Here is a 70,921-nt window from a genome sequence, read left to right on the forward strand (position 1 = left end):
TAACACTTCCAGTACTGATGGATAGTAATACAAATGGAGAAACACTGTGAAGGTAGGATCAGAGTTAGTTATTCGATTCAGCCCAGTCCCAAATGGCACAGTTGCAATCCTATAGTCCTCATGTGCGCATAACTGCAAGGACAACAAGGCTATAGGGTGCCCCATTCCTCATTCTGTTGATCTACAGGGTTTTCATGAGTGCCCTCCATGCCCTTGTTAAGCCCTTTGGTAAGGACCACTATAAAGTGGACTCAGCAGCGTCCTATTACCCATGATTCCCTTTTAACTGAAGACCAATCTGAGTGCTTTGAATTTTCTCTCGAGGACTCAAACTATAGGTGTGAACGTTGCCGTCACCTGAGCACAAAGTTAAGAGGAGGACCACAGGGCTTGGGGCACCATTTGGGACTAGGCTCTCATTAATCCAGCTCTGGAGTACAGGTGTGATCCTGTGGACCAATTTCACAAAGGTAAACAAAGCACAGGTTTGTGGCCTGGCAGCCCTTACATTACGGTCAACAAAAACACTTCGATAAGCTGTTCTACTGTTCATCAACAATAATAAAAAGGTCTTAATGAAATTATGATGGGTTCAAATCTCTGCATTTGTCAAACATGTTTTGCCCAGGCTAAGTGTTCAGGGCATTTTGGACTTTTTAAATTATGATGAAGGGTTGTTATACCAGAGTGTGCTCCACATCTGAGTCTGGGTCTATATGATTAGTGCATGTTCACAAATGTGTAATTGGTCAAATTCTTTCACGTGGCAAAAGAAGTTCATCAGCAGACCCTCTGAACGTCACCTAGTTACAGCAGTTTGTCTCAGCATGAAGGGATATAGTACATAAAGGATTTGGAGGATAAATGTGTTTTGCTCAAAAATCAGGTTACATGAAGGTGAAGTTTAACCTTTCTGAGACAAATGAAAGACAAGCTGCCCAACCCCCCCCCCCCCCCCCCCCCCCCCCACACACACACACAATACTTAAGCCTGCAAACAAATTTCTCCATAAATACAAAAATAACTTATTTTTGGGGTGATTAAAAGGGTCAAAATATTTCTGCTATAATTCCCTATAAAATGATTATCTTTTACCTTGATTCCCCCCCCCCAGCCACTTGTAACACGAGTCTAATCAGGATTTACTGTCTTAAAACCTTAGGATTTCCAATAATTCAGTGTGCTATTGTACAATTTGAGCCCTTATCCTGAAACATAAAACATGGGTTGAGTTAATTAACTGAAAAACAAGTTTAAATCTTTGCATTGCTGATTAAATAGTAGATGATTCAATTTGCCTCTAAATCAAAAGTTCCTGAATGAAACGCTGCTAATAAATCTATTTAAAATGTTCAGCAAGTTTTCCTTATTAAAAGTAAAACTCTGGAGTAGCTTCTCTAATCCAGATTTACCTAACCCTGAATTAACAGGCCAGTTTCCCTAAGCAGGTAAAGTGTAGTCCTAGACCAAATGATCCTGTCCAGAAGGATTCTCAGAGACAACACTTAGTCCAAGACGACACTTAGTCTGGGGAAAACTAACCATGTAAACGAAAAAACTAATTCAAACTGTCTTTTAGCCTAAAATTTTACAGTGTTCAATGAGAAAGTATCCCTGTGTGTTCAGATGCCCAGCAAAGGTATTTCTGTGTTCTTACAAATTTGTTCAATTTGGAAAGAAGTGTGTAACAAAATACTCAGAAGATCATATGTAATGTTATGCGGTTGCCATTTGTTAAGATCACTGATCCTAAACTAAGACCATATAGTCTTGAATTAAAAGCTACATTCTCTAACAAAGACAGAGTGGTATGAAGGAGACCACTGACCTTTTTGCACAAATCTTTAAAAAGTCAATTTGACTGGCTGTCCAAAGCTAGTCAGACGCAGAGTCAACATCAGTCAAACTAGATCTAAAACCACAACATGATCTTTTCTTTTAGATGATTTTGTGTGGAACTGGGTGGAATGTAGATAAAACAACCCTATGCATTACAGCTTATCTCAAGGCTTGCTAAGAATTTGCAAGAAACTTGCTAAGAAACACACACACACACACACACACACACACACACACACAGGGATAACATTAGCATGACACACTGCATTACTTTCATTATTAAATCAATTGGTTTCTTCTATAGTTCATCTGAAAACAGAAAACAGCAAGTTTCACAGTGTATGAAGACCTCTGGAACTGTCTCAGATTAAAAAAAAAAAAAAGGGCGAAAAAAAAAAAAAAAAAAAGTCTTTGGTAGATTAACATAATCGTCGTGTGGCTAAAGGATAAACAGTTTGCATAAACACAACAGCTGTGTCTTTGAATTCAAAGACTCCACAATTCAAGTTTGACAACTCTTTGGTTGCATTAGTTTTAAAATCCTGGCAAAAATGTAGCATAAATTAGATATACCACAAAAAAAAAAAGAAAAAAATATATAACAATATAACCAGGGATGAAAGGGCATTTAAAAAAAAAAAAAAAAAAAAAAAAAAAAAAAAAAAAAGATGCCACATTATAAATATGATTATATATCGACGCCGTCACACACAAATTATGTATCTTCAAAATGAAAACTTTACAAGGGATTTCTATTACTTCATTCGCTCCAAAATTGGCAATGTAAAGAACAACTAACAGGTTTAAATTATGTAGTAAAAAGCACAGCAAAAATGGAGATACAAGGCTTGTGTGTGATGACGACGATATATATATATATATATATATATATATATATATAGCTCATAACTTCTCTTTGGCTGTATCCTAACTTAAGATATGCACATAAACTTGAGTTATGCAATATGCATGACGCTCACGCAAAACTCTTTTTACTCGGTGAAGAAATGCATGTATAATGCAAATCTTGAGAGTGCTGACTCCAAGAACCCTTTACCTTAAAAGTTATGATACTTAATTCTGAGAAAGTTAACATGTCAGCTCTCACCGTTCAAACCCGCACTCAACTTTAAACACTGTGACCTTAATTTTCATTTCAACTCAGTAAACCTTCACTCTAAACTATCAACCAAGATAGTCCTTAAGAAGAAAAAATAACTTTTTTAAAGCAATCAATATTGTTATATATTTAACAATAAAGATGCAGCATTAGTGTTATTTGCTATTTACAGTAAAAGTGCTGTGATTCATTAGCAGTATTCATATAGTAAAATTCCACAGTGACATCTCTGAATAATACTGATTAAAGAGAGCATATGCTGGTTTCGCCACATCCTTCATACTTGCCCCAGCTCCTTCTGAGCTCTGCCGCTTCATTAATACTCAGAGAAAGTGCTAAGGAGTGGAACTGAGGGGACTGCTCCCTTCATCTGGGGTTCCAGTCCATCTCAGACTCTCCTGGGACACTGTCCTTTGGCACCCTCTGAGAGATGTCCCATGTCTGCTTCAGTTATCACAGAAGAACATCTTCTGTGCCGATGGCAGCTTAACCAACACTGAGCTTATATAAGTCTGGAGTTTTTAAGAAACTGTATGAGGACTCTGTAAATGAAGGTGTATTGGGAAATGGTTTGCACCATTATCATGCGCTGATGTCGCAGCAACTTCAAAACAGTAGGGACGTCCAGCATCTAGAAGAGAAAAGGTTAATCAGCTAAACTTTTGGAAAAATCTGAGTGGATTATCAATCAGCAATTTAACAATGGACAATATAATGCAATAAAAATTAAAAGCAAAATAAATAAAATTCAAATACAAACTTTAAGGCCCCCCCCCCAAAAAAAAAGCCCACACATTCCAACCAAATACAGTGACTTTGTCATGACAAGGTGACAAAAGGAGCATTCCAAGGCCAAAGTAAACAGCGTGTGTATATACCTCATTATGTTCCAGACAGGCTACCATGATCTCACTCAGAATGACCACACCAGTGCGCCCCACCCCTGCGCTGCAGTGCACTAACACGGGCGGGTTTGTGTTCTTTGGATCACTGGTGCTGTTGGTGTGCCGCCTCACAGACTGAATCTCCTCCAAGTATGCTAGAACACAGCAGTTACAGCAGTTTACTAAGCCAATTCTGCACCAGCCTAAAATCAATGGGGTCTATGAGGCAGAACTGTCCTATTTAATCTGTTTTAATTACTGATGGAAACATTTCTTTCCTTTATTTGAGTAAGGCTCTGGAAAAAAAAAACTTTCAGAGAATATGCAGATACGTAGGAAAATACTTACTGTACAGTACTGTGAACTTTTTTTCTTAACATTTTTCTTAGCATTTAATCCAACTGAGAAGTATTAAAAACTTACACAGAAAGCCTTTGAAGTCTTCAGGACAGCCATGATCAGGCCAGTCTGTGTACTGCAAGTGCCAGACGGTTCGCTCCTGGCCTGTCAAGAGATGTTTTATCTTCAGGCCTGTTGTGGCATAGCAGCCCGAGTCTGTGCGGAAGCGTGTGGTGATTTTAAAACGCCCATATGTGACTGTGTTGTGACGGGAGCCTAGACGAGGCCAGTAACGGAAGCTCTTCTCGCGACCTCCCTCCTGCAAGTGTAGAAAACACAGTGTGACCACAATAGGGCAACAGGAGGAAAGAAAGACAGAAAAGTATAACTGGAAAAAAACACACTGGAGAAATACATCATCAGCTCTTACAGGAAGCCCAGTGTTCAAAGAGACATCACAAATAGGATTATAAATACACACCTCTTCAGCTGTAACCATAGCTATAATGGCAACTCCTTGTTCCCAAACCATCTGCCAGAAGTCCTGGCATGTGTGCGAGAGGGGACCCTGGGATGCAATGTAGCTCCACTCTTCTCCTCCTACTGTAACCTGGCAAAGACGGCAAAACAAAAACACTATGAATGCCCAGAACTGCTTAGGAGAAGCAACCTTCTGTCCATGGGTGAGCGCTAGTCTTCATCTTTCAGTAGAACTGATAATACGACAAAACGGAGCTCAGCTTAGAACAGAGGACTGCAAGATAATTAACTAGGCCAATTAAGCGATAGCAAAAATCACATCTGGATTGCAAAATATGCAAGACAGCAAGAATGAAAGGTTAAAGGTATATAAACACACTACAGAAACTGTACAATGACATGAATGATGGTTCTGCGTTCATGTGCCTACCTTTATGTGTGAGGCGTTGATATAGCCGGTGTTATTCTCTTTTGTGGGCACAAGCTCCACACGGGTGTCATCATAGGGCAGAACATCCTGGAAGCGATTCCGTTCTGCATTTTCGGGCATCTGCGCAATGCTGCACTCACAGTTGGGCCGCTTCTTTGGCACTTGTTCATATTCTGTAAACACCATGCCTTGCTCCAGCTTCTGCTCAAGGAGCTTACACTGAAACACACAGCCAAGCACCCGCATACAGACAGAACTACTATGAATTGAAAAATCAATCATTGATGAATTTCCAATATTGATAATTGTATAATTATATATCTTATTAGATTTCCTGAAGCATTTTAAAAGTGAACTGCATTCTGAATCCTAAAGCCAGAAGGGCCTTTCTGGTGCAATTTATAAAAACAATATACTGTATGTTTTATATGTGTTTTACATATAAATTTATATCAAGAACAAATATTGATATATACATAACAAAACTACAGTCTTTACATTGAACTCCTTTACTTTCACTTTTGAACTCCATTTTAACACTGGAAACAGCTGCCTTGCCCGGCTAGCTTGTGCTGCAAATGATAGGTTGCACTAAAAGCAGAATGTTATTTTAATTAGCCTACTTCAAACATGTACTGTAGATATATATAAAAAAAAGATTAACCAGACCAACTGTCAAAAAATCTAATACATAGAATTTGGAATTTTTCAACAACCACTTAATTGCTCTCTCGCCACACTGCACACTGCTTTCACAGACATGGAGGAGATAAAAATAAAAAATACCAATTTCAGTGGTGTTCTGGACCCCTACCCTTTCATCATTGGAGGCCTTCCCTGGCTCATCCTTGCCCTCATCCGGCAAAGGCATTTGCGTGAGTGTTAGTCCATTAAGAGCCGCTAGTTTCAGCGGGCCCACCTTCTTCATCTCTGAACGAACGCCTTTCTTCATGCCCTGTGCAAGAGTGGTGGGAGTGAGAGAAAGTATAGCTCAGAAAGGATCCTACTCGTTCTAGGATACAGCAGAGGATACTGCAGCATACTGAATCTCTCAGTGCTTCACAGAATGTAGTCTATCATGTCTGCTAACCAGTTTTACTGCATACCGAAGGTACAGAGCTTACTGGTCAGCCCCTCCCAGAGTCAGAAACAACCAGGTATTCTGCATTCATACCAGACAAACATCTGAACTGCATGTGATTTCCCTGCTACAATAGGCTGTCCCATCATGAATTAATCAATAGCCGTGTAAGCACCACAATATTGTTTTTTCAGTACAGAATAATGATTGATATACATCCTATCAGTATCATATTAGTAAAATATTTGTGCAGTTCATCAACTCAGAATATATAAACCTACTAAAGACAGTATTTTTACAAACTTACATAATGCTTCTTGTATGACACATTCATCGGTTTGGTATTTTTCTTTGAAACCATATTAGTTATACTGGCACCACAGAAATACATTATGAGAAATATTTTTCTCCCCTGAAAACACTCAAATAAAGGTGCTTCAAATGGTTCTTTAAGAGATGCCTTAAGGAATTATGTTTGTAATAGAAATGTATGATGTAAAGGTTCTTTAGAAATGTAAAAGATTCACATTGGACAATAGAATATAATAAAAATTAAAAGCAAAATAAATAAATTAATATACAAAAAAAAAAGGGGGGGGGCAAACCAAAAAAAACCCCACACATCCCAATCAAACTCCTAAATTCAGTCGCATCTCTATTGCAAACATGTGTCTTGTACAGCATCACAATCACCATCATGAGCTTTTAGTATTTGTTTTTCCATTTTGAATTCAAGCAGAAACACTCACAGGTGGTGGGAGGCCATCAACGTTCCTTCTCGCAGCAGGCACATCTGAGACCGGTCTCTTTTTGATTAACTGACCCTTATGCTTCGATCGGATTTGGCTGCTCAGGTCCCCCTCTGAAACCGAGGGCAGGATTGCATCAGCTTCACTAAGCGGGTACAGTGGCCCTACCTCGTCCTGCTCACGGATCTGAGGCTGGGGTTGGAAGCCTAGGGAGCCAGCAAGAACTGGATCCAGGCTGGAAGTAAAGGGATAAGCAGGTGGTGGTTGCTCCATTAGAGGATGTCCAAGAACAGTCATGTGCTGCTCTGGACCAGCAGCTGCGTCCTGAGACTGTGGAGTATGGCGACCGCCATCATCCTCAAACTCTTCTTCTTCTCCACTGCTGTGAACCAGCATGGTGGCGTCAGATAGTGACTTTTTGTGCCCGTAGCACACATCCTCCTTTAAGATTCCATCTTCAGCCTTGGTCCTTTCTAGAAAAACATTAAGGTCAGAACCAGAGGTTGAAGGAGCGACAGGAGAGGTGATTGGGGGTGAAGTGTCCGCAGCAGAAACAGACACTGCCCTTTCCTTCAGCCTCATGTTCTCCAGGCCATACGCCAGGCCAGCAATCTCAATGGAGTTGCGCTTCTGCATATGAGTGTGACGAGTGGTAATGAGGGGCTCACTCACTTCTTGGAGTGAATGTGCCACTGGCAAACTGTCCTCCTGGAAAGTCTGCACCGAGTGGTGCACTCGCCGAGTTATTAAATCGGGGTTGCTGCTGCTCACGTAGAGGTGGCGAGAGAGGTCTGGAGTACTGTTTGCCGGCCGGGGGTGAGAGTAAGGATATGGAGGAGGTGGTCGGTAAACCTGAGTCCTCATGATGTTGGGGGCAGGATAGTCCTGGGCCTGCTGCAGCTGCACATTGGTAAGCTCAGGCACGCTAACAGCACCAACCACAGGCCGTCTTTCAGTGGGATAAGGGTAGGGCGAGGGGCTGTGGAAGCTGTAGTTAAGATTGTACTGGGCTGTGCCATGCTCTCGAATCTCAGGCTGGCTGTAAACCAGCGGATCGGGACGGCTATAGGCGTATGAGTTGCCAATGTTGAGGTTCCTCATGGAGTGGCTCTGGCGCTCTGCTGCTGGAATCACACCGCGGTTCTTTTGTCGCATCACTGTCTCGTAGTCCGGTGTAGCTCGGTAAGAGGGAGGAATAAGGACACTGTGGCGATGAGAGGGCACGTAATCGGGGCGCATGACATCACTACCAGTGATGCTAGGGTTAGAGGACATGGGTGATGGCTGCAGGTAGTGCTGGGGGTTGTTGAGAGAGCTGGTGCTGTGTGCGCTGTACACACTGCCATTCCGGATCCTTCCATTGTATTCGTGGGGGGAACGGTCCAGGCTGGTCTGAGAATGGTAGTAGTATCCATTCTGACTGTTCATGTAAAGGTTGTCTGTAAAAGCAAGAATTTGAAATCAGGTTCACACCTTGAACAAACAAAATCCCCCAATTAAGGTTACAATGCACTTATCATTTATATCTTACCTTGAGAGGACGTGTAAGGCTCTGTGTAGTGGCCATTGTAGTGTAACTGAGGTGGCGGCATCATGTAGGCCTGAGGCTTGGGCTACAGCAAAAACAAGAGCACCACTGTTCACTTTCTGAGCTCAATATATGTTCCAAAGACAAAATCGCATGAACATAACCAGACCAGCAGCTGTTTCCATGGTGAAAATAGCATGCCAAGCATTAAAAAGCAGTCTAGGCAATGAATTATTTCGATCGTGCCTACCAGAGACATTCTTGTGGAGGAGCGCTGTCTGACTGGGTTCACGGGGGCAGGTTGAGTTTGGCTGTCAAGAAGAAGGAAAAAAGTGAGGGTGAAACAAACCAGAGAGCAGGCCATCAAATGTAACCCTCTATGACAGCTGAGGGAACACCAGGTTTTCCAGGAACAACTTAGGAAAAAAAGTGTGTCTGCTGTACACTTTGACAGAGTGGTGGAGGTGGTACAGGTTAATTAAATCCACATTATAAAACAGATTTCTTTCAAAAAGGGGGTTGGAGAAAGGATGAAATATGAAGACAGAAAAGGCCTAATTGGAAGAATGAAATAGGATAGGGATTTTTCTGGTTGGCCATTTATTCCTGAAATATTACTTCCCTTTAAAACAGTTCCCTTTGCCACAGCTGATGTTTTTCTGTATCAGATCATTTTTCAATAGACTGGCCATGATTTTCACATATTTCCAGACTTGCACATGACAGATAGAGGGGATGAAATGTCTACAAATGTTCTGGGCAGCTGTGCTACTCGAAGGCCCCTGAGCAAAAAGCATTGGGGACTGCTAAAGCAGTCTTGCTCACCCCTTGTTAGAAGGCAGAGAGGGACGAGAGAGCATTGGAAAGCGAGGAAATGAAAGAGTGAGAATGGACTTCTGGGAGCCCTCAGAAGGTGGGGCATCAGATTCCTCTCTGGAGACAGGAAAGGGACAGGGATGAAGCCACTAAAAGTGACGTACACACACACACTAACTAACTAACGGGATTGACTGGATTCCACACTTACAGACTGCTCTTGTTAATCTTATAAAACTTGTGCCGTGCCAGGCACATTCTGCACACATATTTGGAAGTCTCCATGTCCTCCTGAAATAGACAAGGAACACATTAACCACACAAACATAATCAAGAATCACTAGCACCTTTAACAAGGCTCTATTCTACTGAGTCCTGAACAGCGAACTATGTTTTAAAGTTTTGTACACTGCATTCTTTTTATGTGCATGTAGACACACAGACATTACATATGCATGCAAACACACAGGCATGCAAGCATTGAGCTATTCTGAGTGGGGGAGAGAAAAAAAAAAGAAAGAAAGATTTGGAAATGTTTGGGATAATTAATGGAAGCACCAGAACCATTACAAGACTTACAGTCTGAAACTGGATGGTATCCTCTTTGTTGGCCAGCTCCAGGGCAAAGAAAGACTTATTATGAGTCATGTTATTAATGTCGTTCCACCTACATGGGGGGGGGGGGGAAGGTCAGACAAAGCAGTCATGGTTACATTAATGTACCCAAATTAATTCATGGGAAATACACAGGCATGCATAAACATGACTAGATTATATCCAGTAAGCATACCGGAATAAGAGAGGTGGCCGGCCGTTTTTGTGCTTGACAAATATTCCATCCAGACAGGACCCAATGAGTATGTCTGCACCCTGGCTATCCTGTGTGGTAGTATGTGCAAAGCAAAATATTCATTTAAATAACAAAATGTGCTTACTTGCCAATATTGCACAACCTTTACTCACTATAAGTTTCATATTATTAGTAATAACAGTTTGGTTTTATAGTGAATCAAAATACCAGTTTACCTTCGCCTGAAAACTTTCTTGACCATAACCCTCCATTTTTTCCACCTCTTGCATGTACAACATTTCTGCTTCTGGGATGGGAAGGCCTCTGTGGGTGCGAGTGGTAGTTGAAACAGACATAGACCATTATAATAGACAGCGTTGACCTTGTTTAATGTACATTATCATTACTACTATCTACCCAGTTATCCATAATGTATAATACACATCACAATAAAGCTGTAATACAACCATAAATAAACAAACAAGACCAAAGGCAAAAACAGATATAAAAAAAACCCTGAATAATGTACTTGATTAAACATATGTGAGGTTGCTTTTCATCTGCCTGGCTGTAAATCAAAGTCAGTGAGTCAGCAGATGGTTCTGAAGTGGAACTGCTAACAGGTGCCAGATGACGGCATTATAAAGCTTCCTGACAGAACTGAAGGAAAAGGACGTCCAGTGTCCATTCTTATTCTTTGAAAGCAAAAAAGTAAACAAAATAATAAACTCTAACTTCAAACAGCGCAGGTGGGTGTCGGAGGAAGTTCTCACCGATAGCTTTGATAAAGCAGGGCAACTTTTTGAGTGGCTTCTTCAACAACCCTCTCATCTTGAATCCATTCCTAGAGGAAGGGAAGAAAACAAATACAAAGGGAGTTACTGAATAAGCTACTGACCACTGGTTAACACTGCATAATACAATATTGAACAATATCAGTATAAATAAAAAATAAAAAATAAAAAAAACTTACGATTGGGAAAAGCACAAATTTCTGGAGAAATTCCTGGGAGTCATAGCGATTGAAATCCCCAAAGTCAGCTAGGCCCCAAAAAAAAGAGACAAATTTATTTAATACATTATATTATACATGAATGAAACAAGTATACAAAATGTTACTAGACTGCAAAATGTTATTTTCCTGCATGTTGCAAGTTCTTAAAGACACAGTCTCTAGACGCAAACAGAAGCTGCACCACTTTAAAACCCCAATGAAATATTACGTATTGAAGGACACCAATTTAGCCTTTGTAACCATAGTAGTCCAACATTAACAGCAATTCCTGTCATCCTGTTAGAAATGTGCTCAAGCTATGCTGACAATCCAAAGAATTAGCACAGCTATAAGCTTCCATGCACAGCATTGCTAATACACAAAAATAGCCTGTGTTAAACACCTGATCTATTTGACCCAAATCACACCAACGCAAAGGACACTCTGACTGTGCAAACCGTGATCAACGTTCGAGAGAGTCAGTGCGTAACAGTAGCATTCTTTCCCCCTATGCGAGATGTACAAGGGGGCAGCAGTTTAGACCTGGCTGTAACAGTGAGTGATGTCAGTTACTCTGCTATGTTAACACCAGGCCAGTAAGTTGCGCTGCCAGATATATCTTTGCCAGCAGTGTTTGAGATTCTTCTCCTGGACAAAAACTGTAGCCAGAAATGACAAGCTTGCAGGGCTAGCTAGCTCAATGCACCCAATAGTGCTCCAATGTGATTAGCCTAATGATCAGTGTCCTAATACGCAGAGGCATACTTAAGATACAGCCAGCCACATGATTTAATAAGGTACGGTATTTAACCTAAATCAAGCCTAAGCATGAAACGATGTCAACAACAAGACAGAAGTCCTAAATGTATGGTCAGGATACCTTGTACAGCCAAACCAGCCAAACGGATTGCCTGTTCAATTGAGCAAGGAATCCTGCCTTCAAGAATATCTTTCTTCAGCTGGAGGTAATACTGGTATCTGTGGAAGAGGAGGAAATGAAAGCATTATTAAAATGTTCAATTCTATTGAATTATATTATTTGTAATTTTAATGGTGAAACAAAGGTGAAATATTAGAGGTTATGCCCATATCTGAACTATGCCCAAGAGCAAACCATTTCTAGCATATTAGTCACCTGGTTATCTCTTGTTGTAACTGGGACACAGTCGGCACATAGAACACGACTCCAAAGTAAACGGTGGGCTCCAGTCCATACTTGTCAAGCTGTTTCTTCAGTGGCTTTTCTAAATCGATCCACCTCTGTTGGTTTTGTTTGTTGAAGTACCAGAGGCTGAAATACGTTATCTGCAGAACGATCAGAACATCCGTTAGGCTCACAGGGTAAGGGAGAATACTGCACTTTTGTTTTGGAAAATGCAGAGCAACGGAAATATTTAGGGATCAACACCAAGATCACTTTCCACATAAAGGTTATTTATGAGGTCTCTGTATTCAGAAAACCTTCCCAAATAATTTATTTACTGGAAAACATTCCACAATATTTTAACTGCTTCCATCACAGACGTATCGTATGTCAGTAACTTTCATCTGGAATTCCGGATAAGTAAAAGAAGAATGATGCAAATGGTGTCTATGCCTAGCTATGATCTATTTTTTTTTCCTTGTAGCAGTGGTGAATGTGTCTAGAACTTCATAGAGAAGAAACCCAGTCATGAGTCTATGTGGTTGGCATGTTGCTTAGAAACAGACTCCGTCACTTTCGCTAGAAAGAACTGCCTTTTCAATGCCTCTCGGCCAAAGACTGTGCAGCTCCTTTTGGTGTCCCTACCACATGTGACACGCGAAAGCAAATGCCTGTATATTATGATGTTAAAAAAATCTTGGCTCATGCAAGTATTTGGGAAAACATGGTCCCACCCTGTTTAGTCTAATGGCAGCATGACTTGCCTACTACACAATGAGGTATTGTAGACAAATTCAATATTCCCAGCAGAACCTAAAAGTCAATTACTGGAGTATGATCAGTATTAAATGTTTTGTCTCAACCTTCCAGTTAAAGGGCTGCCGATTTAGTTCCAAGTAAAACAGGGTTGGCAAAATAAGGTAAAGCCTTAGTCTACACATTTTTGGTCAATGTTGTTGTTTTTGTTTAATTTCCTACTGATTCTATGACATTTATTTGTATGTGTGTGTGTGTGTGTGTGTGTGTGTTTATTCTGGGTAATTGTACGGAAGTACTGAAATAAACCACCAACTACTATTAATTATCGGACAATAATGAACACTTCCTAGATATTAAAATGAACTGCAGTCTTCTGGACTAAACAATACAGGTCACGCTGCATTCTGCATTAACACCCTCCTATTTAAGCCCTTTGAATTGTATTGCATGCAACTAAACTGCAGTTAGACAAAGTATGTGTACAGAGATGAACCCAGTGTTGAGTAAAACACATTTAAATCATATTTTAGCAGAAAACAATACATACCTCTCGTAACTCGAGTCTCTGAGCAACTGCGTCCAGACATTCTTGGCCTGTGCTCTCCACAGAAAGCGTGAACTCAACAAATTCGCCATTAAGCAGCTGTATGCGTGTGACCAGGCAGCTCTTACTGGAGACGGTGTATCTTCGCGTTCTCTTAAGTTTTAATCCGAATGGTAAGGGCATGTTTCACCAGTAACAGGTACCTCCGTGGTCAGAATGAGTCACTCCGCAGCTTCACTTCAACCTTAAGCCATTGGCAACAAACTGCGTGCCAATCTCCATAAGGCAATTACATGGATCACTGGAGGGAAAAAAAGTAATCAGGGCAAAATAGGTTAGAAGGCATTCTTATGGGTACAGCCTTAGATGACATTCAGGACAGCAGGAATAGTGTAGTCATTTATGTCCACAATCATATATAATTAATACACATATATGTCCAATCTGTTGATCCTGAGTCCTAGAGTATAGTCTCAGTCAGAAGGGCAGTGATTTGACTGAATGCCTGAACAGATTACTGAAATGCACCTAATTAAGCCATTTCAGCACCACTGTGACTGTAAATTATGAACCAATCGGCCTAACCAGGTGAGCATCACCACAAAAAAAAAAAAAATACACAATGATATCAGAACTGTATAGGTATCAGCAGGTAATTGTGAAAATATACATTACCAGCATTGGACATAGGATTAGATTTAGCCTGAATTTTATTTACATGTAATCCTTCACAAATAAATCAAATAAATGATAACCTTCTCTGCGATACAAGATGACTAAATGCACATTTCTACATTTCATACACATTTATATAACTAATATTGACTGGCATACACAAAAACATCCAGTACTGCCACCAGCCTAGAATTGATACATTACTGATCACTAAACACTGCTGCAGTACAGAATCACAGAGGCAGGCAAATTACAGTCATTGCACACCAGCTTCTTCCTACTCTTATGAAAAGGATCAGCAGTGATTCTACAGAAACGTCTACTGTATTCCTACATATATAGATACTGGATTTCCTACAGTATCACCAGTGGACAGCTACTGCAGTTTACTACAGAACATTACTATAATACACACACACACTATATAGATATTATGTGACCGTAGATTACAGTGCTATGCAGTTCTACAGAAAGCATATAGTAGCCTATAGATCTTTTTACGGATCACATTATCCTTGATTTGGGAAGAAAAAGCGTAATGGAGGCAGTTTAAACTTTCAGCATGATTTCCTCATTCAACTACAAATCCATGCTGACAATCTTACTCCATAACTGTGCTAAAAGGCAAAGCCTGAATAGTTGCACGTGCTGGGATTTCATTAAAACCGAGGGCTGCTTTAACAACGAGGATGACCAAGAAGAGTCCTTAAAGTATCAGGGTAGAAAAATAAAACAGGACTTAAGCAAATTTGCCCAATAATTTAAATAAAAGAAATAGTTCCCTCGATTTAATAATGTGTTGCATACACTGAATACATTTTTCATGTCAATAATAAGAATTTAATAAATTGTGGTCATTATTGAAACGAGTTCAGTCTCTAAATACTTGCTACTTTACTTGTCTTTGGCGGGGACAGCAAACAATGAGTGTTTAACCTATTAGTCAGATAATCAGCAGCAATGTCAGAGACTGAGAGAGAGAGAGAGAGAGAGAGAGAGACAGAGAGAGAGAGAGACAGAGAGACACAGAGAGAGAGAGACAGAGAGAGAGAGAGACAGAGAGACACAGAGAGAGAGAGAGACAGAGAGAGAGACAGAGAGACAGAGAGAGAGAGACAGACAGAGAGAGAGACAGAGAGAGAGACAGACAGAGAGAGAGAGAGACAGAGAGAGAGACACAGAGAGAGAGAGAGAGACACAGAGAGAGAGAGAGAGACACAGAGAGAGAGAGAGAGACACAGAGAGAGAGAGAGACACAGAGAGAGAGAGAGAGACACAGAGAGAGAGAGAGACACAGAGAGAGAGAGAGAGACACAGAGAGAGAGACACAGAGAGAGAGAGAGAGACAGAGAGAGACAGAGAGAGAGGGGGGGGGGTATTTACAGTATGCTCTCTGCCATCGCTGCATACCCCCATAACTCCACTAGCTACCTTCTGATGTAGACCTTGTTTACCTTCAGTTTGTTTATCATTTCCAGTATAAAAGATATTTCCTCCTGGTTGTATTAGTTTAACCTGTCTGTTAACACACACACACACACACACACACACACACACACACACACACACACACACATCAACAAGTGGCTGGGTCTGAAGCAACTGAATCACGGGAGCAGCGAAAACAAACTCGCCTCATGCTGAGCCTGACTGAAACCAGCGCTTTCCAGAGCTCAGAAACTTTTGTTTGCATTAAAGAAGCTGCTGCACTTGATCCGTCTCGCATTAAGAAGCCCTTCTCCCCCAGAAAACTAACGATAGCCACGTTAAATCCCGTCGAAGCTAATTCCGAGCTAGCCAGCGTAATGGCTGAGTACATTAGCTAGCTAACTCCCGTTAAAGTGTGCTTGTGTTGACTAACGGCAGCTATCACTACACCCACTTACCATACAAACGTCCTGCCGTTCACAACCATTGAGTTTACAATCTGAGCCAGGTTTTAAGACGACTGGGGAGTTGCAAAAGAAGTCCAAAACGCTCGAAGTTTGTGTGAAACCCCGCATGTTAGACTCCCAGGTCACACTGGCTGCGGCTCCCATACTTCATTTCCGGTTGGACCTTCTCCTAGGCGGATTCATCCGCGGGTCTATTTTCACTGCCCGAAAGAGAGTAAACGTGTGGGGTTTCCTACCTAAACCGCGTCGAAACAACGCACGCAACTCTTACGTACATGTGTCTGTCCACGCCAGCAGGATGTGCACAGAGAGTGTGTTCGTTTAAGGCTGTACAGCAGATCTTTGGAGTGGTGTGCCTTACATCACACGGCTGGAATGCCGCGCAGGCAGACTGGAGGCGATGGGAACTTCGATTCAGTTTAGCGAACCGATTCTTCCCGTTTCTGTCCGTTTAAATGAATCGAGCGCCAGATGATTCGTTACCCTTCTGATGGTCAATGAAACAAAAAGGGTGCCAAAACTTTTTGACCTCGATATGACAGCATACACATGAATAAGCTAGGAAGGAGTTCAAAGCGTTTTACAAATGTATTTTATAATACAGTATGAATTTTACATTATTATTATTATGTATGAATATGAGTATGTTTGTCAATAAAACAACAATGTTAAAATGATTGTATGATTTAAATGTGCAATCTAGTAAGAGAGTGGGCTGGTAATATTAAAAACATCATTACAAGTATGGGAAGCCTTTTTAATTTTTTTAAAGCATTATTTCTTAGTTAAGGCCAGATTTAAGGATCATCTTTCTCATATCTCTCTCACAAAGGAAACTGTGAACTTCTGGGAGGGTATTTCACAAAGCTGCCTTCCTCATCTTAGCCACATAATTTAAATCCACACCCTGGATTCTTACAGAAGTTTGTCTAATTCTGTTAATCTGGCTAATGGTGTGAATTAAAGAGCTTCATCTCTAAACAATGTTTTTGTGTTATTAGCTTTTATTAAACAGATGTAAACACTCTGTAGATGCTACAAAACGTTTGATTCAATTATGAATCGGTTCCACCAGTTTACTGAACTAACCACACAGAGCTGTCTTGATTATTAGTAGGCAGCTACTGCTCTATACTATCAAAACCGGTTCGGGTGCCACTGCCCCCATTAACCACTGAGCAATACATTACAACATTGTGTTTAGTCTCTGAGATGTGTACATTCTGCTGGACATACTGTATAATCACTGCTGACCAAAATAACAAACAAACAAACAAAACTAATTAGAAATGAAAACACCTTTCCATTTTTTCAATTTCTATCATTTCAGCACAACAAAGGATGAAGGGACCAAAATAAATGGACAGTGTCAATATAAAACTTGTCGGATACTTGTTGACAAACTGTGTTACAGTAAGTTAATTTTGTACTGTAAACATAAAACCATAGAATCAACAGCCTTACTTCAAGTAGTGTAAATTATACCATTTTCTATAAATCTGCCATTTATCTATATGTATAATATGTTATGCTACTCAGTTTTATCTGGAAGTATTTGGACAGTGACTTGTTTTAGGATTTGGCTCTGCACATGGACAAGGTTTAAAGTGCAGAATGATTTGACTGAGATCTAGAGCAAACGGCTCAAACAATCCAGACCCTTTTAGCACCCATTTTAAACAGTAATACAGAAAAGACATTAAACTCCTTTGCCCAAGAACAGCTGAGATGCAAAATAATTGAATCATTTAAAATTCAATGTACTAGAACACAGAACAAACCATTCCACCATGTACTGCCACTGTCCAAATACATATGGAGAGCACTGTACTGTATATTTATGAAATGTTTAGTGGAAACTAACTACTCTATATGATGAGCAGAGGACAAATACAAGGGATAATTTGTAGTAAATGCAAAATAAATTCAAAAGGATTCTCCTCACTTTTGGTGGTAATTTTGTAGTAATCAGTTTTAACCAACATAGGAGGGGGTATTGTGAAAGCTCTGTGTCCAGCCCATCATGTGCCATCACATTGAATTTTCCACTTTTATCTAAAACTAGAATTCAGTATCAGATGAAAAATACTTAGGAAATTCTACAGCTTCATTGCCTTGCTTTGCCCTTGGAAAGGCAGCTGAATACCAACATACAGCTTAAAATTCATCATCACTAAGTATTGTTGAGTCTTGTTCAACAGACTTTCGTGAGCCATGTGTCTCAGACACACTCAGGGACTCGGTCATGTTCCTTCCAAGCTCGTCAAGCTCTTTCACCAGCTCATCATCAGCCGTCAGCTCACAGTTTTGATGTTCGTCTTCTTCGTTCATTTGCTGGTTTTCCAAATTCGGGGATACTGCTTTACTTTCTCTGTGATCAAACTCCAAGTCTGTATTGTCTTCTTCATCTTGTCGTCTAAACGGCCCAGCACTCTCAGAGACACTGCTGTTTACTGGTGTGGAGTGTAAAGAGGGAGTTTCTCTTCCAGGTTTCTCTTCACCCTTATCAAAGTCTGTGCAAGACAGAGGCCTAGTGTCATCTGTAGTCACAAATGTCAGCTCTTGCCCAAGGCTTGAATACTTGTGTCTAGGAAACAAAAAACTGTCCTTGTCCTCTTTCTCAAGAGTGGTGACGGGAGCAGCAGGGGGACTTTGCAGATCATTCCGGAGAACATCCAGGAGGTGGCGCATTTTGTCCTTATAATAAAGAATAACAAAGATGAACAATGTTATGGGCTCCTTAAAAGAACAAGGAATGTATGAACTGATTGCCAGGATATTTTTATTTTCTTTTTATTTAAGGTCTTTCACATCATTAAGGCCACGTCCACACATTCACTCACTGACAAAAAGATCATGCCAAGATAGAAGTGTCAGATTTTGGCCTGCAGTTATGTCTCAGGTGTGGTCTGATTAGACACTGCGTCCTGCCACTGCCACAAGAGGGTGTAAAAGCTTCCCAGCTGCCCTATAAAATAGCTCTCAGAGGCTACTTTTGCGTAGTGTAGATGAGAGATCGCTGACTTTTATTTTGAATCGTTGACGTTTTGCCAAGGGGACAGACTTTTTAGGAGGACAATGCCCCCACACACAGCAAGGGCTTCCCAGCAATGTTAAAGAATTTTGAGATGTGTTTTAGTAAAGGTGGGTAAAATGGACACCAGTACAAAATTCAGAAACTAATTCAGAAAAATTCAGAATCAGTAGTGCACTATATAGTGAACAGGGCACAGTTTCGGACACAGCTTTTTTTTTTTTTTTTGAAAACACTGACATTCCACAGTTAACTTGCAGATGGTTGTCACCGACCTTTTTAGCCTTATCAGTAGGGTGCAGTAATTTTGAGGTCATGGGAATGTTAAAAAAAAGTTTGATTATTTTTACTTTCAGCTTTTCATTTAATGGCTCAAAACCAGTTTAAAGTCTGTGTGAGGGATTAAATAAAGAAAGCTAGTTGTTAGAAAGCGTGCTGTAATCCACACTGAATTTAGGTCCCTTTTAGGCATTGCGAAATTTGACATCAACGTTTGAAAGCCGTTAGCTCGACTAGCATAAGCCCAAAAGTACTTAAGGGTGAAGGGTGGACAGAGATTTTAAGAAATGCGTCTGGACACCATGCTCATCAATATCAACAACAGAAACAAGAGGAGCTTCTATTTAGCTAAAAAGTTAATATTTAGATGTCCCTGTTGTCTCAGTATTTGGTTATTTACCAATAGCTTTTTACAATATCTTGTATAAATAATAAAAAATAATAATTTTACAATCTGTCTCAAGAGTACCCACCTTCTCTAATCGATGTCTATTCATATCAACATGGCGTTCAAAAACACGGTCCAGAACCCTGGAACAACATATAGAAAACATTTTAAATACTAATGAAGCCCAGTTTTAAAAGTTCTCAAGGGTAACTGCAAACAGAGGGTTCAAATAGTTTAAAAAAAAGTATAAAAACCTGTCAGAGTAGATCCCCCGTGCTAAAATCTCATTTGTTACATCAGTAATAAACTCCAGGTACATTAGTTCTTCCTCCCTAATGAAAAAGATCAGAACAAACGTCTACACACAGAACTTTAAAAGTCACTAAAACATGATCATATATATATATATATATATATATATATATATATATACACATACACATATACACACACATACATACAAAGGGTGTTAATTCCATACTTCAGGGGCAACACAATCTGAAAAAGCCTAAAACATGTACTGATACGAGATGCTTCTTACTCTGCTGTCACTTTTTTCATTATGGGGGACCTCATTCCATCTGGTGACACCCTGCAAACCGCAAACAGCAATTTACTCTGTAAGCAAGTTAAGTCACACCGTTCATACTACAGTATACCACTACAATGTAAAGGAAGGAGCATTTTACCTTGAGGAGGAAAGAAGAAAATCACTGTCTCTATACTTATTTGCTGTGCTGTATGTATGTCCAAATACATTTGACTCTTCATCAGACCATTCATGTTCAAAGCTGTATGGCTGTTAAAAGAAAAGAAGATAATTTCAGTACTTTTGTAATACATCGTCATATTTGATCAACATGTTGATCACCTGCATGGTAGCAAAACAATAGTTCAGCAAACTTACATGGGGTGAGTCCTGACCTACTGATGATCCTCGCTTGTTGTGTGTGCTGTGGAGACAGAGAACATCTAATGATGTAACATCAGCCTACAACAGCACTAATTGCCTGACTTTTGGATTTAAAAGGTTAAAGGAACTCTACATGGAAAAAAGTATGTGGACACTCTCTCATTCACTGTTTCTTCAAAACCAAGGGTATTTATATATAATACAAAAAGAATATACTGTTTTTGTTGGAGTAACTTTCCCCCTTAAATTAGCTGAATGCATTCAATAGAAGGGATGTCCACAAACATTTGGACATACAGTACATCTTTTGAGTCTAGCCTATTCACACTATCTAGGGATATTTTCTGAGTAAACAGCAAAGCACTTCTGTAAGTCATTCTACTAAATGCCATACATGTAAATAAAGTACAGTTTTTTCATGCACAAACAAACAAACAAAATTCTCACAAGGACACGGACAAGGATCTTTCCAAAAAATAAAAATCTCTGCTCTAGACTGGAACAAATACGGTACCTTCCATGGTAAGTTTCTTGTCGATGAAATTTAGATGGGGTCTTTTCTTCTGCTCCTTTCCGACTAGCAGGTGTGTAATAGCGATAGGAGGACAGTGTGGACTTGCAGTCTGATTTCAGTGTCCTCGGAGTGAATGGTTTTTCTTGAGTAAAATGATGAGCATGTTTAAGCAGAATGTCACCACTGTAGGTTTTTTGCGTGGGATCTTGGAAGCTTTTAAACTTCTGACTTGATGATGCGGTACACGAGGGCGTAAAGTGATGCCAATGAGAATTCGGGCTCCTGTAACTTAATTCTGACGCAGGTCGACAGTTTTGGGAACTTGCAGTCATCTTGGAGGAATATGCAATTTGCTTAAAATGGAATGATGTGTTGAATCTAGGCGAGGATGTGACGGAGCCCCCCAGATTGAAATGGGTACCCTCTTCACCTCTAACAGAGGGTCTTGTCTGTATAGGAAGGGAGAAGCAGCTGTAATCCTGACATCAGAACCTTCATACAGAAAGCATATTTTCACACATTTAAGTGAAATTTGGGTACGTAAGGAAATTCTCTTACATGTTTGGATGAGCATGAAGTCATGGTATTCAACCTGATGCTCTTCTGTGAAAGGGACCTTACTGATTGTGCACTTTCAGATCCATTCTGTTTTAGCTGCTCTCGCCGCTTTTGGTCGATGTCTGTACACACAAGCAGAAGAGAAGGTGTTTTTGTTGGCATTTTTAGACATTTTTGCTGTAATGGACAGGAGTGAAGTGGGAGCTTGTACTTACATTTTACGTTACGACACATGCTTTTAGGTACTGTACAGTCCACTACAGCTAGATGTGGAAAGAAAATGTGCAAAAGAATTAGGGATGGGCAGGAGAAATCAATATCAGAGTCAAAGTCATGACCTAAAGAGAGCATTGCGTTAGTAAAATGACAGCACTGGTTTTATTCTTATTATTGACAACAAAAACAACAACAACAGTAATATCATTCTGATTATTAGGAAGACATCTTACCTTTTGCTGAATATATCTTTTTATAATGGGACAGCATGTGCTCTTTAACAATGTGCTGATTTGTTAGATTTCCAGTCGAGCCATGGCAGAATGCTGCGAAAGGAGAACTATAATTATCAGACGTAAAATTGCCTTAATTCAATCCATAACTCGAAAATAAAGCTTTATAGAGCAATATAAGCACCGCCGTCTCTACAGCTGGATTAGACTGCTAGCTAACGGTTAGCCAGTGCTAGCCAGGCTGCTTATTCAGCTCTTTACCGTTACCTCGCTTTGCATCCATGACTGGAAATTCAGCCAAGTATCCCATGCTCAGAAGACCACCGCGTGTACTGTGCACGGTATGTTACTGCAAACACATTCATCACAACATTACCAGCTACAATAATCACATAAGTCCCTCAGATTAAAACTACAAACTACCAAAAAACCAAAACACCGCCCTCGCTCCCTGCAGCACCGCTCCAAAGCTTCCTCGGCGCCATGATGGTTGCTAGGAGTCCGTCCATACGTAACGCGCTGCGCTTTACGGAGTCACGTAATGCCCTCGCGCTCATGAATAATTCGATCCGCCTTAATGAGTTTATTTCAATGGGAGGATCAAACTTGTTAATTAAATAAAATATTTGATATAATATTAAAATATTTAAAAAAACACAATTAAACACATAGTTATTGGCAGAACTTTCGACAGAAGTCAATTAAAATAATGAATAAATATCGTATTCCAAGTCATTTAACATCATTTCTATTGACCCGTAGTATCCAGAGGTGGCCAAAAGTTTGTAGACGCCTGCTCACATGCTTCTTCAAAAATGTAGAGTTAAAATTGTGAGTTTGTTCCACCTTGACTGCAGTGACAGGTTATGCTCTTCTGGGAAGACTACAAAAAGTGATGGGTCTTTGACGTCAGGATTTGATTGCATTCAGCCGCAAGAGCATGTGTGAGGTAGATTTATGTTTACAGGATTAAACAGATGCTCTCACAGAAGAGCTTTGTTGCCCACTCAGAAACTATAAAGGCCCACCTAGCCATAAAGCACTGGTCTGCAACAGGCGGTGCACTGGTATTACCACTATACTACAGTATGTATAGTAAGTGCAGAATTAGTGCCCATTTAAATGCTTTATAAAGAGATGGGTTTGCTACTGAAGACGGGGGTTCAGTTATTTAAACACACAGCAGGGATTTGAGTGCCAGCACAAAAACCAGTCTGGATGATGTCAGGTACTGATACTGGATGATCAGTTCTGTATCACACACAAGACTCCAACTCATCACAGAGGTAATGGATGGAGCTATCTATCAACCTCCACAGCCCAATGCTGGGGGCTTTATAGAAAAGAAAGCATTGTAATGTGGTTTGCAGCTGAAAGCCTGTGGTTCAGTAATGGTGATGAATTTGAAGAGATGGGTTACTGCTGCCAAATCATATAATGACCACACTTTCTCTTTTTTTAATTCATAATGAAGACAGAAAGCAGCGCAGGGATGACCAGGATGTTTTAATTCGACAATCTGAATATTTCATGTGCAGAACGACGCGTGGTCATTAAGTCATTCTGAACAGCTTTATCATTATTAATAGATGCTGAGTCTTAAGAAGGGCACAGCACAATTGCATTCATAATTTAATGCCATGGCGGGGGTCTTTAGGTGGTTCCTATCCAGGACTATGACACTGATCCAAAAAATACTAACCCATTTATACACTGGATATAAGGATTTTTTTAGGTCCTTAGGATCTAAAAATACATATTTCAAGTCTACTTTAAAACATGACATAAAAGAAAGAAAGTCAGAAAATAAGAACATGATCATTATGAAACTGAAATCCATTGGTTATAATAATAAAAAACTACTATAATAATATAGTAGTGTTAATATACTAGTTAGTATGTTAATATAAAATAATAACTTAAATAAATCCCTTTTTTTTTTTACCACAGTTTACTACTTTATAGTATACACATTATATGCTAAGGTAGTAGTATGCCAAAATTATGATATAAGTTTTATTATTCTAAAACTACAAACTCTTACAGTTTTTTTTTTTTTTCTTGCAGTATTACTATAGCGCTAATGGCAGTGGTGGCTCAGTGGTTAGAGCACCGGGCTATTGATGAAAGGGTTGTGGGGTCGATATCCGGGCTCGGGAAGCTGCCACTGTTGGGCCCTTGAGCAAAGCCCTTAACCCTCTCTGCTTCCCGACACCGCAGCGATTGCTGCCCTCCGCTCTGAGCATGTGTGCTCACTAGTCCAATGTTTGTGTTTGCTCACCAGTGTGTATGTGTGTTTTCACTGCACTGATAAAATACGGTTAAAATTCCCATTATATTCCAAATCTGTGGTTTTTCAAATATGGTTGTCTTTAAGCTTGGACAAACATAAAAAGTCAGCAAAAAGTTAAGAAATAATTTGAATTGAAACTGTTTCTGAATTACACCTAAAAGCCAACATTTAAAGAGGTAAGTCAAAAAATATATTATGATAACAGGTTTATTAGAGAAAAGGCCTGAGGTAATGCTACACCCCAAGGGATTTTCAATGAAGGATGGGCATTGACTGTCCAGCAAACACTGAATCTGTCCGGAAAACACACCACGAAACCCAATCCCTTATGAAAAAAGATCTTCAGTAATACTGCAGGGATTTTGACAAGACTGATGTGGATAATATAGTAAACTGCCACTATTACCACTGTATACATGACAAAACCAATGACAGGAATACTGTATATACTTGTTTATAGTAGTATAAAGAGGTTTTAGGCACCTGAGACATTTTTAAAACCATTTATCTCTACAGTAGGAGTGGGTGTGCTTGTGAAAACTCCAGATGCAGGTAAACATAAATACAGTAAAAGGTAACAAAAATGAACAAACCGGGTGTTGGATGATAACTATGAATAATACTAGATTCCCATGAGGAGAGCTTTGGAGAAGTTTTAAGGCAGACAGTGATGCATAACCACTACTTTTTGTTTTAATATAATTTGTTTATTTTTAATAGTCTTGTTTTACTGAGTAAATAAACTCTTACTGCCTTTTTTTTTTATTTTACAAGTGCCTACGCCTTTGCACAGTACTGCGTATGGTTCACTATAGAACATTTAGAAATGCCTATAATAAAAACCCCCAGAAAGGCTAAATTACTACAGATGATTATGGAAGTGTTATACAGCAAAATATGAAATTATAAAATAATGTTACTATAGATCTAGGGGATAGTAGTATATTTGATACTGTGAATAATTTATTCATATGCTTACGTAAGCACACACACACACACACACACACATCTTTCCAGTTCTTGCCTCGACCCCCCACGTGTGTACCGGCGTAGATTCTGAGGGAAAATAGCTGGGATTCACCTTACAACCAGTAAGTAAAAACGTTTCGAGCCAAAAAACAGACCTGTTTTCTCTTATAAATCACGGCACGCCCTGTCGTTTTCCCTTTCCACAGCGACTGTGGGGTTTTTCTTTTCCAGCGGGGGTATTTGAAACAAAGGCAGGTGGGTGCATACTGTGATGCTAGGTGTAGCCCTGAGGATTTCTCTGTTACTAGCCTCGTTACCCTCACTATATGTTTATCCGTGTAAAACATCGTTATATCATGTATTAGTTGGATTTGACTATTGTGTTGTATGTTATATAGGCTGTATGATGTTATGACTAGGGGCTGTGCAGTGCTGAGAGGGTAATTACCGAACGGTTGTAACAAGGCGTGCACCACCACACTCCTACAGCGGCAGCAGAAACGCCTTGTGCGCATGCGCTAGTATTTCCACCCCACCCGTATTCCGACAGCTCCCGCCTCCGGAACAAGCGGATTGGCCAGTAGGACCACGGGTTCTGTGACATGATTGGTTAGCAGTTCACACACGCGAGATGCTCCACGAATCGGCTGTGTTTTTTGGAATACGGGTGTGAAAAGAAATAGCGCCGGGCTCGTGGCTGTGTGTTCACCCCTTTAGCGAATACAGGGGCTATTAGCTGTCGAAACGAGAGGAGAATACAGATGAGAACGCTGTCTGGATAGGATTTTCCTTTGTTAAAAAAAAAAAAGAAAGAAAGAAGAGGAAGAAAAAGACATTTTTCCAATGTCCCAGCTCCACCCGAATTAATGTAATAACCACAAACCCCTTTTTGGGCAAGAATCACAATGAAATTTCCAATCGAGAATCCAAGGAAACAAGTGAACTGGGGGTCCGAGCAAGGTTAGTTTATCTGCCAATCAGTTTCATATGTTGTTTTTAGTTTTAAACTGTGTTTTTAATCTGGGTATGTTGTTGATTTGAAGTTAAAATTAATTTATTAAATGTAATTTTTTCATCCTTCAGTTTACACTCGTTTTCTTTATAATAACGACTAACCGACTGTTCTTTTCACATGCCAACATTCACTGTAATACATAACTAACGAAATATAATTCGATGGAAAATATTGGTGAGTTAGTAGTAGTAGTAGTAAGTTAGTGGCTGTTTGCCTGGAAGTCTTATGGATGAAGCCACGCAGCTGTCAGTGATAGAGGAGGGTTGGTGTGATGGATGCTGGTGGATCATGTTAGTTAAAGGTGTGTCTTATGTCATAGTTATGAGTTTAATGTATCAACATTGTAAGAAATTCATTTTCATGTAAAGCAGTGAAGTGTTAAAGATGGGCAGTTTTTTAAGGAAAGTATCTGAAACTTTAACTTTATAAAAATGATCAATTTTAATTATAAATGATAAAACTAGAACCACCATGAAGGAAGGAAAGCCAAAGGTACAGACTTTTGATTGGTATTTGGCAAACAGCCAGATAACAGGATTTATATCTTCTTGGAAGGGGGTGTTTTAAAGTATTTGTCAGCTTTGCTTCCCGGCTATCTGTAAGCTATGTTGTGGATCTGTCCAAGTTCAAATAGATAATTATGTGATCTTACAAAGCTAGCTATAATAGCATACTGTATTTGAACAGAGAATATAAAAATAATGTAGACAAAACAGTAAACAAACAAATAAATAAATAAACAAATAAACAAGAGTAGTATAAGACGTTTTCTTACCAAAGAAAAAAATCTATGATTTTTGGCTATGAAAAAAAGTTTACACTAAAGTTTGTGTCAGTGAAAACTATGGGAGGGTCTGCTCTACATTCTATCAAAGGTGTCACGATATAGTTGCCACTTGGTTTACTGTATCAGAACGTAGTGAGAGTTGTGTGGCTTCAGCATTACATCATTGGCTGTGTGGACTCCGCCCCATCATGAGCCACAAAAGGAAACTATTCCCATCGGATTTGCTGGGGGTGAAGGGTGGGGGGGGGGGGGGTATAGGGGGGATGTTGGGGGGGGGGTTTGCTAGTGTGCATCTTATTAGAATCTAAAAAAGACTGGCGCCTCCTTGTCTTTGTCCTCAACCTGATGTGACCCCACCCTGTCCTTCTCTCCAAATTCTATTAGGCCTATAGCCCACTGTATATGTAATTTAAAAATCAGTGGCCCATGCAGAATAGCGATTAGCCTCTCTCTTGTGAAGGTCACTCACCTATCAGGAAGATTGATAAGTGATTTAAGGTATCTGAAAAAATAACCGCTGTAAACCTCATAGTTTATGACTCACTTTATGGGCCTAAACTGAAGTAACCCTCTGAATGGCTGCCTAACATTACCCTAACACTGATTGCCTATGAAGGATTGCTCAGCTTTCATAAAACTAATGTCATCTAGTGCCGTCTTATGTACCTTTCATTACCACCAGACAGTACAACTCTGGAGAAATGCTGGGTGCATTTAATTTACATACAGTAAGTGAAATAATACAATAGTGTGTAGTCATTTTTATTTTAGACATGGGTTTAAGGCTGTGGATCAAATGATATAAGCCCATAAGAACTGACACAAAGCTTGCACTGTATTGCTTTTTGTAGCACTAATGAGCTGTGCCTAAACGGCCTGGATCTGCCAGCATGAAGATAACTTAAGAATGAACTGAGTCAGTTTATTTTGTTTCCATGTAATTATTAATAATGCAGTATTAAATATTATATCTTATTATTTTATATCTAAGTATTAAATCTTAATGAAAAATTTCCTTGCTTTTCTTCTCTTCAGTGGCAATTCAAACAAACATGGCTCCCCTAAAGAAAGCTCAGCCTGGTGCTGCACAGGCCACCCTCGTCCAGGCTAGTGTGGCTGCCATCCAGAACCCAGTGGGCTGTGAGCTAAAGGGAAATGACCACTGTCCTCTACCCCGGCTGTCCATCTCCTCTCGCTCAGCCAGTATAGTGCCCAACATGGATGCTGGGGCAGACGGGTCAGCCCTGCACTCAGTCATGAAGTGGAAGACAGTGCTGGCAGTGTTTGTGGTTGTGGTAGCCTACCTGGTGGGGGGCGGACTGGCGTTCCAGGCTCTTGAGCAACCTTTTGAGAGTGACCAAAAGAACTCCATCACCCAGGAGAAGGCCTTGTTTCTACAGAGGAACCCCTGTGTGTCCTCTGATGAGCTTGAAGCCCTAATTAAGGTAAGACTTTGAATCCACATTTTGTCTTAAAGCAAACATAGCAATTATGGGCAAACTGGTATGTCTCGCTCCTGGGCTCCCTCTACAGTTGGAAAGTGTAATTCGCACTTTGAGCCTTTAGGACACAGGCATTTCAGGACACGTTGAGAAAGACGGAGCCGCCACTGTAAGTAACAGAAACACATAGACTGATGCACTAGAGTATTGTAACAGGACTTTACACAAAAATGATGAAACAGTGTTATGCAGACCTTGTGAGAGTTACATTTACGGCATTTAGCAGACATACAAGGTTATTCACAGAGGTGGGCCAATGTAGTGTTAGGAGTCTGGCCCAAGGACTCTTATTGGTGTAGTGCAGCATAGTCACCCAGACCGGGAATCAAACCCTGGTCTCCCACATGGTGTTGTAACTCAGTGGCAGGTAGTGGTGTTATCTGTTGCGCCACACCAACCACCTGTCAGCTTCACCAAAGTTACATAGTGCAGTTAGCAGTGTGCTGAGCTCAGAGTGGCAAAGAGGACACTCTGTTCTTTCTATTGCAAGACAGTGGAGGATCAACACGATGCTGTTATTTTAAGGTGAAAATGCTACATACTGTGGCTTTAACCACAGTATGCAGCTCAGAAAGGCTTATTACACACTAAGGTGTATGGGCTATTCTTTGGTAATAGAAGTTAGACTTTCATCTTGCCAGTGGGACATAGGTTGTTTAAGGGGTTAAATGACTTTGATTAAAGGAGTACATTTTAGTATTTGTTTAAACTTGGATTTACAAATTTTATGTATGAGCTATTAGCCAAAATCCTGTCGCATTGTGTCTTAAACTGGCCTGGTGAGGCCGTTGCTTATGAACATCACAAATGCAATATTGTTTAATAGTTATGAATGTACACTTCTGACAAACTGTTCATAGGAGCTACCAGTGAGAATTAAAATTACAGGATGCTTTTGTTATTGGCAAAACTATCGTCTAAGGGTTTGACAAAACTGGGTATTGTAGCATTTGGTTTATGTGATTAATTCATTTTATTATAAAATTCCAACTGCTCAAAATGTTCACACAGGAGATAGTATTCACATATACAAAAGAATTCTCTGAGGGTCCAATTAAGCATCCTCTAGCTGCGAATTGTAAGATCCACCATGTCCTTGGGCTCCGCACCAGAACGCTGCGATAAATGCCTTACCCAGCACTGGGCTCAAATAGATAATCAATTTCATGTGTGGAGTGACAGCCCATCCCTTCAGGTCTGAGAATGGCACTGCTAGAACCTCGATTATGAAGATGCTTCACATTTGGTGACTCTGACTTTAGGCACATACAGTGGGGCCAAAAAGTATTTAGATTGTGCAAGTTCTCCTACTTAGAAAGAGGAGAGAGGTCTGTAATTTTCATCATAGGTACACTTCAACTATGAGAGACAACATGAGAAAAAAAATCACATTGTCGGATTTTTAAAGAATTTATTTGTAAATTATGGTGGAAAAAAAAATTTTTTTGGTCACCCACAAACAAACAACATTTCTGGCTCTCACAGACCTGTAACGTCTAATTTAAGAAGCTCTTCTGTCCTCCACTCCTTATCTGTATTAATGGCACCTGTTTGACCTCCAAAAAACATTTAATTTTTCTAAAAGAGCTCTTCATATGTTATAAATGACAGAAATGAGTGCCTGGGGGCCATTAATGATGAGAAGCAGATGGGCACATTTTCTGCTGAAAAAAAGAGTTCAGTGGGTTAACTCCTTCAACTCTGTAATTAGGCACAACCTTCACTTTCCTTACCCTGATAACTGCATTATTCTCATATGTTTCAGTTTAATAAAGCCTAAAATAGAACCCTAAGGGGCAAACTTTTGCATGACTGCAACAAATTCACAGTAGTTTCTGCATTAGAATTAATAACAGAAAAAATCAAAAGATTAAATGGGAGGTTTTTGCATTTGTGAAATTTATCACATTTTAAAAATACAATTCTTAATTAAAATTCTGAATAATTAAATGTTTAATATATGAAAGTCATTCAGAGTGGTTTGATTTGTAATTCACTTTTAGTGAAACTTAATGAGTCAGATTTTTCACAATGGTGGTGACCAAAATTAGATGTCTGAAGCCACTACCCGCATTACTTAAACGCTGTCTCGCTGAAAATCATTACAGGAAATTGTTATGAACACTCTGACTGATGACTCAGTCTTGGTTTATGATAGTTACAGAGCACTGTAAGAAAACATAGTACCCAAATATGTATGTATTTACCACTGTTTTACCATTATCAACATTATGTACAAACCCTTGCAAAAACATTTAGTAGGTTTACTGGTTAATGAGTACAACACATGAAATGACCATATTCGAGATTTCTAGCATTTCTGTTGATCTTAATGAGCTAATTGCTGTTATTATGCAGAGTGGGATCCTGTATTTATCTAAGGCAGTGGTTTGGACAGACACATTTGTATTTGAAAAGAAGTTTCTTTATTTACGGATATGACTGGGATTTTGGTTAGTCAATGTGAAAAATGTCATATTTAATGAAAGTGTTTTCATCTGTGTTTATGCCTTTATTTATTTTTAAGGTTTTAAATTGAAAGTAAACTTGAGCAGTCATTTTGGGTGAGCAAATGATAAAATGGACTGGTCTAGCCAGAGGAGGCCCAATCAGAGCGCCTCCACTGTAATGACCCTGGTTTCTGTCATCATTTCTGAACTATTTCACACCAAACTCCTCTAAATGCCTCTGTTTACTTGTCAATTATTGATTTTTTAACAGTTGGTTCTCCTTTAATGTCTTAATGCTGTCACTTATTGCAATGGGCGGCATTAGCTCATCACTTGGAACAAGAACTATGTGCTAATTATATTTTAAGAATTCCAGTTATAGCTTATAATTGGTGACTGATGCCTTCTGCAGAGGAACATGCAGTCCCTCATCTCTGCATTTTCTAAACATCTACACATCTTTCATTACTGAAGGTGTCCCCAAACCCTAAAGCCATGGCATATGACTGAGCCAGTGTCCATATATATTTGTAGAGAAGGGTGTAAACACCTTATCATGTGCTGGAGACTGGATTACGAGGGATGAATTATTTATTGCGTGGTCCGGTGGGGCCAGACACATCAGCCTTTTCACGAGCCACAGAATGTGAGGATGTGGTAAAAACTGCAGTTCTGTGCATCACAGAAATCACAAGCACCTGCTGCCACACCGCAAGTGCTTCCGCACCCTTTAAGACAAACTTTTTATTTTTTATCAACACCAGCAGGAGAGGGTGTTATGAAAGAGGCTGAAGGAGTAAGTGGTCATGGAAAACCCCCAATGAGATTAAATCGTCTCCAGCAGGCTCAGTATCTCCTGCCTTGTCATGTTGTTCTCCGTGTCCTGGTGTGTGGGACCAGCTGGAGTGGTGCCGCGTTGTTCTGCTTGACGGGGGCGTGGGATGAACGATGGTGCATTTGAGGAGATTCAAGCAGTGGTGACTCAAGATGTCCCGCCTGCCTGCTGTCTTCCCACAAGGATGCTGGCTCAAAAAGAAAATCCCGTAGTTACCTGAGTTGAAAAGTGGAATTATGATTCAGAAAGAACAAGGCGTTCTTAATCACAGGCTGTTGTTCAGCTACATGCTAACTTGCTCTTTCTGTCAACAGCAAGTAGTAGTTTCCACTCTCTGCTCGCTGTTGTTTGAAGCTCTTTTGAAAGCTACTGTTTAAATCCCAGTCCTGGGGACCCCAGCCTGCACATTTTTGTGCTTGCCCTCATCTAGCACACCGGATTCAACTCAGTAAATAATTAACAAGCTCTTCATGTGCTGGGTAGGCATGTTAGAGTAGAGATGGCACAAAACTCTGCACAGCATGGTGTCCCAGAGACTGATTTTGGTATTTGGGATCTTGGTCTTGGAAGGGGCACTCAATTCTGGTCCTGGAGATCTATCGCCCTGCAGAGCTCAACTCCACCCCTTATCTAGTGATACACCTGATTCAGACAATGAAGGCCTTCTGGATATCTTGAAGGGCATCTGAATATTAAACTCAAGTTTATGGGATCCGAACATGTCTTACAGCTCAGAATATTTATTGGACAGAAAATTTAGTTTCACTGGAGGATCTTTTTTTTTTAAATAACCCTTAAAATCACAGGCTTATAGGCTTTATATCCCTTATGCAGGAATTACATGGAAAACTACACAGACTAAGTTATACATTATAGAAGTGAGCACTATGTGCCTGGACACATGTCCTGGGCATGTAAAGAGGATACGATTTTGCACTGCAGTGTTATTTTAACAGCTGTCTTGGTGGTACACAGTGCCATTGTCTTGTAGTCACTGAAGAAAAGTGAGATGTTCTTTTATGTCTTTAGCATTTATTTGGTCAGTGGTACAGTAGTGCTACAGTAGCATTTTCCTATTTTAAAAAGTAGGCTCTCCTGACTCGTGAACACGTGAATGTGTAAATATTTTATAAGCTTGGCCCTCTGGGAGAGTCAGCAGTGTGGAGATGTGTGGGAAGCCCAGACAGGATTTTACTGCCCTGATTTTGTCATGGCACAATGTAAATGCCAGGACTCTGTATGGAAAATACTTGATAGGTAAAACCGTATAAAGAAAGGTGATGGGTAAAATACTTCCGGTGAGGTCTTCTGAGTTCATGAATAGAATAATGTGCATTAAGGGTTGAGAGACTCTGATAATGTTAACATTATACATTGCAGTTTAGTGACTCAAATTAGTTCATCCAGACAGATTAGTTTAAGGAGACACCCCTCCACATTTAGCCTGTGTACTATTTAATCTTAGCCTGTTTGTAATGAAATTAAGTAGAAAAACAATTATCAAGCAATATGCACCATACCCGTAATCCATGAAATATATTGATTAAAGCCTTAGGGCATACATCATCTGCAAGAGTGCAGCAAGGGATGCAAACAACTGGATCAATAAACAGTCTGTCTGCTTTCTGGTAGTGTTAACGCTGCAACAACGCTAAAGAATAATCTGTTTAATATTAGGCCTGGGAATAATAATTCTGAAAAGATTAAAATTATTGGATGACCACAATGAGGCCAATAAAAGCAGGCTACAGAGAGGAGAGGATTCATTGGTTGCCACAACACCTATTAGACAGGAAAAACACTGGGTGTTGCCATTTGACCGCTGTGTCCCCCCTCTCTTCCTCTTATGTTCAATGGTATACAGTATCTGCAATGTTGATGTGACCAGTAATGCCCCCTTCCTTTGTATTATATAGTTTTGAGGAGCGGATGTGCCTGCTGGTTTTATTGTATAGCAGTAGAATGATAATGGGCCTAAGTGCCCTTAGGTTTATTGTTAGATGTTGAAGAAAGAAGCAGGTGGAATAAAACAGGTTAGTCACAAGATTTTTTTCGGTGTGTTTTGTTTTCTCCAGCATGCAGTAGATGCGGTCAGTGTTGGGGTAAGTCCTATTGGAGACACGTCCTACAACTCCAGCCACTGGGACCTTGGCAGTGCCTTTTTCTTTGCTGGGACCGTCATTACCACAATAGGTAAAGTTATTTTACTCTCAATGAAGGCTTTCAGATCTCACACAACCCATACTTGGTTTATTATCCTTTCAATCCTTTATTTTCTTTTCTTTATTTATCTTATATTTCTTTGTAAAGAGCATGAAAATGGCATACAACATGGAGTATGGAGTCATTTTACATGATATATCTAAGTTACCTGTGCCCTTTTTCCTGCCATCATATATACTTAGAACTCCCCACCATCTCAGATAACCAGCAAAAAATTCTTGGCCCAGAATTATCAGACTTCACAGAGCTGGCAGGCTGATCTGGGATCCTAGATTGGTGGTCTTACTCTGGGACTGTTGAGAATTGAGGATATAACATAATTGACACAATTAACCACAGTGGTCTTCTACTGAAGTGAGCCTTGGTGAGCTGATAAAATAGGCTATGGAAATGCTGCCACAGTATATGCCCCCTGTTCTGTTCAACATTACGATAAAGGTGATCAGATATAATCTGAGAGGTTCTAATTTGAGTCATTACATATCTGAAAGTAGTCTTCAAGAGCTCTTCATTTTGTTAGTTTGCCAGTTTTGCAAAAGTGTCTCCTACATTAGATCATTAGAATAGTAACAGGACTGTTATTTCTTTACCTAACTGTACACTCCAAGGCCTCCTAGGTCTCTAGACAGAATAACTGCATTATGATTTGCTGAGAAAATTGTGTTTTATGTTTTAGTAGCTACAGAGACTGTGTTTATTACTTTGTACTACTTACTACCTCTTTTGTCATTTAACCAAGGGTGCCTAAACCTTTTCATAAGACTGTACTAGCAGTCACATTAGGAGTCTTTTGAATGATTGTTTAGAAGAACCAATTTGATCCATTTAAAATGTTACTCTAAAAATAAAGGTGGGTCAATACAATAGCATAGCCACTTTTGTATCCCTAAAAAACATGTTTGTATTAGAGAAGTGTAAACAGACCTTTAATTGGTAAAGAAACTTTATGTCAAGTGAAGGTTCTTCACACTCTTATATCTGTATTACAAAAATGTTTTTGTGCTCAAAGTACAATTTGCTATTTACTTCATGTTCAGAACACATTTAAATAAGAAGGTTCTTGTGACAAAAAATAAGTATACGGAATCTCCAGTTGCTTTCATTATGTAAGCAGCCATGATTACAGATTTATAAGCATGCCTTATAATATTTGTGATAGACACATTACTCTTCGGTGGATGCTATTGAACCATTGAATCAATTTTTTTCTTCCACATCATCAGAAAATAGTGAACATGTACAGTTTCTTTTCCAATGGCGCAAAGAGCAACTGTGCTCCTATTGTACAGCTGTTACATTATTTTTATCTCAGCAGTCTGTAATTACTGCCGCTGTCTCTCACTGCAGCCTAACAATTTTCTTCCTAATGGCATTGTTTCTACAGAGTGAATCAGTAGCTGCTGTATTGCTTAGTTGATGGGAATATTAAAATAACCTCTTGCTTCTTCTACACCCACATATGCAGGCTATGGAAACATTGCGCCAAGCACTGAGGGCGGCAAGATCTTCTGCATTCTCTACGCCATATTCGGCATTCCTTTGTTTGGGTTCCTACTGGCTGGCATTGGCGATCAGCTAGGGACCATTTTTGTTAAGAGTATTTTAAAGGTGGAGCAAATTTTCAGGGTAAGATTTCCCAGAGGATACAGAAGTCCGGAAGGATGAATGTTTTATTTTAGTGTAAGATATAAGTTGATTTCATATGATTCTCTGCTTATGAAACAAACTGCCAAAATGCTGTAGATGTTTTCTAAATGTTGTCATAGCTTGATTTAAATTCCATGTTCTGTCCTTTTCTATCTACAGCAGAGACACAGACAGATTAGTCAGACCAAAATCCGCGTCACCTCCACAATACTCTTCATCCTGGCGGGCTGCATTGTCTTTGTCACCATTCCTGCTGTCATCTTCAAACACATTGAAGGCTGGACTGCGCTGGAGGCCATCTATTTTGTCGTTATTACCCTCACAACTGTTGGCATTGGGGATTATGTAGCAGGTAGACATGCGGTGCAAACTTCTCGTTTTTAAGTGTTCAGGTGAAAAGGTTTTGGAGGTATGACGCAATAGAACACGGGTCCAAATGTTAGTGGATAACCCTTCTAATAAAAGCAATCGGCTACTGACACAGATGTGCACATACATACAGCTTGTCTAGTCCCTGTAGAAATGTATTGCCAATAGAATGTAATTCTTAGCAGCCATGACTAATGCCAGGTGTGGGCTAGATGTGTATAAAGCCCTTCAGCATTGAGCTGTGGAGCAGTGGAACTGTGTTCTTAGGAATGATGGTGCTCCATCCAATTCTATTGAGATAACTTGGGGAGTTGGGGAATGAGGTGGGGTGGAGATCATCCAACATCCTGACCTCAATAATGCTCTTGTCGCTGAATGCAGTCAAATGCTCCATTGCGTCAAAATCGAGTAGAAACCCTTCCCTGGTCAGTAGAGACAGTTATTCCAACAAAAGCAGGATCAAGAAACAGTCTAGAAGAAACACTGAAAAAGCAGGTGTCCTAATACTTTTGCCCATATAGTGTACAACAAAGGACAAGGATAACATCAATCACATACATTCTATGTAGTTTTAAACATGACGTTTGTCATGCAAGTACCATAGGTTTTACTCTTAGTCAGCGTAGTGGCCGGTAGACAGTTATGAGATATGGAGAGACATACAGAGAAGCTGACATACATTGAGGTTCTTTCTTTTCGTTCCTAGAAGATCAGTGTCCAGCACAGTTTGGTGGTTTCCCTGTTTAAACACACCTGATTCAACTCATCAGTTAAGTAGCTGTGTTTCAGAAGGGACAGCACCAAACTGTGTTAGACACCAGCACTCCAGAATTGAAGACTTCTGACATAGATGGTTCAGTAGGTGAGGATGTAGTTTAGTATTGAGATTCAGGTGAGGCAAAAACCATTGAAACTGTTAAAAAAAAAACAGTTCCTGGATCAAGGGGGGCATACCAGGATTTTCTGGAAATTAATATGTATATACAGTTCCAGTGCATTGTGCAATGGCTGCACAGTGAAAAAAAATGTTCACTATTTATTTTGTTTTTTCTTAGTGTTTTTGTATATAACGCATGTGAGATTTTTTTTCTTCATAGTGTAGAGTTTCATAATGATCCTTGTTTTGGAGATTTAGTACATTTAATGTTGTCCTGCTGTAGAGTAATTACCTAAGCCTCACCACATTCTAATTCATGAATCTCCTGACCTGTTGTCTAAATGACTGTTGAAGCCATACTGGCAACTTTCATATTACCAGTACAGTCTTGTTTGTGAATGACTTATGCTGAGTATGAAAAGTACTGAAATATGGCTGTTTGTTTTTTAGGTGGGGACAGAAAGATTGAGTACAAGAAGTGGTATAAGCCTTTGGTTTGGTTCTGGATCTTGGTGGGTCTGGCATATTTTGCTGCAGTTTTGAGTATGATTGGAGACTGGCTAAGAGTGCTTTCCAAGAAGACTAAAGAAGAGGTGTGACATGAATTCCCAATGCATCCTTACCATACATGATAGCATTTCACAGTATTCTTTAGAAAGGATGCTGAAGCTTTTAAAGATCTTTCATAACTTGTTGCTGTCATTAGAAACCCTCCATTGACTTCAATTTTTTCCGGGCATTTAAAAGCATTTTTTGCTTAATTGTGTGAAAATAAAAACATAACATAACTTAACATAACAAACATACCTTAACATAAAAAATCAATCATTTCGAGTAAAGAGCATTTTTGTTTATTACTGTTACCATCTCAGAACCACTGAGGTCTTATGACAGCAACAATATGCAAATACTAGATAAAACATTAAGAAATCATGTAATGTCTTCATAGCCTTTAATGATTCTGTTTAAACAAAGCAGTACTGCTGACTCCCTGTGTGTGTGTGTGTGTGTGTGGCTCAGGTCGGAGAGTTTAAAGCCCATGCTGCTGAATGGAAGGCCAACATGCGAGCAGAGCTCAAAGAGACGCGCCGACGCCTCAGCGTGGAGATCCACGATAAGCTGCAGCGGGCAGCCACCATCCGCAGCATGGAGCGCAGGCGGCTGGGCTTGGAGCAGCGAGCTCATTCCCTCGACATGCTGTCTCCCGAGAAAAGGGCCGTCTTCGCCAGCTTCGACAGAGGCCGCTTCAAGACATCCTCGCAGGAGAGCATTGATATCAAGCTCAACAACCTACGTCTGAAAGCTGACCAGTACGACAAACCGGGCGGCCAGCAGGCGTCCTCAGAGGAGAACATCTTCAACCGCTTTGGCTCTCTTACCAAGCTGGCCAAGCGCAACAGAACCAGGGAACAGAACAGGAACATCTCTGAGGATACTCTCCGGCCTAGAGCCTGGGAGCCGCTCAGCAGCAACAGCAGCAACACTACGCTGGCGGAGGAGAGACATGAGGCTGCAGATGAGGAGGGTGACGAGGAGGAGATGATGGAGAAAGAAGAAAACACTGCCTTCACCAATCTGCCCCCGTACGCCAAGCAGCTCAAACAGCAGAACGGTTTTGTGCCAGCTCAGGCCAAAGAAAGAGAGAGTGACAAAATGCTCTCAGAGAGAGAACATCAGCCATAGACAAACATGCAGTGTTTAAAGGGGAGGCAAGTGAATTAGTAATGCCACAGAATGTGCCTTTCTGTTTTGTATGCTATGGCTCGACTTCGTCAGGTGAAAATTAGTCGACATTCACTGTTCACACGCCACAATTCTTTTTCCGTGTTGGTTGCCAAAAACGTTGTTGGTGGAATTTGTTTACAGGATTCCACTCAAATGTTAAGCATGTTGTGTTTTTTTAAATTGTTCTGGTGTCAGAGACTCCTGAAGCCATCTGTGGCCATACTTTGTGTATGTGCGCTTCGAATAACGGGCAAGACAAAGACTTTAGAGCAAACATCAAGCAATGGTTCTTGCTGCCGACACCTAGTCACTTTGTGTCCCGACGAATCCGGGATGTAAGTTTACAGAGTGCATATCTCAGACTTCAGAATGTGTTGAATATACTTCAATATACTTCAGACTAATGAAGTAAATAAGAACAAATGATGAGATACTGGGAGATCTTTGACTGTATGTAATCAATTTATTCAGAATTCTCAAAAATGAACGTGTGATATGCATGATTGGATGTATTAATCAATATATTTAAATTTTAGTCATGAAGTTTAAACCAATTCTGATAAAAAATCATTATCCAAAACCATGCCAAAAGCTGAGCAACTGTGAAAAAATGTCCTATGAATGCATCATTGCACCAGATGGTGTGTTTACATGCTAATGTGGAACTGCCATAGACTGTCCACCTACCTTGACGTTTTGTCTTCTGTCCATTTCATGCGTCACTCACTTGGTTTTGATCACAAAATAAAATGTGTTATCCCAGAAAAACACATATATCACATCCTGGACTGACGCACAGCTTTGGATGTCATTTAACAATGCTTTCTGTGGCCGTTTTCCAAACATCCTTTATTTTCCAGTCAAGTTACTGCCATTTTCCAATGAATTACTGCCATTTCCAATATAAATGCAGGTTTTCACCTATTGCACATTGGTCATAGAGAGTGAAACCTAGTACGGGCCTCTTTGAAACTGTATAAAGCCCTTGTCTAGACATTGACCATACAGCATTGCTGGGAATCCTAGTTTTTCTGATAATCTAGGATTCAATTTTAACTCTAGATTGACACCTGAGTGGCCTTCTGCTGAATGTAGACAGTTACACCCTTGGTGGCAAACATCTGAGACTGAAACCTGAATCACAGCTTAAAGGCTGACTACTGCAGGGCTAATTAGAGCTTTTACTGGCTGTTCCCGTGAAAAAACAAAGTATAAAACATCAGTGCATCAATGCTTACAGAATAATGTCTTCCTGCATCACTGTTTTCATCATATTATTAAAACAAGTAATACCAAGAGATCTGATAAAAGCTTTAGATTGATAATGAGTATGCTGGTGTCCAAAATGCATTCAGTGGTGGCAGTCTTTATCCTTTCATTTCTCAGTCAGAGTTTAAAATGACTCTCAGTCCTAGTGTTAAATTAAAAAATGGCATGTTGGTTTGTCTTTTGGTTGGGAAGTGGGGCTTGTGGCTGCTGTCATTAGGGGATTTTGGTAAGCCTTTCTCATTTAGTTGATGAACCCGCTGCTGTGAATGAGTTTAAATGCTACTCCAAACTATAAATATTTGCCAGTTGATTTCTAGAGTCATTGTGCAAACACTACACCAAATGTAGTGAGTGCCTTCTGAGAATAAACGGTTGAATGAAAATACATTGTGACTTTGTATTAGCTGGTGAAATCCAGCTTTCATATTTTTCAGTTTTAATTCTGAATCTTTTTTCTTGCAAAAGGTATTATCAGAATTTCTGTTATAATAGTATTATATAGTAGTAATAATAGTGCACACAAATAAAAAATACATTTATAATTTGTAAACTATCACACCAATTATTCACTCTCAACAGCCCCAAGCTTCTAAACTGTATGCTGTGATTGGCTGTTAACGTTGGCAAAAAATAAAAATCATTTTTAAAACATCTGTGGCTTAAATACATAGGATATTTGCTTTAAATCCATATGTAGCTCAGTATTTCCCATTTCCTCCTATTTTACATCTTTATGCACAAAAGAGATTTTCTAATGTTCAAAAATAACATATGTTGAAAAGTGAAGTAAACTTGGTTATCTTGCAATATAATTGATATATTGTTGCAGTAACACAGCAATCTTGTATCTCCAAAATAGCAATTTTACAGGAGATCCTTCAACTTTAACTTTTAGATAGATAGAAAGTCAATGTAAAAGTCATTTTGGAGCATTCCTGATAGTCAGCAATGGCATCATGACATCAATAAAACCGGTAGTACTTCCTTACATTGACTTTTATTGACTTACATTTACATTTACTTTAACAACACATTTAAAATGGAATTCAAGTGCATTTCTGATATAGATGAGGTTCTAAGTGTATATGTATCAAATGTCCAGTAAGACTGTGCAAAGTCCCTTCCTTCTATGTAGGTAATTGTTACGATTTCCATTGATTTAACAAAAGTAAGGAGAAAGAGTGAAAGGAAAGAAAAGTAGCCTTGTTATAAAGATTATGTGGGTAGGTTAACTTACGTGGGGATTCTTCATTTTTAAACCCCATTTGTGCCTGCCATGGGTAACTAAGTACAGAGCTCAAACAGCTAACTGTCACCACAACCCAGGAAACGGGGCTGCAGCGGAATAATATTTTTTATTGTAACTTAAAAGAAAGTTGTTTTCAAGGTTTGGGGGACCTTGATCTACTCCTGATACAATAAATAAGAGAAGATGAATAGTTGCAGGGCTGTCCATGGTCAGCCCTGCCTTAAATCACAGCTCCCTTATACTCCTTGCCAGGCAGTGTGGACATTAACTGTACTGTTATTACTACTTCTTTGTAATAGCTGCTAAAAATATAAACTGTAGAGTGTGGATGAGGGTGTACTAGAATGTAAAAGGCCTGGGCACCATATTTGTGGCCATAAATACATTCATTCATACATATTAGTATAACATCACAGAATTTTAGTACATAGTATTTTATTATTTGACCAGACCAGTTGCCATTTACTTTGTATGAACACTTAATGATGAATGCACCAAAAGAGCCGTGCAATGGATAGGCATCCATGCCCAATGATACCAAATACACTCCAAACCCACCACGACCAGCCTGGTTAAAGCAGATAAGAAGATCAAACCAAACATTTTAAACTGCTTAGTTTGGTAATTTTTGTTTCTCTTTAGATGATCGTTGCAGATCCAGTGGTTCATGGACATAGGAAATTGTGCTAAAGTGAGATGCTGGGGCTGTAGTCGCAGTACTTGCACATGATCACTCAGGTTTGTGAGCAGTGGAGTGGAGGGATGGTAGTATTTCCAGGTGCTCCCATGTCTGTGTTACCTTCTGGCTATCTTTTTTGTTAAGCTGTTATAGTCAAATCTGCCACACTCTGATGATGTTCACATTCTCTGTACTCCATAAATCCAAGCAGAACTAATTCCATCTTTTTACCCTTTTTCATAGTTAACCTGTTGTCAGCTATACAAATACATTTAATTTATACATTTAATTAAGAGGACTAAAATAGTTGATGAACATATATATATTGTTTATCTCTAATCAGAGCCATCCGATTCCTACATTACAGAATCTACATTTAAGCAATGGTTTGTCCTGAGAAATGGGACTCCAAGCAACATGCTTGGAACAGAATCTGCAGTCCTGTCCAGTGCAATTGCCATGGAAACAGTCAATATTGTGTGCCTCACTGCACCAAACTCCCACGCTTCACACTGACCACGCCTTGACAGCCCAATGGGACCGAAGATAGAAGAGGAAGAGCTTTAGAGACATCGGATGTCGGCACCTGGGAGTGGCAGTGAAAACATCACTGACTCTTCCGAACTATTTCATCAGGTGGAAGGAAGGGACAGGGTACATGACAGATTGTGCTAAAAATGGTTAAAGGGGCTTGAGGGGGGCTGACAGGTGGTGGTGGTGGATGACGGTCTACATCAGGCCAAATATAGACACACAAAACACACCTGACAAACCCTTCATGCAGAGAGTTCAGATGAGGACCAATTCATTCAGAATCTGTGGCATATCACTGAAAAGAACACAGTAATTAGTTCATTAGAGGCACGGAAATGAAAATGAAGAGCATTATCTCATGGCCCTTCCTTGATAGAAAAAGCTTTCAGGAATACTGACTCATCTCATTTCTAAAAGCATCTCTGGCAGGAAAGAGACCTACAGAGCCTCAGTCACTGCATTACAGACAGAGGCAATAAGTCACCTACTCAGATATACATGATAATGTCAAGGGTATAGTGAAGGGTACTGAGATAACAGAGGGAAAGGCTACATATAGAAGATACTATCTGTTCTACAATTCATAGAAAAACATGCTCCAAAAATCTTATATGGTGTAAAACCAGATTGAGATCTTTTAAAGGGGCACTTCAGCCAAAATAAAACATCTAACCAGTGCAACTCCAGGGAGCGTTGACTGATTTGAGGTGTTTATGGACCTCCAGTTTTGGGTCAGCCTGGCCTTGCTTAAACTGGCTTTTAAAAAGATGTTGTCATGCTTTTTACCTTTCTGACCAAATATGGAGGCCAGTTTATCATCCTTATTGATTTCAAGTTCAACAAAATATTATTTTTTTTATATATGTCTGAAATCTAGACATCCCACAAATGTCGTCTTAGCAATATATACATCTATTTTTACATGTAATTTTGCTCACTGAGACCTTTGTTGTAAACATGTCTACTTATGTCTGCAGCTCTTCAGTTTTTACAGTGAGATTTTCTGGTTTAAAGATCAGGGTAACGCACTTCTGATGATATATTTTGAAGGTAGGAAGGTTTGAAAAATGACAAGCACTAACCCTGCTTGCTGCATAACGCAAATAGTCACTGCTATGAAACCGAATATCATGTCTGCGTTTATTAGTCTCTACATAATGAGCAAAGCCACTTAGGCTTTCTTTATTGGGAATTCCCAGTGGTATCAAATTGTAGGCCTTATGTGTGCACTCTGTGCTGGGCATCATAGATCCTTTCTAAATGAAAACATGAAAATGATATGAAATCTTGAATTCTGTCAAACCAATGAAGGTGAGGGACACAATGCTGCACTACAAAATACAGCATAACACCATATAGTATATTAAATGCTAGTTTAAGGTCAACATGCCCAGTAAAACTGTACTATCATACTGTATTAAGTAACGTTATCCCGACCCCTTCACAAATAAATCTTTTCACTCTATATTTAACACAGATGGTTATCTGGTCTGTTATCGGTCCAGTGGCACATGCTGCTGTTTGTGTGCTGTCGCTTGACTGCTCTGGCCTAATCCCAGCTGCTAATGTGTGAAACATGTGAATCACTACAATCTAATGTAACATTTTATCTCTGGAAGTGAAACATGGGCCAATACTGAGAAAATTCCTTTCACTCTCAGCTCTGCACTTTATCTGGTATTAGTAAAGCAACAGAGCAGGAGAGGAAGTGTGTTAACAGTACGTGTACTATTGCTATTAGTCAACAGTAGTGTTGCAAAGCCATAAAGAAAGGAAGCCCTAAACAGATATGCCATCATTATGCACAGTTTCTGCCACTGAATAAGTAGTTCCGGCCTGGGGCACTGCCAGGGATTTTGGGCCCGGTGAAATGATATTACACTGGGCATCACATCTCCCACAATTCTGCCAAATGCTTAATTACTACATTTTTAGGGATCCTGTCAGTCACGGGTCCTTAGAATCCCCCTGCCCCCTTCGCCCATACGGCACCCCTGGTTCCAGCAGCTAAGAGTGCAGCAGCCACTGTTATAACAGGAGGTCAGTGAATGACATTAGTATGTGAAAAACATGCTGTCATCTAATACTGATACAGTATTTAAAAAAATATCTAAATTTAAAGTTCAAAACAGAGTATTGAAACCTGTAACACTGATGCAACAATATATCTCTTGGGCTCATCTCATTTGCCATCTTTCATGGGAAACATTGGTAGTTTAAAAACCTAAAAATGATGCTAAATTCTGAAACATAACCATTAATATCATCTATTCCTTTTTTATAACTAACAGTGTCGTGGCGGGTCCAAAGCCTACCTGATGGCACTGGATGCAAGGCAAGAATACCCTTAAGTAGGGCAGCAGTCCAAAATTGAGAACTAAAAACATCAAAGGTTTAAAATATCAAATGACTTAAAAATATTAATATCTAATTAAATGTCTTAAACTATATATACAGAACCAACAAGATCAACCACCAATCTGAAAAACCCTTTCAAGCTAAGAACCATTTAAACATTTAAGCATTGATTCTATACTGAACCACTACCACTCATGATTTTTTAAAGAACGTGTTCAAATCAGATCACCTATACAAACAAAATGCTTGCATGGTCAAAAGAGGTAACACTTCTTCAATTACGATGATGGAAACTCCCAAAGGTAAGGAAACACAGAGGAAGAAAATCTACTCAATGACTAAAGTAATAATAGTAAATCAATCCTGTGTTTTTCGTGTCCGGGACACCTGGGAAACAGCTGTGCAGGTGGAAGGATGAATTACAGATGAATTCATTCTGTTATTAATCTTTGGCAAGTCTTATCCGTCGCAGAAATCAGCATGATCTGGAAGAAACAAGATAATGGATCACCAAGGGCATTTGAAGGTACTGGAGTTTGTTCAATATCCAGAAATCTGCTGACACTGCGGGTTGTAAATAGGAAGATATGCAGTAGGACATCTGGCCTTGCCAAGAGACTGCTCATCATTCCTACCATGCATTAAAGGCAGTGGCAGCGTTTGGTAAGACATATTACAACACTCCATCAGCAGGGAGTCCACATGCAGTGCTACTGTCCATCCTGCTATCTGTTCTCTCGATGTTTGAATGATGAGGCTGCTGGAAAGGTAGTTTGCAAAAAGCCAAAGAGCAGTTCTAGCTCCTGTTTAAGAATGGTGAAGCTGGATGGTATAAGTGACTTTATGTGATGATGAATAACCTGCGTCTGTATGTCTATATCTCACAGGGCTCTGCTTGTTTCTCTATTGTACCTGCTTTAACACACTATTAGGGGGATTATCGGGGATGTAACAAGCTGAAGAGTGAAGTCTGTTACAGCAGGGAAACTGAAAAAGAGAACTGCCTCACAAAAATGTGTCTTGTTCATAGTCAACAAATATAAAATACCATTGCTCTTAAAGTATAAAAACATAACATAAAACATAGACATAAACATAAAAGTCCAAAAAGTAATACATTAAAATAAGGTAAGTAAAAAGTACAAATAAAACATTGTGTAATCTTTAATATCACAATTTTATATGTGATAATACACTCTGCTGTGACAAATATTGGGCCATTTCCTTCCTTATACCAAAAGAATAGTAAACCATTGCGAGTTTGTGGTTTTGTTTATACTTAAAGCAATCACTGTTTCTACACTCTGACCGTTTCTGGCAATTAATAGAGAACAGATACTCTAATCAGGTTATTAATGTACACATTTCAATTAGACAAGATTGGCAAATAAAAGCATGTTTTAAACTTCAAACGTGAGTCGGAACCTTTCAGTTCTGCAGAATGGAAGACAGACATCTGCCTCCATCTAGTGTCCAAGCTTGAGAAATAGCACAATTAGCCTGGACAGGGTGGACAAAATCATTTTTTAAGGTACTTCTTGTAAAAAACTGTGACTGGAACACTATTCCAAACAAAAGCATATAAAATACTATAGATACATAAGATGTGGGAAGCATGGGATGTGGTTTCACCAGTGAAGACCAACAGTGGTGTGAAGACCAACTGTGTGTTCTGCTTTTTGTTTAAAATGCCTAAAAATGTTCAGCATCAGTGTAATGATTTCTCTGACTCTTCAAACATTGTGCTAACGGTCAACAACTGTGGGCTCCTCTAAACAGCAGGCTGAGGTTCTGACAGTGTAGCCAATTGATCCCTCCAAAACAGGGTAAGACTTTTAAAAGATATATGAAAGCACTTCCAGTCCACATTATGAGAAGTGTTTTAGGATTTTGGGCATTATGTTTGTGTTATGCTAATGATGCTACAATAACTTGTTAGCTAGATACAGCTTTGTAGCTTGAGTGCAAAATTAAAGACAGCAGACTTCACACACCAATTGTCTTGGCTCACTGACTATACTTTAAGCACAAATGGTCCTATATAGTACTGAAACGGGGTAACAGTGTTTCTTGTGTATCTTATGTACCTTACCTTACTATTCCACTATTAGAGGACAAATGATCGGTATAAATCTGTGTTCTGTGAGTAGTTTTGTTGGTCTCATGGTGCTGACAACACCACTCTTCACATTGGCCCCGGTTTCATTACAGTATAAACACACTGGTTTTGTGCTTCTCTCAGGCAGAAGAAATGCATATTTTTATTCCACTCCTCTTTAAATTGCCTTTTTCATGGTTGACTTTTGTTTGTACTGAGTAATTCTGAACATGCCATTTTACACAGTCATATCAGAATATTATGATGAGCTTCTCTCTCTATCACCCCCCTGAGTACTGAATGTTCAGCCGCCACAGTAATAAATGAATGCATATATTGTGCAGCAGCACACCTCATTTGCAGGGCATTGGTTTTTGTGGTGTTTACAGGCATTGAGGATGTTTCTGGCCTAATGCCACAGAAACCACATCAGTGTCAACTGACTCACCACCCAAAAAATACTTGCTCTGTGGTGGTCCTGTGGGGTCCTAATCGTTAAAGAGCAGATTTGTATGGGGTGTACTTTTTGACTATAAGTCTACTGTTGATGATAAGCAAAGCATGGTCCCTGCAATTAATCCAGAATGCAGCGGCACAGGTTGTCTTCAATGTCTCTACAAAGCCAAGAATGAACCAAGTATGGCTCAGCTTGACCCACCGTCCTTTATGATCCACGGAAAACAAGCATCCAGACTTTTTTTCTGTCCTGGCACCGAAGGGGTGAAACGAACTTCATCTTGGCTGTTTGAATAATGACAGGGTACGTTACTGTCTTCAAACGCAGACTGAAGACCCCCCTTCTCCAAGATTACTTGGGCATGGTGTGCTGCAGAGTATTAGCGTAAGATAAGCATTTGATAAAAACCTTAAATTTAATGTAAATGTTAATATTTGACACGCACACATGCCACTGCGAGTCTTAATGATGTCACTGTTGTCATAGAAATTATTTTCTGGGATTGGATCACTGCAGGTTTTTGTCCCTAAAATTCATTTTGGTCCGCAGGGCCGGCCCAAGCCTTTATGGGGCCCTAAGCAGATTTTCATTTGGGGGCTCCCCATACCACCACCTCAGCACCAGATGCTTCATTAGGTCATAGGCTGTGTAATATAATTTCGTTTTATTATTCAGTGGTATTTTATTTATTATTCAATGGTATTTTATCATGATATCTTGGTGCTTTTGGGGACCCCCAGTGGCGTTAAGGCCCTAAGTGGCCGCGTAGTTCGAGTATGCCTTGGGCCGGTTGGTCCGAACCAGGACCGAAGTTCACCTATTGAGTACCCCTGATAAAGACAATTTATAAGATGTTGTGCACCAATCTGAAGATCAGAAGAACCATTTAATGAGTTAAAGGGGGAAATCTTATTTATGAAAGCTCAGAAGGGCCTTGATGGCGTTTCTGCGCCCTGTCCTGGTGATGAAGCAGTACAAAAGGGGATCGGCCAGGCAGTTAAGAGTGGAGAGAGCCACGCCGGTTTTATAGAGAATGTAGAGCCATGTGGGAGGCTGGCATTTCTCCAGAATTGCCCTGAGCAACAAGGTGATGTGCAAAGGGCCGAAGCAGAGACAGAGGCTCAGTAGCAAGCTGCTCAGCAGTTTGAAAACGTGCTTGCGCTCAGGAAGCCCCACGGCCTGGTTAGTACGAACTTCCAAGTAGATCCTCCAGTGACAGAACACCACCACCACAGCAGGCAGGAGGAAACCCACAATAAAACGGGCCACATTTACCATCTTTTGGCGGTTAGATAGTGGGAAAACGTCCAGGCAGACTTTATAATCACTATTATAGATGTCCTTTGAGGAAATGGTAATGGCATTAAACATGAGAACTAAAACCCACACTGCAGCACTGGCTGTAGCTGCAGTGCTGGGTGTTCTAAGAAAAGAGAAGTTGAGAGGGTAAACCACAGCAAGGTAGCGGTCCACAGCTATGCAGCTCAGCAGCACAGCACTGGTGTAGAAATTAGTGAAGAGGAAGAAGACACACATGGTACATATTGTCTTGTCGTAGCGCCAGATATCGTTGTAGGTAAAGTCCATCCACACAGGCAAACCAATGATGAAGCAGAGGTCCGATAGTGCCAGGTTAAACAGGTAGATCCCCAGCTCGTTTTTCTGTTTGATATGCTGATAGGATACAAACAGAGAGAATGCATTTGAAGGAATGCCGATCACAATGACAACCAAATGCAGAGTGAAGAAGTAGTACTTCATTGACATCTCAGGATAGCATTCTCCTTCACTGGTATTAGAAGCAGGTGTAGAATTCATTTTCTTCCAGCTGAACAGATGAAAAAGCATTTCATTCAGGTCATTGGTGACATAATAAAAGAGCTCAGCATTATTACAGCTATTGCTATTGATTATATATATATATATATATATGCTTAAAATAATGCTTAAAAAATGGTTGTGTCTTTCAGGCTCTGTTTTGGATTGACAAAGAGACTGGTGGGGGAATTTAACATTGCATCATAAGATAAGATAACATAAGATAATTCTTTATTAGTCCCACAGTGGGGAAATTCTCAAGCATCATGCAGGCTGCCAACTAATCATTGTTGATTCTGTGATAAAGTACATTCTTAAGCATTATTTTTAAATAAATAAATACATTAATGAATTAATTAAAAAATAACTACTTTTAAAGTAAAAATTCTTTACTAAAATAATAATGACTTATTATATATATTACATTACATAAAATATAATAATTTATATGAATATTTTAATTAATTCATCTTGACAGGCCTAAACATCTGGTGAACTTTTTTTCTGCTTTGACAGGGTTGCCTCTTGTTAGCTATATTGTCAAAAAGTTGAAAGAAAGACAAATAAATGTTAATACACATCTGTGATAACATCTAATTGTTGAGAAATGTTTGTTGGAATCAAGCCACAGTCTCTTGAATGATCGACTAGATACACCAATTACGAACATTCTTAAGAGAGTTTTTTTGCAAATTCATGCCACATGCTATTTATAGATCGTACAAGACTCTAAAATGGCAGAGGATAAACAGCCTTAAACTTACCCTTAATACAGCCAGGCCTTACACTCTGAATTCTAATCAGAAAAAGCCAAAATAGGTGAAACAATTAAGTGTGAAACAATATCCTAAAATATCTCAGCATGGTGACTGCCGTCTGTTCGCGAGGCCTTCTCTGTCTTCTCTGAATAAGAACTCTGAGTTTTACTTCCTGTGTTTTTCTGTTTTTAGCATGCCCTTAAACACAAGAAGGGCGGAGGAAGAAGAACTGCTGAGGGTTTCACACGTCAGTGGATGAAACATGGTGTTTATTTCCACTGGTTGTGGTCGATCTTACTGCAACACACTTCTGGCTGCTGTTCGGACTGAGAAATGTCAGTAATTTGGTGTGCTGTATGATGTATGATGTTTATGAAGAATGGCTTTAAGGTCAGGACCATTCAGAAAATCTTCGATGTTGGCACGTCAGAGGATGACACTAAGAAAACTGCAGATCACAGCATCCATAGTACTGCTTGAAAATAAAACACAGCCTTGTATCAGTTCTCATTCATATACATTTTAATAATGGCTGTAATAATAATAATAATAATCAATGCATAGAAATGAAGCCAAAACTAATTTACAAAAGCAGATCTGTGAGGCACAAATTTGTGCAGTCATCTCTATTCTACAGTACAAGTTAGTGCTGTGGAAGACGTGTTTGTGCAAGTTGTAACCTGTCAGCAGTCTCTTTTGTAACCCAATTAATGCAAGACAGGATGAAGTAACTATATATATATATATATATATATATATATATATATATATATATATATATATAAACACACACATACACACACTACAGCATCTTCTTTTACGACTTCATATGCAGGTTTTGCTGGCAATGTTCCAAATGGATATTCGTCGTGTGCACCAATTTGGAACAGTACCAGCAAAACCTGCATATGAAGTCGTAAAAGAGGATGCTGTAGTGTCTGCTACATACAGATTATCAGATTATTAATCAGCTGGCTGTGGATCCTCACTGGCTGATTCCAATACACAGATATCATCTGAGATGTGATCAGACTATTTCATGGTCCCCATTTCTCATTACCTTCTCAATATACCACCACAGTATCTGACTACAGGTCCGATTCCAAACAGAACAACAAAATAGGTGCCAGACTCATGCAAATCTTTCCAAGCATTGTATGCGAATTCGTTTGTCAAGATAATATGCAAATACTGTGTTGTTAAATGTTGTCCTTTTCACAGCAAATACACTATATGGACAAAAGTATTGGGTATCCCAGCATTGTACTGACTGTATTTTACATTACTGTCTTTACTGTCCAGGGGAGGCCTTTTACTAGACTTTGGAGCTCTGCGGTGAGGATTTGATTGCATTCAGCAACAAGAGCATTAGTGAGTTCAGGATATTGGATGATCATCACCTGACCTCATCCCCAACTCCCCAGCTCACCACAAAAGAAAATTAATTTAACACCACCGTTCCTGAGAACACAGTTGCACTGCTCCACGGCTCGATTCTGGGGGCTTTATACACCCAGACATGGTGCCAATAGGTTCATGTTTATCTGCCCCAGAAAGTCCTATTCTATTGGCAGTACTTCTCTACAGGGACTAGACAAGCTGTGCGTGCATTTGCACTTCTGGGTCAGCAATGGGTGCTACTTAAAGTAACTGAATGCATTCATTAGAAGGAGTGTCCACAAACATTTGGACATATAGTGTATGCAAAAAGAAATTCCAAAAATAGAAATTCATTTGTAATCTGTGGAAAAGCGAAACGCTTATACCTCATCCCATCCACCCAGTGTCTGGCACATGTTCTGTAGAATTGGAACTGACACTCTGATGCTTGTTTTTATGCTGTAAACTGTAATATCCTGGATGTTTCTATTCATATTTAACAGATTGGATGACATTCTTTAAACAATGACGACAGAAAGCCAGCTTTTCTATGGCAACAGATTATAAACCCAGTTGAGTGTTTGCTTTTTCCTGGGTGTGTCAGGACATTTTGTGTTGGTTTGGGCTTTGAATCAATGCAAAAAACAACAGTTCACCTTCAGTGCCAAATCATGTGTGGTTATGTGTTTTGTTTGCCTTATTCTAGTTCAGTTTCTCGTATGAAAAACATCAGTAGTCTAGCAGCCATAAATGTGGGAACACAATAAATACACTGAAAATGGAGCACATTACGGATTACGGATGTACTGGAATGTTCATTACTGAGACGCCATGACTGGCAATAAGACAATATAACTGGGGCTTGATTTGAGGGGGATGTTCACAGACGTCATCCACCCAGTAAAACAAAAAGGATAGAGGTCATTTCCCTATGTAAAACTACCACACTTTCGTTTCATGCCCTTTGAGTAAAGTTCTCATCTGACCATGAAGTGTCATAGGTTGTGATGTCAGTTACTGATATTGGATCCATATTTGAGATGAACAATGATCCAAGTTTCACCTCATGTATCAAGAATTGTGTCCATGTCAAATAAACAGGTTGCAAAGGATCACAAAAGAATGGGTACTAAATGGACAAAAGTATTGGGACAACTGCTCATTCCCTGTTTCTTCCGAAATTAAGAGTATTAAAAAAGAGTGTATGCTTCTTTTGTTGGACTAACTGTCTTGACTGTCCAGAGATGGCTTTCTACTAGATTTTGGTGCACTGCTGTAAAGACTTAATTGCAGTCAGCAGCAAAAGCATGGTGTCAGGATGTTGGTACTATATATAGTACTTTATATGCTGTACACAACCCCCATCCGTTCGTTCGAACTCATCACTGTCCTTAAACAGTTTGAGTCCTGATATATAAATAATACAGATAAAAGTACAGGAAAGTCTGAGATCAGGCTGTGTGTGGTTTGGCAGTAAGCTGTACAATATTACTGTACAAAATAAATGTGATTGTCAAAAGCCAGGTCAAACAATCAAAAGGAGGTTTCACAACAGGGAAAAGAAGCTACCATTAAAATGGGGTGTTAAGATAGATTAAATGATCATGTAAAAGACAGGAACTTTTCCAAACACTCATACACACACAAAAAGCACTGGAATTGCATTTATGCTGTAGTGGACGATGAAGACTTAATTCGGGATGCGACTTTGCTGAATTTATCCTCACAGTTACTAAGAACCCTTTTTATCTCTGTCTTTGCACTCTCGCTCATCAAGCAGTAAACAACCGGATCTGCCACACTGTTAATTGTCGTGGTTGCCACAAACACCATATAGTAGTCTCTCAGACTTCTGGCAGTCCTGCAGTTGTCAGGCTCCAACAGGCCTCTGAGGAACATGACGAATTGGAAAGGGGCGAAAGACACCATGTAGACGAGTAAGAGAAGCAGGAGCAGGTTGCGGATCTTTTTGCGCTCACTGGCCACTGTGGAAGTGCTTGCCCGGAGAGACATGATTATCTGCTGGAAACAGAAAGACATCAAGAGCACAGGCACGAGAAATCCCAGCACCACTCGAATTATAGCCATGTGGGCATGCTTTGCGCTCATGGATTTGTTCACGGCACACAGACGTGCGGATGAGAAATTCTGCAGGTCCCCTGTGTACGCCAGCAGGCCTGCATGCAGAAAGATCTCCATCAGCCATACCAGCGTGCTCACCAGTGCTGCCGTCCGCACCTTATGCGCTGTAGCAAAGTGCAGAGGGAAGACCACAGCAAGGTACCGATCCATAGAGATACAGCACAACAGGCCTGATCCCACATAGAAGCTGTTGTACATGATCACATCGACAAGGCTGCAGAGGGTATCATCCACTGTCTGCTTCTGCGCTAGCATGATCCATACAGGCAGGCTGATGGTGTAGAGCAGGTCGGACACTGACAGGTTGACCAAATACACGGCCAGACTGTTCCCTCTCCGCATTAGCACCCCAGCAACGTACAAGGATAGGCAGTTACCTGGAAGTCCAAGGATGAAAAACAAAGAGTAGGCAGTTGGGTACATATTGGCGTCCACAGTGTCATTGAATGTGCACAAAGAATACGTCTGGTTCGTAGAATTTTCCAATGCCATGCTGGCTCAACAGGAGTTCATGCGGCTAAAAAGGCTTTGAATAATAATCATTCAGGTAGTGTTGCTGGTGAGATATTGTGCCGTGAGTAGGTGTAGCTGGCTATGCAAATTCATCTGATGCAAATAAATAAATGATGACATACAGTAAGCACATTTTACTCTCTAGGCAAAGGCAGGGTCACCTGATATTCGGTGTATAATTTAACGGAAATAACCATAATTCTTTATGAACTGTCACACAAACGTAGTTCTTCAACTTTCTGGTCTGTTTTTGAGCTCACCCTCAGAAAGGTTCTGTCAAGCATGGATTAAAATGGTCCTGGGAGTATTACAGCATGCAGCCACTTCCTGTATAGTGGGGAGTAGGGTTATGCCTAGCCTAGTGGGTAAGCTGACTCACTCTCTGTGCACACAGGATCTGAGCACAGTATTAGTCATGAGAAAACTCTTGTGAGTGTAATCGTACTCTACAGCACAACACATTTACCTAAGATAAAAATAATACACAATAATATATCATCAATGTTGGTAATTTGCCAATTTAAAATGTGACATGTAATTGTTCTGTTTTTTTTTTTACAAAACTAAAACTGACTATGAAAAAAATGTTTTAATTTGCCAGTACAACATTTAAGTTAACCGTCATGGTGTGTGGTCAAGGCCAGAGTTTGGGCCTGTTGTTCTTAATGCAATGATAGTGGAATGTATTCCTTTGTGGTTAACTGTATAAACCCACACAACATATAAAGTAATCTAAATAAATAAATAAATAATAGCATAGGTTTAAACATAGAATTCCTATTCAAACAAATAAGGAAACATACATACTTACATGTGCACAGACATACTCTGCCTTACAGGGAAGGAAAAAGTCCCACCCAAACAGACACAGAGGAGTCACTCTAGACCAACCCTGATACTCTGTAACAGATCACACTGATTGCGGTCAAATTAGAATTTCAATGTAAAAACGCATGACTGACTATTTTCCATATTGTAGATATTGCAGACAAGCTGTCAAGCTGAGCAGAGGCTCAGCTCCACTTGATGAGTTAGGCAGAACAGTTTGGAAAGTAAAGGGACAAAAATCTACTGGAAAAGAGAAAAACTGACAGATCCACTGTGTGGACTTACTTCAGATGTTTACTATAAAATACAGTATTTCAGTCAAGTAAAACCTCAAACACAGTGATGTTTCTGCTGATTTCCTGTGGCATAATATAACACAAGTATTTTACATCTTTGTAATAAAAAGGAACATCTAAAAATGTAGTATCAAACTATAAAAACAATCAAACAAAAGAGGGTTAGTGTACAATTAAACATTCCATTTATTAACAGAGCAATGTTACCTATTACTCCATACTTGGTTTATCTAAAAAAACTTTTCTCACAAAGAAATATGTATTTTATGCTATTCGGGGCACATCACAATGGAAACATCATTATTCTTTATATTTAATGTAACCTTTATTTTTTCCATTACAAGTTTGTTAAATTGTGTGTTGTAAAACATATATAAGATAAATAGCGCTTCAGAATAGAAATGATATATTTTCTTTTTTTGTATTTTCAGACTTTTACTTGAAAGAAGTAAGTAACTCAATTTACTTCCTAACACGCACTGATAAGGATATCTGGGAGCAAGTTAACCAAGACCATTTTCTTATATGATATTTTGGCATTTCAGATATGTCAGAATCCATACATGTGCCAGGAGGACAACCCAGGGAACAGTGGACTCATCTTACTGCCTGTGACTAGATTCAAAGACAAAGAAAAATGATAAAAGTGGGTTATATTTATTTTATTTCAGGGATGACAGTTAAACCAACAGTGACTGTTTTGGACATAAACAATTTCCATATCCTAGCCTTAGGCTTGTTAAGGCTAATATAATGAATTAGCAGGCTAGATACACTAGCAGCGTTAGTCAGTTAGTTAGTTAGTTAGTTAGTTTATTAATATAGTTTTCTATGAATTTATATAGTTTTAATTAATTATTTAAATTGTCTAACACTGTTTTGCTATAATGTTTTAGGACTGTTTTTAATAAATGGAATTCTCCAAACAAATATTAAATGTCAGTAATCAGTAGAACAGCTTAGCTCAGTTTTAGTTGCCAAAGTTTTGATTTGTCCTGTACCGGTAGTCAAGAGAGTTCACTGTTAGATAGAAACACATTCATTTGTTTACAAAGATTCAGATCCGCACAGTATTGATCAGTGACTTTGTAAGCGTATACTCTTGAAAGAAACCGATACCTCAATCGTGAATAGTTTTAGATGCAATGCAAGTTAGTCTCATTATTCTACGTTGAGTAATATGAGCCTAGGCTAAATTCTATGACTAAAGCCTACCCCTGTAAGAGTGTTTTAGCTAAAAGGAGTGTTTTAGCTAAAACTGTGGGGAAGTGGTACTGAAAAGTAGGAAAGAAAGAACAAACGGGTGACTTAGTACTTCAACACAGAATCAGGCTCCCATTCCTGTGTTAACAGTCTGTATCTGAGGTCTGCTTAATCTCAGCCCTATAGCCCTCGCAGGTTCTTTTATGTGTAGCTGTCTCACTGCTCCACTACAAAAACAGCATGTACTGTTTTTTGTCACTGATGTGAACTTGATCTCTAATGAAGCCGGAGAGGAAACTTGACCTGCAGCTCCAGCAAAAGGTAGCTTTAGATCATTTGTTGCCAAAAAATGCAGAGAATAAATACAATCTGCTGTATGTTTTTGCTATGGAACCATAAAAGCTAGCACCAATTGCTCTTTTTAAAGCAAAGACAGAAACACTACATTGCAACACTGCAACACTAAATTTAAATTAAAAAAAAAAAAGTTCAACACAAAAATACTTAATACTTAAGTTAACATTTGGTCGGTAACAATATTTTCTCAGTTTCATGTAGGTAAGACACATTATGTTGGATCTGGACTTTTCTGATAACACGTTCACGTCTACTCAGGAAAGGGATCTTTTTGCTCCATTTTCACCTGTTATTTTTAGTTCCCAGTTCATTTGCTGAGTTTTATTTTATTACATTTTATTTTATTGACTACGTTTGGGCGTATTAGCAAGCATATATTTCACATATTACTTTAGACCAAAATAGCTAAAAATGACAAAAACAGCAGCTTCAGTTCTATGCTGACCAATGCTAGATGTACTATGGCACTCTATGGGCCACTTGTTGAGTTTTTGACCTAAATCTTTTACTCTTACAGAGTAAAATCTTTTGGTATCTACTTTTACTTGTATAACAAATATACATCATTGATAATACATAATGAAACTTAAGAAGTGTTGTAGCCTTCTCAGCTTACCTTCAACTGTAATACACAGTATGTTCAGGGGGTTAACACTGAGCAGGAAGACGTTAAGGAGTGAGCTGCAGGGACTGCCTCGACTGCAGAGTAGGGTAACTGTTTATACAGCTCACAAATATCCCTTCACATGCATATGGCCAAGCCACACAAGTTGCTATTAATGCCTAACATTGTTTGAGTCACAAAGAACTCGGTGTGCTTGAACTTGGTGTGTACATTTTCAGTGCTGTATTAATTCTGTCTGGTATTTTTAATATAATGCTCATTGAGATCCAACAGTATAAGCTTCCATGTCCATATATAGCAATAGTATAGTAATGCATGCTGTATGACTAATCCTACAGTATGACTGGTTTGATTTGATCATTCTTTTGGATGTAGGTTGATGCGACTGAGCGCTGCAGGGTGGTGACCACAGATGCAACCGAGCTTCTTCTCCTCTTATAGATTTCACTAACTTTCCTCCTGAAGTAGCGGCCTGTACATACATACAGCAACGGGTTAAAGCAGCTGTTTAGAAATGCAAAGTAGGTGGAAAACTGGTGTCCGATGTCTAAGGTGTGGTACCACGTTGCGTCCAAGATGTGGAAATCACAGAGCATGTCCAGGAAGGTAATGATGTGGAACGGACCCCAGCAAATAAGGAACAGCAGGGTCACGGCACACACCAGCACTGTGGCCTTCCGGCCATTTCCATCTGGGAAGTTCATATTTTCCCTTCTCTTCCGCAGGGCTTGCACAATATTGCAGCTACAAAACACAATAGCCAGAAGAGGCAGGGCAAAGCCCAACAGGTTCAGCTGGATGCTGTGGGCCAACCTGTAGGAGTCTGAAGGGTAGTCAATAACACAGGCTGGTGCCTGGGAGGGGGTAGACTTCACTGTCCGGTAAATCAGAGTAGGTATTCCCATGGCCAGTCCGAAGAGCCAGAGCCAAAAGCAAATAATTTTTGCATTGCGTCTCCTCCTCAACCACCTTGCTTTCATCGTCAGCACCAGCGCAAGGTAGCGGTCTATGTTCACCATCACCAGCATGTAAATGCTAGCGTACATGTTGACAATGATGGCCAGGTTGACCATCTTACATAAAAACTCTCCATATGGCCAGTAGAAGTAATTGAGAATGTTCATGGCCCAGAATGGCAGACTAGATAGCAGGATCAGATCAGCTAGAGCCAGGTTACCCAGGTAGATCTCGGGTAAGGTCCAGTGGCTCCTCTGCAGGAAGAATACTAACAAAACAAACATGTTGCCTAGAATTCCAGTCAAGCACAGAATGAAGATGTATGGAGGTACGATGGCGTAAACTAATTTCCAGTCCGATGAGTTGAACAGCATATGAGAATCTGTCATATTTTGCAACTGAGGTGTTGCCAGAGACACAAGCTGTTCAAGATCCATCCTGTTGAGATATGAACGCAACTTGTAAGGTGCACACCATTTAAACAGCCTATGGCCTGGATCATTACAAACTTCTATTACTAAAGAATAACCCCGCCAGCTTGCACGGAAGTCCTTGTAGTTACTCAATATCACACCTTAGTGTGCAATACGCCTTTCTGCATTAAGAGGTCAAGCAGTTACATAACATGTTGTTGTAAATGTATTAAATAAAGATACTGTAATGTATGCAATCAGTTTACTGTATTATCAGCAGTATTATCCTCAGCTTTATTAGTCATTTTTTCTTAAATAATAAGATGTAAATAAGAATAAAAAGTGCTCACCTTGTAAGTATGTTTTAATTTTGGACCCTCTGGACTGCTTTAACTGCTTCTGCTGTTATCCACAAAAATCTACACTGCCGAACGTATCATGCTGTGCCTTCCAGATTTCACTCCCTCTAAAGCCCCCTCTAACTGAGCGAACAGAGTCAAAGCAGACAGCAAGCAGCAGTGTGTACAAAGCTGCATTCCTCCACTCATACAAGTCTGAAGTGCTATCTTGTTTATAGTTCAGGGCTTTGCACAGTTCCCCATTAAATTATGCATCAAACATAGTGAATTAAGATAATTGTGAGAAAATGCATGAGAAAAGTTTCTTTAGACCTTTGGTGGATATAAGTGTTTGTTTTGAGAAACATTACAGAGATGAAAATCTGTAAATGTATGATGAATCCAACACGCAGACAAAGGATAGCATTTTTGGAATGCTTTATTAAACAAACAGCAAAGACTGTAATGTATTACAGGCAGTTTAACAGCATTGTAAAGATCTTATCATTGGGAAGATTAGGAGCATGGCTGAGAAATGAGGTGGCAACAAAAAAGGGAGAGAGCAACAAAAGCTACCTTAGCTACAAAACAAATCTAAATAGTGCAAGAAAAGTGATATTCCTGTGAATAAATAGCTTATATCTATATATAATATTATATTATAGCTTATAATAGGTTATATCTACAGTCAATGTACAATACAAATTCTGTATCATTAATATTAACTGCACTTTAGTAATAATTACTTCATACTGATTCAGAAATGTGTATTTAAGTTAGGTTAAATAGCAATAACACAGAAACTGTAAAACAGATCTGACTGAGACACAATCATTCATGCTACAAGTTTACTGGCAAACTGTTTTAGACTATATTCCCCGTATTACAGTTTTATTCAGCTCTACACCTCCAATACAGTGAAGAAAAGGAAATGTTTATACTGGTAAACTAGTTGAATTGACACATATGGTATATCAAATAACATGCATTATACCATATGCCCTATTAAGATGGGTAGCAAATGGACTATTTGGAATCTGGATTATCAGATTCATGACAATATCTGTGAAAACATGTGTAATAGCATTGCAGTCACTTTTTAAAGTGTTAAGTACTGTCTGTGCGTTTACTGTGCATGTCTACATAGCTGTTAGCTGTGTATATCTGTGTATCTGAGTATATTATTATATATTTAAGGAATATTAGGGCTGCATTTATTCTCAACTGACCACACCAACAGATCAAAAGATCATGCTAATGCAAAAGAACCACATTATATTTCTTACATAATCTCACAGTGATAGATGCATGAACAGTCAGTGAAGAGAAGACCAGTTCACTAGTAATTACATTCATATAACAGCAGAGGGCACTGTGGAATCACTGCATCTCTATCAACATCTGCTTACACTCTGGTGGACTCTGTGTATCTCAGACTTGAGTTGATTTTGTAAGCAGGAGAGACTCCTTGACTCCCACAGTTCAGAATCTGTACAAAAAGTCCTTTAGCCCTTTGCCTAAAGTGCTTTCCTACTATCACGTACAGAAAGGGGTTGAGAGAGCTGTTGCTATAACCAAGGTAGGTTGATAGCTGGGTTCCTATGTCTAGACCATTGATCCAGAGACAACCAGAGATAACATTGAAGTAATAAAGGGTGTCTAGAAACATAAAAATTTGAAAAGGCAGCCAGCAGAGAACGAAAACGGACAGGACAACGAGCACCAAGACAGCAGCCTTTCTCTCTGTCGTCACAGTCGAGCACCTTCTAACCTGCTTGTCCCCGAGGGCCGTGATGATGTGGTAGCTACAGTAGCAAACCAGGGGAACAGGGATTAGAAAGCCCACCACGTTGACCGTCATGTTGTAGCGCAGCCTCCAGCCTTCATGAGGGTAATCCATGTAGCATGCCTCAGCCTCTAGATCGGGGAAAAACTGCACTGAGCGAAAGAGCAGTGCGGGAAGGCTAAGTAAAAATCCGGCAAGCCAGATCACCATGCAGATGGCCTTGGCCTGGGTGGCACCTCTTCGCCTGCCCATGGACATGGGCCTGGCTAGCACTAGGTAGCGATCTAGGCTGACTATCGTGAGAAACATCACGCTGCAGTAGTAATTCATGCCGATTACAAGGCTGACCAGTTGGCACATTGGCTCACCGAATGACCAGTTGAACTTGTGGACGACCGTGATGACCCAGAAAGGAAGGCAGCAGACCATGAGCAAATCTGCAGCAGCCAGATTCCCTAGATAGATGTCCGCCACAGAGCAGTGCCCTTTGTGGATGCAGAACACAGAGAGGACAAAGACATTGCCGAACACACCCAGAAAACAGATGACGGACATGTAAGCTGGCTGAATGGAGTAGACCCAGTCCCAGGCCTCTGTATGGTTACACTCCAGCAACTCCCTGTCAGACAGCTCCAGGGATGGCCCTGCAGTCGTGTTCAAAATCATCACAAATGCTGTTCCAGGGAACAGATATATATGTGTCAAACTGAACTGACTGAATATCTAAAGAGTTCTGTGAAGCTGCAAAATCGTGTTATAAGAGTTATTCAGCTGTGAATGGAAAGAAATGGTTTAGCTCGGCGATGTGCACCAGATCAAGCCCAAAACCTGAGTGCAATATAGAAGAGAGCAAAGCCCCCTGTCTTTATCAGAGGGAGGAGAAAGACAGCATGTGGTTGCTAATGTAGCGCTGGAACTCTTTAAATAAACGATGCTTTGATGGACATCAAATGGTGGCGACAGATGGTCAATTTTATTTGCCTGACTTCACACTGGAATAACTGCTCACCTCTAAGTGCCATGCGCCTCTTTCACCTGTGGCATGATAGACAGGTATTTCAATAGAAAGAAAAAGGGTCACATGACTTTACTTTGTCTCATCTTACATTTGCTTCCTGCCCATTTTTTGTCTTCAGGACTCAGGTATTGTGAAGGGCGGGCAGTTGTGAATGCTTTATATTGTTTCAGGGGAAGTCGGTGTGCCTAATGGATTCTTTGACTGGCTCGCTGACTGTATGTAGTTGAAATGCGTTTGTGCAAGAGTTTAAGAGATATCCCATAGTATTGGATGCATCACTTTGAGGGCCAACAATACGAGTTTTGTCCACTAATCATAGCCAGCTAATTATTTAGGTGCACTAAATGGACAAGAGTATTGGGACACAGCTCTTAATCATTGAATTTGGGTATTTCATTCAGTCCCATTGCTACAGGTGTATGAAATCAAGTGCTTAGCCATGCAGTGTTTTCAGACATTAGTAAAAGAATGGCTCATTCTAAAGATCTCACTGAATTCGAGCATGATTGCTGCATGATTCTGTAATAGGATCTTCTTGCTTTCTTCCCTCTAGATATTCCACTATCAATTGAGAGTGGTATTATTGAAAGTGGAAGTGTTTAGGAACCACAGCAACTCAGCCTTCAAGTGTCAAACCACATGAAGTTACTGAGGAGCATGGTGCATAAAAGCCTCCAACACTCTACTAACTGCAGAGCTGCTATCTCCAAACCTGCTGCTGCAAAGGGGACCAACTCCATATCAATACCTTTCATGGATGTCATAAGAGCTCCTGTAGGTGTAATGTGTAGGTGTCCCAATACTTTTGTCCATATGGTGCAGGTCACAACATTTAAAGCAACATATAATAGCAACTGTGCCTTAAAACAACAGCTTCAGAATGATTTTAATGGTTCACTGACTGTAATAGAAAGAATAGCGTCTCTGTCATCGCCACAAATTGGGCTCGAAACACTGCTACTGCATTATGTAACTTTAGTGGAGTGGCACAAAACCTCTCATGAGAACTTAAGTGATATTTGTGTAAATTCCTGTAATATTACTCTACCGCCCCAGTCCATGTGATTCTTTCACTTCAGATGCTGGTTCTATATCTCACAGCTTGTCTACAAACTGATTATTATGGCTGTTCACTAGTGGGAGCTCTTTGTATTTATGACAGTGGTGAATTACATTCCCCAACTGTAGTGGAGGCCCAGGAGCTTATGATGGCAATTCTTGCAAAATGTTGCTTTAATTATCTAGAACGCAAGCTGGCAATGGTTCACACAGGCTATATGTGATATGGTGAAATATGCTAGCCTATTCCTGTTTTTGGTAGCCCAGTACTGACCAAATATAAGCAGTCACAAAAATTGACCTCTATATTTATCTCAGTAAGTGTGATTTTGCCTGTTAATCACTTTTAAACATTGGAAAAAGAGGAACGTGTCGTTTGTCAGTAAAGCTGTTCACACTGTGCGGTGGTTAGAAGAACAGTCAGAAGAACTTGTTTCCTGGCCTTTCCTGTGCACTCCAGACAGTTTATGGATTTATTCTGTTTCACCAGAAGTTTAATAAAGGGTTGTTAGATAAACAGGATATTGGATGGTGATTATAAATACAGGGCTTCCTCCAGGAGTCCTTTGGAGTTGGGTATGCTAACATCCACTGTGTATTTGTTTATTTGTATTTATTTTGATGTGTGCTATCCAGACAAATATCTGTACATTTTCTTAGATGGCTTCTTTTCAGAATTTTAAACCTTGAAAAGCGACTCATTGAAACCTTAGGACCTGCAAGCTGCACCAAATGCACTTGGCCTGCAGCTCCGTCCACAGTGCTGGGATATGAACTTCATAATCTGGGGGACTCTAATTATACAGGCAGTTCCGGGCATAAAGTTATTGTTTTCAGAAATTCTTCCAGTTACTAATAAAAGACTGAGATCTGTGATTTATGAAAAAAAGACCTTTACTGAAAGCAAAAGGAACACATTACAAGTTGTTTTCAGGTTCTGAGTACCCACCCACAGACAATGGTAAAGTCTTGTTTATTGCCAAGTGCGGAACTTGTGGTCACATGGGGGTGTGCAACTCACCACCGTCTGCTTTGACAGCATGTCTCGCCAGACAGCAGGCTTTGGGAAAACACATGATTTAGGAGGCTGCTATTCAAAAGCCACAGTAAAAGAACCCGGTTTGTGTCACCGCTGGGTAGACGGCGACACATTGTGCAGTTGACCCACCCATCGTTTTCCTAAAAGTGCTGGAAAATCGTTTCAGTGCCTCAGAGTGAATAATGCTGTCTGGAAACTTCATTTCAGATCCTGTTTACATAGGGCCTTAGACACCAGTCAGATCTGACCACTTACATAAGACACTATCACTTAAATAACCTGACAGTATTTACAGTTCAATTATGTCCTTGTGGCCCCAGGTAACCAGGGGCAGTAACAGGACAAATACACAGATGCTTTGTGAGTTCTGTGTATTTCCTGTGTATCATTACAGCACATTCAGTATAGTACATAGTGAAGCCTATTATGCAATTAACATATTAAACTTACATACTGCATATATTACTTACACACAAAAGTCATATTTACACAACAACAATAATAGTAACACACTTATAATCTTTATAAACTAGTATGTATATGTCTTTGATGATATTTGAAATATGTACATTTTAATTTCCAGAGTGTTTCAAAACATACTGGACCAGATTCATAAAACACCAGATTTAGTGTGCTGTTGAGACCTAGTTACACATTTCCACATTTTAACATTTGCATGATATCCTATGTAGTACTACTGCTCCTTACACTCATTTGAATGTACTGGTAGCATATCCATAACAACACTGGCCCACAAAATTGCACCTGCAAAATAAATGGTCTTACTTTGGAATAATAAACATGTTTAGTTAAACATGCAAGTCATTCACAAATTATGCACACCCACCCACCCACCTGAGTAACCAGTATATTTTGAAGGCACATTCAAGGGTGAGTTTCCAAAATCTTCATCATGCTAAGTACTGCCTTGACTAGTTCTTAATACTGTTCATTAATTACAGAGCAGTTCCCAAAACCTCCATAACTAAAGTACCCTGTGCACTTTAACCCAACCTGTTTGTTACTTACATGAGAAAATTGCTGCTAATTCTGGGGGAATGTATCAGCATGAAAACTATAATAATAATAAGTAGTATTATAATAATAAGTAATAATAGTTTTTATAATCAGATGATCTACCTAAAAGTATACCTCATAAACATCTATTGTTATTTATTCATCATTTGTGGCATTAATATAGAATTTAGTTGATTGTATGTGGTATCTGTGTATAAATATCTCACAATGGCAAAGAACATCCTTCAGCCAATCAGAATGATATTGTTTTAAACGCTTTTTGAAGGTAAAATTAAAGACATACTGTATACCTGTTAAATCAATGTTTGAGGGTTCAACCCACTGCACTGTTTTCAGAGGAGTTGGTTAAGATAAGATTTTTTTTTACATCCTTTTGATTCTTCGTTATTCGTTAATACTGAAATCTGTTTGTGTTGAACATCAAGGCAAACATTGCAGTTGCAGTTGTAAGAGCATGCTAAATGATGAGGAAGGTCACTTTTCAGGGTCCATTAATAGCAACATTTGAAATGGCTCCTGGCCACAGTTCCTCAAAAGCACAGTCCCACATACTGGTTACAGTTAGCATTATGAATCTGGTCCATTTAGTGTGGTTAAATATCACAACCTACATGAACAAAGGCACGTTCCATCTTTGGTCAAAAACTCCATTAGCTCAAATAACATGTTTTTTGGTTGTGATCAGGCAAATGTCTTCAGAGTTGATGACAGCTGTGATCTTGTTGAACCGCTCACTTTAGTCCCTTGGTGGGTCATCTGCTCCAGGAGCTCCTTTACTTTCTTTCTAAAGTTCTTGCCAACTATCACATAAAGGATAGGATTGAGCACACTGTTGCTTAGGGCTAGGTAGGTGAATATCTGATTACAGATATCTAGGGCAGTTTGCAGTGTGCATCCACTCAGTGCTTGGAATCGCACCATGAGGTCTAGAACAGTCACCAGATGGAAAGGAACCCAGCAGAACAGAAAAACCACGAGAACGGCTAGCACCAGCACTGTGGCTTTCTTTTCTGTATTTACTGCATTGAACCTGTCTATTACCTGCTTGCGTAGGGCAACTATGATTTTCCAGGTGCAGTAGGATATGACGGACACGGGGATGATGAAGCCCAGCAGAATAAGCAGAATGTTACAGGCCACTTCTGCCTCATGGCTGGGGTATTGCAGTATGCATGCTGATACCCCAACATCTGGAACGTACTTTACGGTCCTGAAGTTAAGTGTTGGGATGCTGAGGAGAACCCCCAGAATCCACACAGCTACACAGCTGAGCTTGGCGTACCAGGGCCGCCGCATCCTCCCATGGGACATAGCATGCACCAGCGCTATGTAACGGTCTGCACTTACCAGCACCAGAAAGTAGACGCTACAGTACATGTTCATTTTGATGCCCGTGTTGACCAAGCGACACATCAGGGAGCCAAACTGCCACTCAAAGCTGTTGGCCACGCTGACTGCCCAGAAAGGCAGACAGCACATCAGGAGGAGGTCAGCTGCAGCCAGGTTCCCCAGGTAGATCTCAGCCACGGTGCAGGCCTTCTTATGGAGGCAAAAGACCAGCAGGACAAAGACATTTCCTATGATTCCTAGCACACAAATCACATACATGTAGACTGGCTGCATGGTGTGCAGCCAGTCCCATGCCTCAGTTTCAGGGCACTCGGTATCATTTGTGTGATTGGTGGGAAAAATCGATGGTGTGGTTCCTGTGACGTCTGGCTCCATTTGGACGCTGTCAAGAGATGAAAAGAGAGAAGAGTGTTTTTTTCTCTTGAGTGTCTTTAGAAACACCACTCTTATCATATCATGTTTTACAGTTTGTATCTCATCAACAGTTCTTGGGTAATTTCCATGCTCTTCAGAGAAACCTGATTAGCCTGTCTCCAGAGGGGAAACTCTTATTGAGTCTATGGAGAGGCAATTGTTATGGAGATGTGGGAGGAAGGATGTGGATGTGTGCCAAGGTACATGTATTTACAGCATATAATACAATAATTATCCCTTTTTTGCTTCTTAATCTTTTCTTAGCAAATAACCCCTAACCCCACACTAGAATAGACTGTGACAAAATAGCATACTTGTTTAGCAGCCAATTTTTAGGGATTGTGAAACTAAAATTAGTTAATGGACTTTTAGAGTCATTGTAGATGGAAAGTTTAAAACAAATAATTGGTTTAAAGGTGAAATTCTTAAAGCAACAGCTTGGACAAACATCTAACATTCTATACTTGTCCATGTTCTTATCTGCTCCTTCCTGGGCATGGTCTCTTTGGATCCAGAGCCTACCCAGAAACATTTGTCACAAGACAGGAATACATCCTGGACTGGGCAGCAGTCCAATGCGAGGTACCACACACCCAATTAAGCATAGTCAGTTCACCTACCATGTGTGGGTAGGATCAAACTCACACCACCTCCAGCACCACTCTGTCAACCCGCATCTAACAATGCCCACTAATATGCTGCTCATTCATTGTTTCTTCCAAAATCAAGCATATTAGAAAAGAGTATATCCTGCTTTTGTTAGAGTAACTGTCTTCTGTCTGGGAAGAAAGCCTTCTACTAGATTTTGGAGCACTGCTGTGAAGCATTCAGCAACAAAAGTGTTAGTGAGGTCAGGATGTTGGATGATCACCACCTTACCTCATCCCAAAAGTATTGAATGGAGCACCATCATTAAAGAGAGCACATTTTCACTGCTTCACAGCTCAATGCTTAGAGACCTTTTACCCCTCTTTCCCATGCCTGGTATTAGGCATGGTGCCAACAGGTTCATTGATCTGCTCCAGCGAGTCTTATTCTGTTGGCAGTACTTCTCTACAGGGACTAGACAAGCTGTATGTGTGAACTATTATACATCTGTGCCAGCAATGGGTGCAGCTTAAAATAGCTGAATGCATTCATTAGAAGGGGTGTCCACAAACATTTAGACATATAACGTATGTGCATATGCAAGCTCAGAAACTCTACAGACCAAAGAAAAATTAACGTTTCATGAACACTGATGTTGACATGGCTAAAACCGCTTATACACATTTGTTAGAGAACTTTTTAGTTGAGACAGGACAGAACAGAGTCAAGTCACACATGGAATTTATTATAACAGCTCATAGTGTTGTTCCAAGGCTTGTCATGCCAAGTCTTGAAATGATTAAAGCTCATATTGTTTTTCCCCACCGCCGCATGTGTATGAAAAAGTTCTGTATGTGCCTTTGTTCAGATTCTGACTCCTTCTTGTATTATATTCAGTGTATTTCTAAAATTGCAACAGGATACTCTTGCCCCTGGTAACCAGATCAGCCAATTACAGCTGATACTAAGATTCTACCAAGTAGAGCACAGTGAAGTGTAAAGCACCTTCTCCTGCTATGTTTGACCTTAGTATTGTTGTATTACAGCATTAAACTCCTAAAAAAATCAAGGTGTTTCTTTGAGCAATTCCATAGAAGAACCACTTTTGGTTCCATAAAGAAGCATGTTTGTAATAGAGATGGTGTCATTTATATGATAGAATACACGCTGATTGATTTTTCTCGCCCAACGCAGACTGAATCAAGGACAGACTTTTTCTCATGTTACAGTAAAATAATGGTAGTTAAAGTTTTCTGAGGTATGTTCTGTGAAAGCTATGAAACATGCAAACACTGTACCTTTGTTTTTTGGACGGGACCTCTGTGAAAATAAATCCAGATGTGCTGCTTTCCTCTCCGGATGTCCTGCCACTTTCCTTTGCGCTGTCAAGTGTGCTCACCGCATGGCCTGACTGCTTTAAAAGATGGTGAGTTGAACCGTAATGTGATGTCATTCCAAAGTGAGGCAATCTATTCCCTCCTCTTTTCGGTTCTTCCCTTTTTTCCCCCATAATTCATAGTTTACCGGTTTAAAGAAGAAAAACATTTCTTTGTGTCTTTGTTTTTTTTAGCTTTTTCCCCTACAAATCTGTGAAGAATCTGTGTTTCTTCATGTGTTTTGCTTGTCATTCTTGACAGATTAAGTGTATATTAGTCTTAGATCAGTATTTTCAGGTCATGATCCCATAAAATTTTGTTTAGATATCCACCGTCGCTCCAGCTCTTGTTCACATAAATTGTTGTGTGATGAAAAAAGGGAAGTTGAGACATTAAATGGTAGAATCTCCTCATTTGTACAAATTAGTACCTCTAAAGTGTGGAAAATCATATGCTTCTACATCAGTGCTCTTCACCTTCTGGCTGCCTTAGAAACAAGGATGCTGGGCAAAACCATGGAGTTATAAGAACAACAGTCAGAAAACATTTTTATGATAATTTAGTGGCCCAGTATGTTGTCAGATCACTGACAGCTTCTGACAAAAAGTCTGTAAAGATGAGGCATGAAATCTGAGCTGAAGATACAAAGTATAGCATTACCAACCTGCTTTAGAGCCTCTTTGAGAGAGTATGTGGTAGTAATCTGATACGACACTCAACACTGTATTCTTGGTTTTACTTATTGCAAATTGCCTCATTCTGAGATGTGCTTACAGTAACAAAATGCTTTTAGGCCATTATTGCCATTATTGACCACAGAAATGTTCTGTGATCTCTCAGCTGTGTTTATACTGTGTGCCTGTGTGCTGTATGTTGGGTAAGTGCACTAATGAAATCTAATGCTTCCCAGAATTCACACTTTGAAGATATGTTTTTCTTGCCCCCCTTTTTCCAATGTGCTTTAAAACACACTCAGCAGTTGTGTTGCTATATTTTGTGAAACCCTCTGACCCACAGCAGAGTAGAAGCTGTTACTTCCACATTTCACTCATACAGGACAGAAACTGTGAGCATTTTTAGTATCAGCATGTTTCACTCGCTCAATTTATTGCACATTTTGCATGAATGCTTCATGTGGCACATTGAGATTGAATGGCTCCCAACGTCTAAAGCCTTAGAAATGGGTTTCAGGAATGGCATGTAGAGGATAGAAATATGTGTGTGACAGAGGCTGGTCGGTGGATACACTTGACTGAAAGTTGACATTAAAAAGTTAAGCTCTCCAAACACGCACGAAAGGAAGGGGAAAGAAGAACAGGGAGCTGTATGACCCTCAGGGTTTAAATGCAGCAGTGGTCAATTACAGATTGAAACTGTGTTTCTTGGTGAATGTAAGGAAACGTTGTAGTTTTTGAGAAAAAAAACAACTAATAAATATCAGGACTTTCAGAACTGTGGTATAATCACAATAATACAGCATGCAAAGCCATGGATATTAATATGGTTGTGCTAATTTTTGGCACTGTGTCCGCACCACACCTGGGTCAACTTAAATCAAATCAAATAAAATCATTATTAACACAGGTGTAAAGGTGAATAAAAACATTAGGTGCATAGTCCCTCATATTAGTAAATACAGAAATATATACACTACAAAAATTACAGCATGTTGCTGCTGTCCAATGAAAAACATCTCCAAAATGGTGATAGGAAAAAGCAAAAATGCTCTTTCTTTGAATGGAAGTCAGTGTAAAATAAGAGTTTGTTATTTCAAGTAATTTAGAGCGTTTCTATTGGTCTATTCATCCAGAATTATCTTCATAGTGTACAGAGCAGCTACAGGGTTAAGAAGATGGAGAAAACTAAAACTGAGCAAAAATGAAGATACAAGGTTTTCATTGGACAGCATCGATATATACACAATAACTTACACTATACATACACTATTACTGCATTGTTTACCATTGTAATAAAACAACAATAAAAAGAAATAATAACATAACACTTTGTTTGTTTGTTTGTTTGTTTGTCCAAATATTAACGTCTGATGACATTTTACAAAGACAACTCGAAACATATTCATTCA

The 70,921-nt window shown here is 39.7% G+C and overlaps 8 protein-coding genes across 11 annotated transcripts; 1 reads left to right on the forward strand and 7 right to left on the reverse strand.

Moving 5' to 3' along the window:
• Positions 1-2,515: 2,515 nt before the first annotated feature.
• ptpn21 (protein tyrosine phosphatase non-receptor type 21) lies at positions 2,516-16,178 on the reverse strand. Of its 2 annotated transcripts, XM_072690318.1 has the most exons (20): positions 16,060-16,178; positions 13,502-13,799; positions 12,187-12,356; positions 11,932-12,029; positions 11,031-11,098; positions 10,831-10,901; positions 10,294-10,381; positions 10,058-10,146; positions 9,847-9,934; positions 9,479-9,558; positions 9,277-9,384; positions 8,702-8,762; positions 8,455-8,536; positions 6,924-8,362; positions 5,908-6,048; positions 5,094-5,312; positions 4,665-4,793; positions 4,268-4,502; positions 3,839-3,999; positions 2,516-3,591 (listed from the first exon to the last, which is right to left on the reverse strand). In XM_072690318.1, exons 2-20 carry the CDS (start codon positions 13,679-13,681, stop codon positions 3,463-3,465), a joined length of 3,636 nt encoding a protein of 1,211 aa, XP_072546419.1. In that variant the 5' UTR covers positions 13,682-13,799; positions 16,060-16,178; the 3' UTR covers positions 2,516-3,462. The 2 variants fall into 2 exon arrangements, with proteins under 2 accessions (XP_072546419.1, XP_072546420.1); XM_072690319.1 differs by lacking the exon at positions 9,277-9,384.
• A 716-nt stretch (positions 16,179-16,894) lies between these two features.
• Positions 16,895-22,680, reverse strand: spata7 (spermatogenesis associated 7). 2 transcript variants are annotated; one of them, XM_072690320.1, is made up of 11 exons: positions 22,465-22,680; positions 22,204-22,296; positions 21,970-22,017; positions 21,755-21,876; positions 21,197-21,645; positions 20,677-20,722; positions 20,459-20,568; positions 20,311-20,361; positions 20,024-20,101; positions 19,855-19,912; positions 16,895-18,765 (listed from the first exon to the last, which is right to left on the reverse strand). In XM_072690320.1, exons 1-11 carry the CDS (start codon positions 22,511-22,513, stop codon positions 18,226-18,228), a joined length of 1,644 nt encoding a protein of 547 aa, XP_072546421.1. In that variant the 5' UTR covers positions 22,514-22,680; the 3' UTR covers positions 16,895-18,225. The 2 variants fall into 2 exon arrangements, with proteins under 2 accessions (XP_072546421.1, XP_072546422.1); XM_072690321.1 differs by having other exon boundaries at positions 16,896-18,765; positions 22,471-22,680.
• Positions 22,681-25,519: 2,839 nt separating this feature from the next.
• kcnk10b (potassium channel, subfamily K, member 10b) lies at positions 25,520-40,784 on the forward strand. Of its 2 annotated transcripts, none has more exons than XM_072690323.1 (7): positions 25,520-25,587; positions 28,303-28,712; positions 34,130-34,247; positions 35,743-35,903; positions 36,084-36,276; positions 37,621-37,763; positions 38,191-40,784. In XM_072690323.1, coding segments are annotated over exons 1-7 (1,689 nt in total). In that variant the 5' UTR covers positions 25,520-25,586; the 3' UTR covers positions 38,854-40,784. The 2 variants fall into 2 exon arrangements, with proteins under 2 accessions (XP_072546424.1, XP_072546423.1); XM_072690322.1 differs by lacking the exon at positions 25,520-25,587 and adding an exon at positions 26,051-26,425.
• Positions 40,785-46,185: 5,401 nt separating this feature from the next.
• gpr65 (G protein-coupled receptor 65) lies at positions 46,186-50,247 on the reverse strand. Its single transcript, XM_072690325.1, has 2 exons — positions 50,122-50,247; positions 46,186-49,367 (listed from the first exon to the last, which is right to left on the reverse strand). Exon 2 carries the CDS (start codon positions 49,355-49,357, stop codon positions 48,449-48,451), a length of 909 nt encoding a protein of 302 aa, XP_072546426.1. The 5' UTR covers positions 49,358-49,367; positions 50,122-50,247; the 3' UTR covers positions 46,186-48,448.
• A 2,913-nt stretch (positions 50,248-53,160) lies between these two features.
• Positions 53,161-53,979, reverse strand: LOC140564609 (G-protein coupled receptor 4-like). Its single transcript, XM_072690204.1, has one exon. The coding sequence runs from the start codon at positions 53,977-53,979 to the stop codon at positions 53,161-53,163; it is 819 nt and encodes a 272-aa protein (XP_072546305.1).
• A 3,812-nt stretch (positions 53,980-57,791) lies between these two features.
• bdkrb1 (bradykinin receptor B1) lies at positions 57,792-58,853 on the reverse strand. The gene has a single exon (XM_072690326.1). It carries the CDS (start codon positions 58,851-58,853, stop codon positions 57,792-57,794), a length of 1,062 nt encoding a protein of 353 aa, XP_072546427.1.
• A 1,719-nt stretch (positions 58,854-60,572) lies between these two features.
• Positions 60,573-61,619, reverse strand: LOC140564707 (B2 bradykinin receptor-like). The gene has a single exon (XM_072690327.1). It carries the CDS (start codon positions 61,617-61,619, stop codon positions 60,573-60,575), a length of 1,047 nt encoding a protein of 348 aa, XP_072546428.1.
• A 2,287-nt stretch (positions 61,620-63,906) lies between these two features.
• On the reverse strand, positions 63,907-68,850 carry bdkrb2 (bradykinin receptor B2). The gene is made up of 2 exons (XM_072690328.1): positions 68,758-68,850; positions 63,907-66,839 (listed from the first exon to the last, which is right to left on the reverse strand). The coding sequence occupies exon 2, from the start codon at positions 66,830-66,832 to the stop codon at positions 65,789-65,791; it is 1,044 nt and encodes a 347-aa protein (XP_072546429.1). The 5' UTR covers positions 66,833-66,839; positions 68,758-68,850; the 3' UTR covers positions 63,907-65,788.
• Positions 68,851-70,921: the final 2,071 nt, after the last annotated feature.

The sequence above is a fragment of the Salminus brasiliensis genome, chromosome 10 (genome assembly GCF_030463535.1).
Source record: "Salminus brasiliensis chromosome 10, fSalBra1.hap2, whole genome shotgun sequence".
In the NCBI taxonomy this organism is placed as follows: domain Eukaryota; kingdom Metazoa; phylum Chordata; class Actinopteri; order Characiformes; family Bryconidae; genus Salminus; species Salminus brasiliensis.

Coding starts and splice junctions, on each gene's coding strand:
- kcnk10b (XM_072690322.1), top strand. CDS start 26,371: ATGAAATTTCCAATCGAGAATCCAAGGAAACAAGTGAACTGGGGGTCC. Junction 28,713..34,129: donor AGCTTGAAGCCCTAATTAAG/GTAAGACTTTGA, acceptor TGTTTTCTCCAG/CATGCAGTAGATGCGGTCAG. Junction 35,904..36,083: donor AGGTGGAGCAAATTTTCAGG/GTAAGATTTCCC, acceptor TTCTATCTACAG/CAGAGACACAGACAGATTAG.
- LOC140564609 (XM_072690204.1), bottom strand. CDS start 53,979: ATGCGGAGAGGGAACAGTCTGGCCGTGTATTTGGTCAACCTGTCAGTG.
- bdkrb2 (XM_072690328.1), bottom strand. CDS start 66,832: ATGGAGCCAGACGTCACAGGAACCACACCATCGATTTTTCCCACCAAT.
- ptpn21 (XM_072690318.1), bottom strand. CDS start 13,681: ATGCCCTTACCATTCGGATTAAAACTTAAGAGAACGCGAAGATACACC. Junction 10,147..10,293: donor AAGAAAGTTTTCAGGCGAAG/GTAAACTGGTAT, acceptor ACTACCACACAG/GATAGCCAGGGTGCAGACAT. Junction 8,363..8,454: donor GCCTTACACGTCCTCTCAAG/GTAAGATATAAA, acceptor TTGCTTTTACAG/ACAACCTTTACATGAACAGT.
- LOC140564707 (XM_072690327.1), bottom strand. CDS start 61,619: ATGATTTTGAACACGACTGCAGGGCCATCCCTGGAGCTGTCTGACAGG.
- gpr65 (XM_072690325.1), bottom strand. CDS start 49,357: ATGAATTCTACACCTGCTTCTAATACCAGTGAAGGAGAATGCTATCCT.
- bdkrb1 (XM_072690326.1), bottom strand. CDS start 58,853: ATGGATCTTGAACAGCTTGTGTCTCTGGCAACACCTCAGTTGCAAAAT.
- spata7 (XM_072690320.1), bottom strand. CDS start 22,513: ATGGGATACTTGGCTGAATTTCCAGTCATGGATGCAAAGCGAGGTAAC. Junction 22,297..22,464: donor GGATGCAAAGCGAGGTAACG/GTAAAGAGCTGA, acceptor CTCCTTTCGCAG/CATTCTGCCATGGCTCGACT. Junction 20,569..20,676: donor TAGGTCAGGACTCACCCCAT/GTAAGTTTGCTG, acceptor TTCTTTTAACAG/CCATACAGCTTTGAACATGA.